The 71570-nt window shown below is 43.0% G+C and overlaps 2 protein-coding genes across 3 annotated transcripts; one reads left to right on the top strand and one right to left on the bottom strand.

Annotated features, from left to right (window-relative positions):
- The first annotated feature begins 19179 nt into the window (after nucleotides 1–19179).
- On the top strand, nucleotides 19180–41656 carry PDIA6 (protein disulfide isomerase family A member 6). Its single transcript, XM_039530282.1, has 13 exons — nucleotides 19180–19310; nucleotides 25020–25161; nucleotides 27042–27099; nucleotides 27740–27866; nucleotides 28479–28585; nucleotides 31390–31526; nucleotides 31994–32108; nucleotides 33355–33495; nucleotides 35382–35466; nucleotides 35557–35629; nucleotides 37133–37291; nucleotides 39500–39596; nucleotides 40466–41656. The coding sequence occupies exons 1-13, from the start codon at nucleotides 19277–19279 to the stop codon at nucleotides 40532–40534; spliced, it is 1344 nt and encodes a 447-aa protein (XP_039386216.1). The 5' UTR covers nucleotides 19180–19276; the 3' UTR covers nucleotides 40535–41656.
- A 202-nt stretch (nucleotides 41657–41858) lies between these two features.
- Nucleotides 41859–71284, bottom strand: ATP6V1C2 (ATPase H+ transporting V1 subunit C2). Of its 2 annotated transcripts, XM_039530284.1 has the most exons (13): nucleotides 70232–71270; nucleotides 68818–68969; nucleotides 67130–67197; nucleotides 62834–62919; nucleotides 53143–53237; nucleotides 51340–51431; nucleotides 48851–48949; nucleotides 46091–46159; nucleotides 44929–45021; nucleotides 44332–44425; nucleotides 43886–43983; nucleotides 43310–43439; nucleotides 41859–42651 (listed from the first exon to the last, which is right to left on the bottom strand). In XM_039530284.1, the coding sequence occupies exons 2-13, from the start codon at nucleotides 68944–68946 to the stop codon at nucleotides 42556–42558; spliced, it is 1149 nt and encodes a 382-aa protein (XP_039386218.1). In that variant the 5' UTR covers nucleotides 68947–68969; nucleotides 70232–71270; the 3' UTR covers nucleotides 41859–42555. The 2 variants fall into 2 exon arrangements, with proteins under 2 accessions (XP_039386218.1, XP_039386217.1); XM_039530283.1 differs by lacking the exon at nucleotides 41859–42651 and having other exon boundaries at nucleotides 42674–43439; nucleotides 70232–71284.
- Nucleotides 71285–71570: the final 286 nt, after the last annotated feature.

Genomic DNA, 71570 nt, shown 5'->3' with positions numbered 1-71570 from the left:
CTCTCCAGTTCGTCATTGCTTGGGCAAGCTATACAAGAACATATTTAGCTCTTTAAATAATTTCTCCTAAATCCTTCTTCTTAGCATGTAGTCATTTTTGGTGCTCTTCTCTGAAATCTCTTCAATTCATTGATACTTTTATGACCAGGCAGTATCTAGAACAGAATGCATACAGTAAATGGATGTGTACCAGAGCCTTACAGGGAAGGTCAATGTACGTAGCCCAAATTGCATTCATCTCTTTGCTGGCATGTAAGCATTGCATACTCATGGCTTATTTGCTGCCTACTATAGCACTTAAGGTGACATCCTCACTCAGCTGAAGTGCATGGGAGTTTTGTCATTCATGTCAATGGGGATCTCGCCCCTCGTTTCCTTCTATATTACTATTTTCCAGATGTTGCCATCTCAGTGAGTACCTGTGTTTCACATAGCATTGCCAGATGTGTTTGCCTACATTTTTCCAAGCTCAAATTCATGATTATTTTCTGCCCTTGTTTCTAGGTCTTTGTATTAGTTCTCTGCACTCACTTAGCAACATCTTCCAATGGACTATTGCCTGGTGAATTTCATGAGCATGCTTTTTTTCTGGATCATAAATGAAGAGGACCTCATAGAAGAAATGGTTGTAGGGGACAACCTTGGGTCGAGTGATCATGAGCTATTTCAGTTCAAACTAGATGGAAGGATAAACAAAAATAGATCTGGGACTAGGGTTTTTTATTTCAAAAGGGCTAACTTTAAAGAATTAAGGAAATTACTTAGGGAAGTGGATTGGACTGAAGAACTTGTGGATCTAAAGGCAGAGGAGGCCTGGAATTACTTCAAGTCAAAGTTGCAGAAACTATCAGATGCCTGCATCCCAAGAAAGGGAAAAAAAATCATAGGCAGGAGTTGTAGACCAAGCTGGATGAGCAAGCATCTCAGAGAGGTGATTAAGAAAAAGCAGAAAGCCTACAAGGAGTGGAAGATGCGAGGATTTAGCAAGGAAAGCTACCTTATTGAGGTCAGAACATGTAGGGATAAAGTGAGAAAGGCCAAAAGCCATGTAGAGTTGGACCTTGCAAAGGGAATTAAAACCAACAGAAAAAGGTTCTATAGCCATATAAATAAGAAGAAAACAAAGAAAGAAGAAGTGGGACCGCTGAACACTGAGGATGGAATGGAGGTTAAGGATAATCCAGGCATGGCCCAATATCTAAACAAATACTTTGCCTCAGTCTTTAATGAGGCTAATGAGGAGCTTAGGGATAATGGTAGGATGACAAATGGGAACGAGGATATGAAGATACATATTACCACATCCGAGGTAGAAGCCAAACTCGAACAGTTTAATGGGACAAAATCAGAGGGCCCAGATAATCTTCATCCAAGAATATTAAAGGAACTGGCACATGAAATTGCAAGCCCATTAGCAAGAATTTACTGAATCAGTAAACTCAGGGGTTGTACCGTATGACTGGAGAATTGCTAACATAGTTCCTATTTTTAAGAAAGGGAAAAAAAGTGATCCGCGTAACTATAGGTCTGTTAGTTGGACATCTGTAATATGTAAGGTCTTGGAAAAAAAATTGAAGGAGAAAGTAGTTAAGGACATTGAGGTCAGTGGTAATTGGGACAAAATACAACATGGTTTTACAAAAGGTAGACTGTGCCAAACCAACCTGATCTCCTTCTTTGAGAAGGTAACATATTTTTTAGACAAAGGAAACGCAGTGGATCTAATTTACCTCGATTTCAGTAAGGCATTTGATACGGTTCCACATGGGGAATTATTAGTTAAATTGGAAAAGATGGGGATCAATATGAAAATTGAAAGGTGGATAAGGAACTGGTTAAAGGGGAGACTACAATGGGTCATACTGAAAGGTGAACTGTCAGGCTGGAAGAAGGTTACTAGTGGAGCTCCTCACGGATAAGTTTTGGGACCAATTTTATTTACACTTTTTATTACTGACCTTGGCACAAAAAGTGGGAATGTGCTAATAAAGTTTGCGGATGACACAAAGCTGGGAGGTATTGCTAACACAGAGAAGGACCGGGATATCATACAGGAAGACCTGGATGACCTTGTAAACTGGAGTAATAGTAATAGGATGAAATTTAATAGTGAAAAGTGCAAGGTCATGCATTTAGGGATTAATAACAAGAATTTTAGTTATAAACTGGGGACACATCAGTTGGAAGTAACAGAGGAGAAGAAGGACCTTGGAGTATTGGTTGATCACAGGATGACTATGAGCCGCCAATGTGATATGGCCGTTAAAAAAGCTAATGCGGTTTTAGGATGCATCAGGCGAGGTATTTCCAGCAAAGATAAGGAGGTGTTAGTACCGTTATACAAGGCACTGGTGAGACCTCATCTGGAATACTGTGTGCAGTTCTGGTCTCCCATGTTTAAGAAGGATGAATTCAAACTGGAACAGGTACAGAGAAGGGCTACTAGGATGATCCGAGGAATGGAAAACCTATCTTATGAAGGAGACTCAAAGAGCTTGGCTTGTTTAGCCTAACCAAAAGAAGGCTGAGGGGAGATATGATTGCTCTTTATAAATATATCAGAGGGATAAATATTAGGGAGGGAGAGGAATTATTTAAGCTTAGTACCAATGTGGACACAAGAACAAATGGATATAAACTGGACACTAGGAAGTTTAGACTTGAAATTAGACAAAGGTTTCTAACCATTAGAGGAGTGAAGTTCTGGAACAGCCTTCCAAGGGTAGTAGTGGGGGCAAAAGACATATCTGGCTTTAAGACTAAGCTTGATATGTTTATGGAGGGGATGGTATGATGGGATAGCCTAATTTTGGCAATTAATTTGGCAATTGATCTTTGATTATCAGCAGGTAAGTATGCCCAGTGGTCTGTGATGGGATGTTAGATGGGGTGGGATCTGAGTTACTACAGAGAATTCTTTCCTGGGTGCTGGCTGGTGAGTCTTGCCCACATGCTCAGGGTTTAACTGATCGCCATATTTGGGGTCGGGAAGGAATTTTCCTCCAGGGCAGATTGGCAGAGGCCCTGGAGGTTTTTTGCCTTCCTCTGCAGCATGGGGCACAGGTCACTTGCTGAAGGATTCTCTGCAGCTTGAGGTCTTCAAACCACAATTTGAAGACTTCAATAACTCAGACATAGGTTAGGGGTTTGTTACAGGAGTGAGTGGGTGAGATTCTGTGGCCTGTATTGTGCAGGAGGTCAGACTAGATGATCATAATGGTCCCTTCTGACCTTAAAGTCTATGAGTCTGAGTCTATATTAATACCGACACTAACACTAATTCTTGCTGGCTTCATTAGGTACATACCCCTAATTTGATACATTGCTGTTTTTTCATTACCCTGGGTCTGTGGTTGTATGGCAAATACTCTTCCTTCAGTTAAACATCTCAGACATCTCTGTCTCCTCCTTTCGTGATCTTGGCATCAGTTTTAAGCTCCTTCACTCCCCAAATCTTTATTATTACTTATTTTCTAGTCCTGTATGTGTACATGGCCCTGCAGCAGGATGCCCATGCCAGGAAAAAACAGATTGGCTGTCCCAAAAGGCACAAGCTGGAACAGCAAAAAACAGAGCACTGAGCGGTAATCACAGTAACTGTTCAGTCTGCTGGTGGGTCAGAAGGAAAACCTGTCGTTTGGGTATGTGGTTACCATGCATGAGCAAACTAAGGCAAAGCCTGGTAGCTGTCATCCAAGGGGCCTGTGACAGGAGAATCCTCCCCTGGCCATAACCAGGGCTTTTAGGGCACCTTGATGGCATGCTGGTCCTATTAGCAATCTAAAAGGGGCCAGAGAGGGAGAGTGAGGATCCCCTCTAGAGAGCCTGCTGGAGGGAGAGAGCAGGGTGGCGACAGCTCTCCAGAGGGCTTGGGAAGACAAGCTGGGGTGAGGGGAAAGCTTCAGTTGGGAGATCTGCAGGGAGCAGGAAAGCTCTGCTATGGCAGAGCTAGCAGATTGGCTGGCTGGAGGTGGCCTGTCCGCCCTTAGTAGGAGGGCTGTGGAGACTCTGCACTATAGTTGGAGTGATCTGAGCCTGGACTGGCCATTGGATTTGTGTGTCTATTTTGTGATGGCCCCTGGAGTGGGAATGTTATTTTAAAGCTCCTGGGTGGATGTGAGATAATTGGAGAACTCATAGGGGAAACTGAGGCAGGGTGACTGCAGTGCTATACCATGGCACCATGTGTTCTGGACAGCACAGGGATGTTTTGAAAGGCCCCACTCTCCTTTTTATACTCAAGATTTATTTCTGGGGACAAGTAAGTAAATTAAGTCAATAGTACAATACGTTGTGCAACGCAGAAGGGATTGGTGAGCTTTTATTAAGTTATCTCATTTCATTGTCAGTTGATGATGGGCTTTTTCTTTTTAACGCAGCAGGATGACCTGTGACAACTGGAACATTACCTTTGGTCTCTTCCCTGCAGGGAGAAACTCTCTGAAATGAAAGCACAGCCAGGATCTGGGGCTTTCTGGGTCTGAGGTGAGCTAAACCAGGCTGGATAAAATCATGACTAAAAAAAAAGTATGAAATTTAAATTTTTAAATTGTAAATCATGACTCTTTTTCATTTCAATTGATTTTTAAACGTAAATCAGATTTTTTTACACACTTTCCTTACTTCCTACTTTACAGTTTTTAAATGGATATTAAGCATTGTTCAGTGCTTATTTTGTCATGAAAGAGGTGTCGGGGCTCAAACAATTAAGTGCTGGGCTCAAGCAGTTTTTTTACTTTTATAACTGATGCAGCAAGCCCAGAAGTGCTGGGGCTATGATGCGCTAGGGCCTAGCCTAGAGGTGTCTCAAATAACTCATGCTATATTTTAATCAACACTAACTTCCAGTAGATTGGGGCTTCCACAAGTCAAATCTGGAATGTTTCAACAATACTACATGCTTCTGTGAGCATTTACAGTTTGAAGTCAATGACACTTGTGCTCCTAAGTCATTTCAACGCTATTTAAAATACTAGATTTGATTGCATAAATATGGACTTAGGCCTGGATCCACATAGGGACTTAGGTGGGTGCGCTCAGCTTCAGAACACTTAACTTATAGGTGCCTAGAAAACTACAAGAACAACACTGTGATCCACAAAGTCTGAGTGAGGCACCTAGACTCCCTATACAATGAATGAGGACAGATACATACGTATTGTTCCTTTCTATGTGGAGTACTTTGCATTTGTCCTTACTGAATTTCATCTTATTTACTTCAGACCATTTCTCCAGTTTGTCCAGATCATTTTGAATTTTAATCCTATCCTCCAAAGCACTTGCCACCCCTCCCAGCTTGGTATTGTCCGCAAACTTTATAAGTGTACTCTCTATGCCATTAGCCAAATCATTGATGAAGATATTGAACAGAACCAGACCCAGAACTGATTCCTGTGGGACCCTACTCGTTATCCCCTTCCAGCATGACTGTGAACCACTGATAACTACTCTCTGGGAACAATTTTCCAACCAGTTATGCACCCACTTTATAGTAGCTCCATCTAGACTGTATTTCCCTAGTTTGTTTATGAGAAGGTCATGCGAGACAGTATCAAAAGCCTTACTAAAGTCAAGATATACCACGTCTACCGCTTCCCCCCTGTGCACAAGGCTTGTTACCCTGTCAAAGAAAGCTATCAGGTTGGTTTGACATGATTTGTGCTTGACAACTCCATGCTGACTGTTACTTATCACCTCATTATCTTCTAGGTGTCACTTAGTCTGGATTGGTACAGCAGCCAGCACAATGGGGCCTGACCCTGAATAGAACCTCTGTGCTACTTCAAACGAATGCATAACAAAATAATGGTCATTTATTCTTGTTTGTGTTTTGTGGAGCTTTAATATATACCCACCATAGTTCCCCAAGGAGATTGGAACAGTTTGGATTCAAGCTATAGGGCTGAAGAAATTAGCTCACAGGAATTCTCAATAACACACCTTATAATAAGAGGCATCCCTAGGAGTTTAATATACATGTATTATAAAGCAGTGAAATAGAAGAGAATGGAACAAAGTAATATTTGCTTTATTAAAACATAGACTTCAGATAAAACCGTCCAACTGCTATACTGTAACAAATGAAATGTAGATCTATAGCATTAAGCACCTGCTATATGCAGAATTATAGGCTTCAAAGCATGTTATGCTTTTAAGGTGAACTGCAAAGGGATAAAAGATCTAACACTCAGAAGTCCTGTATAATCTCATCAGCATTTAAATTCATGTAAGAATGGAGCTTTTCTGTTTAAACACAGACCATAAGGCTTAACTGTAGCATCTCAATAGCAACATTTATGAGTTGGAGAACTTTCTTATAAACTCTCCCGCTGCCTCCTGGCATTTATAACTTGCTTACTTTTTTAACTGAAATTGCTCCTGCTCATTCTGAGTGCTCTGGAAAGTCTGGTGTAACCGTGCCTCAGTGGGTCACAACTGAGGATGCCAAATTCAGGACGAACTGCTCAGAAATAAGGCGCAAACAACCCAAAACTGGTGGTTATTCTTTCATAAGATATACCAAACCAGTCATAAAAGTAAACTCCTGTTTCACCACACTGGCTAACATAAAAGCAGTTTCCTTGGGCATTCCAGTTCTTATATCATCACCAAAAACACTGGATTCAGAGATGAGTGGTTCTTTACAACCACTCTCATCAAATGAAAGCTTCTTCTGATCCCAAAGGACCATCCACACACTCAGGTCAATATGTAACTTAGATCTTACCCCAAAATCACGCTGATGCCAATCCTTTAGTATCTAAAATCTAAAGGTTTATTCAAAGAAAGAAGGAAAGAAAGAAAAAGGTGAGAATTAAAATTGGTTAAAAGAATCAAATACGTACAGTAATTGCAAAGTTCTTGGTTCAGGCTTGTAGCAGTGATGGAATAAACTACTGGCTTAATAAGTCTCTGGTTGCTTCCAAATCATTGGAAGTACCTCAGTCCCTTGGTTAGAATGCTCCCATTAGTATAAGTCCACAATCCAGAGATTTGAGCAGGACAGAGGAAAAATGGAGGTGTTTCCAGGGCCTTTTATAGTTTCTGCCATGCTTGGAAGGAATCCCAGTGTTCTTACTGTGGAAAATTACAGCAACAAGATGGAGTTTGGAGTCACATGGGCAAGTCACATGTCCATGCATTTTGCCTAGTCACAGCAGGAAATTCCATTAAGTGTAGATAGGTGTCTCCCATGGTCCATTGTCAGTTAAATGTTCTTTTAATGGGCCACTCAATTTGAATAGTCCCCCTAAGGTGTGCTGGCTAGCTACCTTGTGGGCGTTACCCCAGGAGCAAACATTTGAAATCCAGGTATAGAGCCAATACTCTTACCTTCAAATACAAAAATGATACCTACATACAAATAGCATAATCATAACCAGCAAATCATAACCTTTTCATAGACACCTCACTTGACAACCTTTGTACAAGATTTTCTGCAAATATATAACAGTGGTTGCAACAATGATCTAAATGGTCATATTTTAATCAGATAATGTCACATGAGTGCTCTGGTGAATTTCTCTGGCAAGTTTGGTAAAAAGATGACTAGGCCCTTTTCCGCTAAGTGGTGAAAATCTTATTGTTAAACTGATAAGACTTTTTGTATGTGCCTGGACATCTCAAAAACAACATCCCCAAACCTGACACGGACTTTCAGCTTGAAATAATTACCAGACACCTACTAGCTAGAAGCAAATGAGGAAGATGGAGGGGAGAGAGATCCAGGGGCACAACTTAGTTGAAAAGACTACTATTCTCTTTCCCCTTCTCCTTGGTCTCTCCCATGCTCCTCCCAACAACACACATGCACACACCAGCTGCTGAGAACTGTGGGTGTAGGGAGCCTTAGCTCTTCCCACCCATACTCTGTCCTGTCCCTGGCTACAAAGAACCATCTTTTGCATAGGACTTAGCTTGTAGATAGGTGTCAAATAAACTTGGAAGTCTATTGCTTTGAAACTCTTGAACTCCCATCCTGCCTGCTAGGAATTCTATCCCAGGTAGTGGGAGAGAGGCCATGAAATCCACTCCCAGTTGCTGAGAAGTAGGGATCTCCTTACACTCTTCTTCCATCTCCTGCCCTAGTCACCCTATGTTGCTGCTCACACCTTTCCTGGAGCAGAACAGTGACGCTTTTGGGACTTGACAATTTTATTGTCACTGCAGAAACTGACCAGATGGTGGTAATTTCATTTTGCTGTTAATAATTAAGTTAATGTGTGTCCATACCATGCTCATTCTGTCAGTGGAGTGCGTTCGCCCTAGCAGCGCTTGCGTTGATGCACAGAGAAGTGCACTGTGAGTAGCTGTCCCACAGTGCAATTAGCTGCAGAGGGGTTTGGGAAGGGTTTGCAACGCCTCATGGAACCAAAACATTGTTGAAGTGGGGAATGGGAACATGGCTTCAGCCTCCCATGATGCAGTTTCTTCCCTTGATATCAATGGCAAACAACCTATGCTTTCTTGCACCTTTTCTCGGAAGCCTGGCTTATCTGCACGTACGCATAGCCCGAGAAGCATGGACCCCGCTCAGCTGTGCACTCTTGGTGTGAGCATTACAATAAGAAGATCCCAGCAAGGAGCTCTGCGTCTCTGGAAGGCTTTGAAAACCCATTTCTGTATTGAGCCACAGTGCACTGCTTATCTGTGTTGTGCCTTCCCATACCATCCCCTCCGTTGCTTCAATTTCCCTGTACCCCCCTCCACCTCCAAAGCCCCATGATTGGAATGAATAAAGGGTATTTCATTCTTGAAATGCTGACTTTTATTGCACAAACATAAAGAAACTGAAAGAACGGGAAAATAGTTTAACCTTGGGCAAAATTGGGAGGGGAGAAACCAATCGGTTTGTCTGTGAAAGTACAGTAGTCTTGACCATCAAAGGTCCTCAAATGACCACCTTCTGTTCTTAGTACAGTCTCCCAGTGTTGAGTGGAAGGGATACTGAACTCCCCCATCCCCCTCTCCCCTCTACCTCCTGGAACATTTGGGGGATGGGGATTGAGAATAGGGTGATGTTTCCATGCCCTTCTGCAGGGGCTGCAGAAGGAGTCTAGCCTCGAGCTGCTTTTATTGAAGCTCAACCAGATGCCTCAACGTGTCTGATTGGTCCTTCATAATCCACAGCATCTCATCCTGCACGGCTTGGCGTGCAACAAGCCAAATTCAGAAGTTTAAACCACAGAATTTCTCCCATAAAGTCTTCAGTTCCCACAGCTAGGAAGTTCGAGTTGGACAACAAAATCTTGGGCCTTTTGTTACAGGTACTGGAATGTATAATTATTTGCTAGAGTCAGCAGACAATTTCAGATTTCAGAAGCTCTCCAAATCTGAGTTTATGTCCTTATTGTAGTACAAAACATTGAGCTGGCCAAGTCGGTCTTCGGAGAGGTGCATGAAATGTTTGTCATGAACTTTTCTGAATAGATGGAATTAACTTTCCACAGACACTTCAAATGGACATAATGCCACACTGGACATGCCCAGAAATGACTGGATTTCATTTCTTCAGTATTCAAGTGCTGTTATGCTGTCATCACAGGACACTTCATATGCCATGTACAAGTCAAAATCGTGCTTGAACAGTTCTGCGTTCCAGGGGACAATACACAGAATATTTTCATAGGCTCTTAAATTATGTGATATCTGAGCCTTGACAAATGGATCAAACACTTTACAGCAAAGAGGCTGTCAGGTGCATTGCAGGATATGGTTGCCTTCAGTTTGCTTTGACAGTCTGATATGAAAGCATGCATTGCAGATGGCAGGAAATTACTTTTTGGAGCCCATTGACTTGACTTCCACTTCTTTTACAGAATTCTGTACATCAGCAGCAACTTGCAAATCGCTGTTAAGCAGCATATCAATGCAGTGTATCGGGGTGCATTTGTTTCCATTTGCAAATGAACCCCAGGGATTTTTCCCAAAAATACACAAAGAAAATAAACGTGTGTAAGCAGGATCTGAATTAACTGAATGAATTCTCCCTTGACAGCTAGCTGGGAGGCGCAGAGACTTCAGGAGCAAACTGTATTTACATCAACACACCTATTCTGCTTAGATATCCAGCAGATAGAGCGGTGTTGCTCAAAATAATCAAATTTGTCTGGTGATGGGTTACAAATCACTTTAGTACTGAATGCAGGGGTAGTGAAATGCTGCTACCAATGTTGTTGTCATTATTGTATGAATTCAGGGAAGCAGGACTGTACTTAACCTGTCCCGAATGAGGGGGTCACCCTCAGCTGAAAGGATCTCGTTAAGCCAGGAGCTCAAATGCCGGAGCCCTGTAAAAGTGAGAGATGGTGGGGACAGAGGTCCCAGTCAAGAGGTGTGGACGCTCTTTAGGGGTCCCTGGACTGGTTTAACCTGTTCCTCCCCACCGTTCAAAGAAAGAGCTAAATAGGCTTCATTAGGAACCTCTTTGTTATGTTAAATGCTCAAATCAGTTGTGGTGGGGCAGTGTTTCTGCCCAGTCTGCAAAGAGCTGAAAATCACTAAGAGGCTGATGTGCAGAGGTCACAGCAGAGAGGCAAGTGGCAGCAGAAGGTGACTGACAGTTGGCCAGCAAACGAGTGGCTGGTGATGCCGCAAACAAAACGAGTGGCTGGCATGGCGGACAGCGGAGAGGAACCAGGGCTGGTGGGGCAGGCAGCTGGAACAAGTGCTCAGATGGCAGAGCAAGCAAGGTGCCTTCTTCTCCAGGTGGGAGGTGAACTCACGGACCAAGGACAACCACTGTGAGTGGGGCATGGTGAGGGAGCAGAGAGGGGCACAGAAAAGGAACTTTTGGTTGTAGAACTCAAGAACATGAGGCAGAAGGCATTGCCCCATGCACTCTGGGGTGGGTGTCCTGCTTACACAGAATATTTTATTATTATGAATTCTGCTTGTGGCATTTTCCCTAATTAATGCCAGGTGACTTCCCTCCTTTCATTAAAAGTTTCTTTTCTACACTTAGACTCTGTGCCTGCGAGTGGGGAAGTATTGCCTCTCAGAGATGCCCAGGGGTGGTGTGTAATTTTCTCAGGTTACTAGGTGGGGGGTTGAGCTGGTTCTGTGTTATATTGTTGAAAAGAAACCTCTAGATATTGAACCTGGTCCTGTTTGTTGTCGGTTCCACCTGGAAGAAGGGTTACAGGTGCAATACAGTTCTCGCTGGTTTCCATTGTCCTTGATCATCCAGCGTAGTTTCATTGCCTCTTTGAGGTGACTGTGTCCTCTTCTTTAATGAGAGAGACTGTCGCAGTGCATATGAATTAATATTGCTAACTCATGCCAGGTAAACCAGTGTAATGGCACAACATGAAGGGGCACATGCAAACCCGATGGGCCCACGATTTTGCTCATACAGACTTTTTTAAAAGTTTGACTTTGCCTGTTGGCATGTTTAAATATTGCTGGAAAATGCACCACAGATTTGTTGATATTGAGGAACGCATCAGTTTTGATTCTGTAATCAATGCAAAAGATGAGCAATACATGGAATGTGCAGCAACGGTAGATACATTTCTTTCAAGTCCTTTACAAAGTGTGGCATGTACACTATGGACGTGGGCAGTGGATGACCCGCCAGCTCGGGGAGGCTACGTCCAGCCAGCCCCACTCCCCCTGCCCATCTTCCCCCACCGAATTCCAGAGCCCTCCCCACCCACAGCCGCCAGCCCCTCCTCCCCCCAAGCACTGGGAGAGCGGCACTCAGCCCCCCAAATGCTGGGTGGGCAGGTGCCTCCCCCAGCCCCCAAGAGCAGGGAGGGGGGTGCACAGAACCTCCTCAGACCCATTTCCAACTACTTTCTGAGATCTGTCAGTTAGCCAGTTCTTCATCCATTTAATGTTTGCTTAACTGACGTTGTATAATGCTACTTTTTTAAATCAGAATGTTGTGCAGTACTAAGATGCCTTGTAAAAGTCTATTACATCTACACAGTTATCAAAATTATCAAAGAATCGAATCTGGTTTCTCTGCCAAGACCTGTTTTCCATGCATCCATCCTTTAGGTCTTTATTGTTTGGTTCTCGTATTAGTTTGTCTATTATTTTGTCTGGGATTGATGTCAGGTTAACCCGACTATAATTACTCAAGTCAACCTGTTTGCCCTCTTTGAATGTTGGCACAACATTACAGAAATCCTGACACTCAATTCCTCTTGGGAACAGTTGAAAGGCTGCATTAAGTTCCCGACAGCAACTCCTATTTATTTTATATATTAATTATGCTTTTCTTTATATTCCAGTGCTTTTTGTTCATATCTTCAAATTAAGGCAGTGTTCCCACATGAGACGATGTATTGGCAATATACTAGCTGTTTCAGACTGCACATAACTTACATAAAATGAAACAGACGGCAACTACCTTTTATCTTTCATACAGAAATGTAGCCAGCAGAGATGACAGGTCCAAGCATGCAGTGTTTTATGTTGGCACTGTGGAACATTACAGGCTGCACCCTGCCAGCTCTGCAGGTTGCACCTCATTATAGCTACTCAGATAAAGATGCTGTGATCCTTCTACTGTTGATGGCCACTCTGTTCATGGCTGCTTAATTTCTTGTGCCTCTGTAACATTCAAAAACCAGTCGGAGAACACTTCAACCTCCCTGGTCACTCAATTACAGACCTAAAAGTCGCAATTATTCAACAAAAAAACTTCAAAAACAGACTCCAGTGAGAAACTGCAGAACTAGAATTAATTTGCAAACTGGATACCATTAAATTAGGCTTGAATGAAGACGGGGAGTGCATGGGTCATTACACAAACTAAAAACTATTTCCCCATGTTAATTTTCCCCCTACTGTTACTCTCACCTTCTTGTCAACTATTTGAAATGGGCCATTCTGATTATCACTACAAAAGTTTTTTTTCTCCTACTGATAATAGCCCAACTTAAGCAATTGGTCTAATTAGAGTTCATATGGCAACACCCATCTTTTCATGTTTTCATGTTCTCGGTGTGTATATATATATATACTGTATTTTCCACTGCATGCATCTGATGAAGTGGGTTTTAGCCCACGAAAGCTTATGCTCAAATAAATGTATTAGTCTCTAAGGTGCCACAAGTGCGCCTCGTTCTTTTTGCTGATACAGACTAACACGGTTGCCACTCTGAAACCCTTCCCCATTTGTGAGATAACTTGGGGCTAATACTGTCTGGGTGTCATTTTCATTACTGTGCTAACAATGTAGCACGGTTGGGAGCCAAACATAAGTAGCACTAACTTCATTACTTGTGGGCACAACATCATCAACGGCAGGAAAAAGCTAAACACTGGATCTATGTGAGGTCTGCTCATCTTTGGGCCCAACCCTGAAACTGTACCATCAAAGTTGAAAATCAGACTAGCCACTTTTACTGCTCCAAAAAAATCCTGACCTCAGCATATCCTCAAGCCTGAGCACTGCAAAAACCCCAACCTGATATCTGGATCCTGCTGTCTTCAGCCAAAGTTTGGCTCAAATTTCCCATATTCTAGGGGTTAGAGGAACAGTCTATCAACTCCTACTGCACCAAAACTTCTGGACCCTACAGTCCATAAGCCTTGTAAAAACTCAGATCACGCAACTGGTACCATGTAGGTGTGTTTTCGGTGCTATTAGAATGGGATGCAGAGTTTTTCCAGTAAAGGAGGAGCAGCTACACCGATTTTCCATTTCTACTGAACTATTTATGGCCAAAAATTGCCAAGATGCCCTAGATGCAGGTGGTGGATCAAATTTTTTTCAGTGCTCATGTGACAGGAGGCATCAAAGCCCATAATGTTTTTGGTGCAATAGAAGAGGCTAGAGTTGTTCTTGATTTATGCATTTTCAATGTGATGGGCCTTGGGCCAAAATGTGCCTGGATCCAGGGGCTGGAACTGGGATTTTGCAGCAATTTTGCTCAGGGCTGTCAGAATCCAGTGGGGGTTGGTGCGGGAAACGGGGACTTGAGACTAAATAGCAGCAGGATCCAGGCAGATTCCAGCTTTGTTTTTTTTCTCTGATTGAATAAAAAAACTCTAAATATGCAGTTTCCCCTTCTCTGCTCAGCGGGTGGGTGGCTGGGGGCTGGGCAAAAAAATCTGTTTGCATTTTGCCCTCGTCCCTCTTCAGGGCCTGTTCAGAGGGGCAGTGCCAGGGATTTACTACACACATACCCCGAATCTTCCAGACCCCCTGCCCCCGTGGTCAACTAGTTACATGCAGTGTTGCCAATTTAGTCAGTGGCTGGAAATTTGAATTGAAACTGAAACATTAATACACACTTTAAAAGCACATACAGTATATAATAAAATACTTGTATCTGAAAAAGCATGATAGGTTTGAAAAGTATAAAGAAAGACTGGCTTCCTCGCACAGCTGTGTTTTTTATGACAATGTCAACACATTTGTTTTGGGGATGTTGGCTGATTTTTTGAATTATGATTTGCAAGCAGGGTCTGAATGAGCTCTCCCCTGATGCTAGTGATGAGCTGGGGGGTGGGGGAGAGGTGAGGGGGAAAGGCTTCAGGACCCGACTGTATTTATATGAACACACCTACTCCTAGGTATCCAGCAGACAGAGTTGTGTTTTGGCTGGTGTTGGGTTATAAATCACTTTAGAATTGAATGCCAGGGTAATGAAATGCTGTTATCAATGTTGTTATTTTATGATTAAAGGGCAGCAGAACTGTGCTTAGCCTGTCCTGATTGAGGGGGTCACGCACCCTCAAGTGAACTGCACTCACTAAGCAGAGGGCTCGGGCCAGATCCCAGTGGAGAGAGAGGGTGGAGGCAGGTGTTTTGCTTGGTGGTACGAGCTCTGCCTAAGGCTTTGTCTGCTGTAAGGTCTGCAGTGTAGACATAGCCTAAGGGCAAGTGGACACTACCGCGCTGCATCAGTGCAGCTGCACTGATACAGCTGTGCCACTGCAGGGTGTCTGGTGAAGACGTGCTATGCCAATCGGAGAGCGCTCTCCCGTCGGCATCATTACTCCATCTCTGAGAGAGGTGGAAGCTATGCCAGCGGGAGAGCGTCTCCAACTGACAGCGTGATGTGGACAGCGCTTAGACCACTGTAACTTGCGTTGTTCAGGGGGTGCCTTTTTCACACCTCTGAGTGATGTCAGTTAGATCGACTTAAGCGGTAGTGTAGACCAGGCCTAAGCGTGACCAGCACTATTTGACATGCCGTTCTCCCCTCTTAAAGACAGAGCTGATTAGGCACCATAGAGAGTCTTTTGCTGTTAAGATACCGCTAGAGGTGAAATCACTGATAATCAGGACTAAGTGCTGAGATCTGCTGTGGGACAGAGTTTCCGTGGAAGAGACTTGCTCAGCCTTCACCAGCAGTGAGGTTCCCCCACTGAGAGATGAAATCACTGAGAGCTGGGTGGAACCTCAAGAGACCTACTCGCAGAGGTCATAGTGGCAGGTGGCAGCAGAAGGTGACAGTGCAGGGCCATCGGTGACAGAGAGTGAATGGTGACATGATGAACAACAGTAGCCAGAGCAAGTGACGAGCAGCTGGAGGAACGGGCAAGGTACTTTTTTCCCGCTCCCTCCACCGTGGGAGGTGAACTCTCATGAAAGCACCTCTGAACTCTGGATCTCCACTGACCAAGGACAACAATGGTGAGTGGGGTGGGGTGGAGGGAGACTTGACGGCCACGTTAAAGGAACATTTGTTTGTTGGACTATGTTTTAGTGACTTTGCTCCAGAATGCTAGGTTTGTGATTGGGAAACTTATATAAATATATGTTTCCTAGTACGCCAAGATTTTTAAAATATATTACTTGCCAAGGTCATTATCTCACATCGTTGCTATCTCAAGAGGTCATTATCTTGGGGAGTTTCTGTACTAAATATTTTTATTATTATATTATACACCTCTACCTCGATATAACGATGTCTTCGGGAGCCAAAAAATCTTACCACTTTATAGGTGAAACTGTGTTATATCGAACTTGATTTGATCCACTGGAGTGCGCAGCCCCGCCCTCCCCTGGAGTGCTGCTTTACTGAGTTATATCCGAATTCGTGTTATATTGGGTGGCGTTATAATGGGGTAGAGGTGTAATTAATTTTTACATAAGAACAGCCATACTGGGTCAGACCAATGGTCCATCCAGCCCAGTATGCTGTCTTCCAACAGTGACCAATGCCAGGTATTTCAGAGGGAATGAACAGAACAGGCAGCCATCAAGTGATCCATCCCATCATCCAATCCCAGCTTCTGGTGGACAGAGGCTAGGAACACTCAGACCATGCTGTTGCATTCCTGCCAATCTTGGCTAATAGCCATTGATGGACCTATCCTCCATGAACTTATCTAGTTCTTTTATGATCTTTCTCCTGCCGTCCATCGCCACCCTCCGACAAACAGAGGCTAGGGATACCATTCCTTACTGATCCTGGCTAATAGCCATTAATGGACTTAACCTCCATGAATTTATCCAGTTCTCTTTTAAACCCTGTTATAGTCCTAGCCTTCACTGCCTCCCCAGGTAAGGAGTTTCACAAGCTGTGTTTTATTTGTTTTAAACCTTCTGCCCATTAATTTCATTTGGTGGCTGCTAGTTCTTATATTATGGGAACAAGTAAATAACTTTTCCTTATTTACTTTCTCCATATCATTCATGATTTTATATACCTCTATCATATCCCCCCTTAGTCTCCTCTTTTCCAAGCTGAAAAGTCCTAGCCTCTTTAATCTCTCCTCATATGGGACCTGTTCCAAACCCCTAATCATTTTAGTTACCTTTCTCTGAATCTTTTCTAATGCCAGTATATCTTTTTTGAGATGAGGAGACCTGTATGCAGTATTCAAGATGTGGGCATACAATGAATTTATATAAGGGAAATAATATATTCTCCGTCTTATTCTCTATCCCCTTTTGAATGATTCCTAACATTCTGTTTGCTTTTTTGACTGCCGCTGCACACTGCGTGGATGTCTTCAGAGAACTATCCACGATGACTCCAAGATCTCTTTCCTGATTAGTTGTAGCTAAATTTGCCCCCATCGTATTGTATGTATAGTTGGGGTTATTTTTCCCAATGTGCATTACTTTACATTTATCCACATTAAATTTCATTTGCCATATTGTTGCCCAATCACTTAGTTTTGTGAGATCTTTTTGAAGCTTTTCACAGTCTGCTTTGGTCTTAACTATCTTGAGCAGTTTAGTATCATCTGCAAACCTTGCCATCTCACTTTTTACCCCTTTCTCCAGATCATTTATGAGTAAGTTGAATAGGATTGGTCCTAGGACTGACCATTGGGGAACACCACTAGTTACCCCTCTCCATTCTGAAAATTTACCATTTATTTCTACCCTTTGTTCCATATCTTTTAACCAGTTCTCAGTCCATGAAAGGATCTTCCCTCTTATCCCATGACAATTTAATTTACGTAGGAGCCTTTGGTGAGGGACCTTGTCAAAGGCTTTCTAAAAATCTAAGTACACTATGTCCATTGGATCCCCCTTGTCCACATGTTTGTTGACCCCTTCAAAGAACTCTAATATATTAGTAAGACATGATTTCCCTTTACAGAAACCATGTTGACTTTTGCCTAACAATTTATGTTCTTCTGTGTGTCTGACAATTTTATTCTTTATAATTGTTTCAACTAATTTGCCCGGTACTGACATTAGACTTACCAGTCTGTAATTGCCAGGATCACCTCTAAAACCCTTTTTAAATATTGGCGTTACATTAGCTACCTTCCAGTCAATGGGTACAGAAACCAATTTAAAGGGCAGGTTACAAACCATAGTTAGTAGTACTGCATTTTCACATTTGAGTTCTTTCAGAACTCTTGGGTGAATGCCATCTGTTCCCGGTGACTTGTTACCGTTAAGTTTATCAATTAATTCCAAAACCTCCTCTAATGACACCTCAGTCTGTGACAATTCCTCAGATTTGTCACCTACAAAAGCCGGCTCAGGTTTGGGAATCTCCCTAACATCCTCAGCCATGAAAACTGAAGCAAAGAATTCATTTAGTTTCTCCACAATGACTTTATCATCTTTAAGTGCTCCTTTTGTAGCTCGATCGTCCAGGGGCCCCACTGGTTGTTTAGCAGGCTTCCTGCTTCTGATGTACTTAAAAAACATTTTGTTATTACCTTTTGAGTTTTTGACTACCTGTTTTTCAAACTCCTTTTTGGCTTTTCTTATTATATTTTTACACTTGATTTGGCAGTGTTTATGCTCCTTTCTATTTACATCACTAGGATTTGACTTCCACTTTTTAAAAGATGCCTTTTTATCTCCCACTGCTTCTTTTACATGGTTGTTAAGCCACTGTGGCTCTTTTTTAGTTCTTTTACTGTATTTTTTAATTTGGGGTATACATTTAAGTTGGGCCTCTGCTATGGTGTCTTTGAAAAGCATCCATGCAGCTTGCAGGGATTTCACTCTAGACCCTGTACCTTTTAATTTCTATTTAACTACCCCCCTCATTTTTGCATAGGTCCCCTTTCTGAAATTAAATGCCACAGTGTTAGGCTGTTGAGGTTTTCGTCCCACCACAGGAATGTTAAAAGTTATTATATTATGGTCACTATTTCCAAGTGGTCCTGGTATAGTCACCTCTTGGACCAGATCCTGTGCTCCACTCAGGACTAAATTGAGAATTGCCTCTCCCCTTTTGGGTTCCCGTACCAGCTGTTCCAAGAAGCAGTCATTTTAAGTATAGAGAAATTTTGTCTCTGCATTTCGTCCTGAGGTGATATGTTCCCAGTCAGTATGGGGATAATTGAAATCCCCCACTATTATTGAGTTATTTATTTTGATAGCCTCTCTACTCTCCCTTAGCATTTCATCCTCACTATCACTGTCCCGGTCGGGTGGTCGATAACAGAGCCCTAATTTTATATTTTTATTAGAGCATGAAATTATTATCCATAGAGATTCTATGGAACACGTGGATTCAATTAAGATTTTCACTTCATTTGATCCTACATTTTCTTTCACACACACAGCGCCACTGGAGGAAACAAGGGCGGGGAACCCCACGCACTCCTCCAGGCTACAACCTCAGACCCAGCCACGATTCCGCCCGCCATAGGCTCAGGGGGGCCGCCAGGCTCCACCCCCGAACGCTCTCACCCGTGCTGGGAATGACCCGGCCGCCATCTATTGGCTATGCAAATGAGAGAACGGCGGCAGCACCAATGAGCAGCGGCCACGGCTGGGAACGCGGAGCCGCGTGGGCAGGGTGCTGGCGGGGGGAAGCGGATTGTAGCGAGCGGGCGGTCGCGGGGAGGGAGGCTCTGCCGGCGGCACCCGGAGCAGCCCAGCACCATGGGGATGTTCGGCACGAGCCGCCTCTTGCTCGGTAGGCGCCCGGCGGGCGGGGCCCGCGGTGGGCTGGGGTCGTGCGGGGCTAGAGGCCGGGGTCGGAGGGCTCCGCGGGCTGCGGGGCGCTGCCCCGGCAGGGCAGAGACTCCATCGCTGGCCGAGCCCCCTGCTCTGAATGGGGCCGTGAGACCCTTGGCTCGGCACGAGCCCACCTTGCCTGGGGCCGTAGGGCGGCGGGCGCTGCCGGGCCGGAGGGGTGGGGTGAGTGGGTGTCCTGGGGCCCAGGGCGCTGGGAGGCGCGGGAGGCTCGCGGCCGAGTCCGGCCTTCCCTGCTCGGTCGGTGGGTAGCGGCTGCAGCTCGCCCGCGGGAGGGGCCATCGGGGCCCAGAGCGCTGTGTAGCCAGGTTGGGTTTGCCGGCGGGGGGGGGCGATGGTCCGAGTAGCCGGGACACAAGCTGAGAGGGGAGAAGTGTGTGGATGGGGGTGAAAGTGTGTGAGCAGGAAATGGGGTGAAACTAACTGTTAGTCTCTAAGGTGCCACAAGTACTCCTGTTTTTTTTTGAAAAAGAAGATAGATTCCGGCTCAAGGAAGAAACCGCCTAATGGGGAGATTTGTTAGGCTGCAGAATAATCTTTCAGGGGAAACAGTAGGAGCCCTAAACAATGAGGAGTCCTTGTGGCACCTTAGAGACCGACACATTTATTTGGGCACACAAATTTGTTAGTCTCTAAGGTGGCACAAGGACTCCTCGTTGTTTTTGCTGATAGGGACTAACACTTTCTCTGAAAGTAGAAGCCCTGTTCCTGAAGTCATTTTAAAATTAGGCCTGACAAATAGCCAGAAAGAATCCTGCGCTTGCTCCTGGGGGAATGGGCTACATCAGCCAGTGGTGAGCCCCTTCCACATCTCATTTGTAGGAACCCAGTTCTGTTCTAACTTCGGCCAAGCTCCCGCTGAACAACTGTGGGAGTTCATGGGACTGTTGGACTCTGATTCTAAAAATGGTACTTATCTGTGTATTTTCTAACCTTACTAAGGTATCCATCTGTAGCAAACCTTATTCTTAGTTGAGTCACACTTTCCAATGGATGTGTAGAAGACTGTTCTCCATGCATGAAGATGATCATTCCAGGAGATAAGGGTTCAAATTGTGAGATGTAACATGATTGGGGATGCAAAGGCCAAATCATAGAATATGCTGCATTGTTATGCTACTGGATTCCTGAATTGTAAAAAGTGTTGAGTGTATAACTTCGAGGGGAGATCAAAGCAGCAACTAAATCTAATAAAATGGTGGTAATGGAGACTGCAGGCATCATGTCACAATTTATCAACATGATTCCATTATGTCTCTTAACATCTTAAATAATTGCTTGCAACTGTTAGCTCCAGAGCACATGAGCAAAGATTATCATCCTAAGTAACATACAGGTGAAGAATTAATGATCGCTAGGTTACTGAGTACTAGTGACCACAATGTAAGTAAGTTTTTTGCATGGAAGGATAAGCATTGTGACACACAAGTTTAGAAAGTGAGACTTTTTTTTTTAAAAGGAAGATAATCAAAAATGAGAACTAAATTTCTCAGACTCAGCATATATATCATAAGCAGCAAAATACGTGTATAAAACCCCCAACCAAAATAATAATAATAATTACAGGAAGGCAACCAGTATGGATGGTTAAATGGGAAGGTTCAAAATATGGATTCAGATGTGATACTGGAAAATGGAAATCCATTTTGAAACCAATAGAAATGTGCAGTAACTGGCAGGTGAAATGCAAGATGAATAAGAGGGAATGGCCAAAGAGAGACATCCAAATGCAACATAAATATATTGGAAGTGAAAATAAGTGCTGAGATGATGACTCTCTTAACATAGAAAGCAAAGCTGTCTACAGTGTGTACTTTAAAACTATTGCAAAATGATGAAGCATTTGCAGTGGGAGGCATAGTGGTAAAACACTTGAGATTACCTGTTTGTGGTACAGCCCCACAGTATTTTTCTCCCCCCCTTCTCCCCCCATCCAGGCCTAATTAAATGAATTCTGTTTTACATCTCCAGTGAGTGTCTTGATGCTTTATTTACATGGCTGCGCATAACTAGGATCCAGCACACCAGTGTGAGACGTTGATCTTTTATCAGAAAGCATAGAGTGTTGATGGGAGGGAAGAAGAAAGGGTAGAGACTAAATAAATTTGTGGCCTTTTATTCACCTCCATTACTCAACCTACGCCTCCAACGCTTTTGCAAGCGTAGATCCCTTAAAACGGGTAGGCAACCTATGGCATGCATGCCGAAGGCGGCACTCAAGCTGATTTTCAGTGGCACTCACACTGCCCAGGTCCTGGCCACAAGTCTGGAGGGCTCTGCATTTTAATTTAATTTTAAATGAAGCTTCTTAAACATTTTAAAAGCCTTATTTATTTTACATACAACGATAGTTTAGTTCTATATTATAGACTTATAGAAAGAGACCTTCTAAAAACGTTAAAATGTATTACTGGCACGTGAAACCTTAAATTAGAGTGAATTTATGAAGATTCGGCACAGCACTTCTGAAAGGTTGCCGACCCCTTCCTTAAAACATTCACAAGTAGTGAGAAATACTGAATAAACAGCACCATGCAGGGCCAGGGTGGAGTTTCTTACCTGTCATGCATGTGCATCAGTTTATGAACTGCACAGTAATCAGACTTATACAAAAATCCTTAGTAAGGGACACATGAAGTAATCTGCCCTTAGGGGAAATTTCTTCCTTAGCCCTGTCAGTAGTTGGCTTTTGTCATGACAGTGAAAGTTTCTATCTAGCATTTATACTTCTATTCTGTCATAACTGTGGATGTTCTTGTTTTCTGTTTAATTCATTCAAATTGTAAAGCAAATTTTGATTTGACAGCGCTGGAGATCCTTTTATTTTGTATTATGCCCTTTGAGCTTTCCAGGCTTGATTACTTTTGTGTGAAAGTGAGTTTTAACCTTGAATTTTTGCTGAAGACAAATTTCAAATTGCATCTGTGATTGTAGAAGTCGCAAATCACGCTTTTGGTGAGTTTGATGTCTTCCAGCCTGGGAACAGAAAATGACTTGGGGCAGATTTCATAATGTACTGTGAACAATTTGCTGATTAACAAAAGCTTCTGATAAATTGGAAGATCTCTTTATGAAAAGGGGGAAAATGGCAGAAATTATCGAATAAAATTCATTGAGCTCTAGTTTTGACTTTATTCTGCCACAAATCTCTTAGGCGATGTATAGTTACTTCTTGAAAAAAGTCTTGCTGTGATTGTACATACAGTGTATTCAGCTCTGAGGGGAAGTTTTCCTTTTCTCTTAAGAGCAGCTGTACCATGCAGTAAGGCTCTCTCACTTTCTCAGTGCCTTACCTCACCCCCAGTGGCAGCTGTTACTGTAGGGTCAGCCTGACATGCTGCAAGAGCGATTGTATGTGGGCTGTGTATCACTCCTGAAGTACACTGGTGTGAGTTGATCACCTGTGGGAGGGTAGTACTACTTTTGTCTGGGGGAAGAGGATGAGGGGAAGAAAGGCTCTCTAGAACATGAATAAACATACGTACGCTGGTCCAGGTTTACTCCAGAAGAAACTCATAGATTTTAAGGCCAGAACGTACCATTATGAGGCAGTGTGGTCGAGTGGAGATCACTGGAATGGGACTCAGGAGAACTGTGCTATATTCCCAGCACTGCCACTGATTTGCTGGGGTCCGAAAGGAACTTTCCTCCGGGTCAGATTGGCAGAGATCGTGGGGGTGGGTTCACCTTCCTCTGCAGAGGGGGGCATGGGTCACTTGTTGGTCCGAAGTAGAGTAAAAGGTGTCTCTGTAACTTGAAGTCTGTAAATCAAGATTTAAGGATTTAAGTAACTCAGCCAGAGGTTACGGGCCTATTAGTGGAGTGGGTGGGTGAGGTTCTGTGGCCTGCTATGTGCAGGAGGTCAGACTAGAAGATGATCACAGTGGTCCCTTCTGGTCATAAGGTCTGAGTCTGAGACTATGGGCAAGTTTCTTCACCTCCATGGCTTAGTTTCCCCATCTGTAAAATGGGGATAATGATACTGACTCCCATTGTAAAGCACTTTGAGACCTACTGATGGAAAGCGCTGTGTAAGAGGTGGTATTATTACCTACTCTGACCACCTTTATAATAAGGGCCATAGAATTTCATCATCACTAAGGCAGATCTTCCAGAAAGGCAGCCAGTCTTCATCTAAAGACTTGAAGAGATGGAGAATCCACCATTTCCTTTGGTAGTTTGTTCCAATGGTTAATCACCCACATTGTTAAATTCAAACTAGAAACACATCACAAATTTTTATCTGGCTTTAACTTCCAGCCATTGGTTCTTATGTTTTTCTCTTCTATTTTGAAGAACCTTTTAGTACCTGGTATTTTCTCTTCATGAAGGTACTTAATATATTGTATTCAAGTCCCCTCTTGATCTTTAGATAATCTGTTTAAACAGATTGAGTTCCTTAAGTCTCTCACTCTTAAGGCATTTTTTCCAGCACTTGAATAATTTTTATGGCTCTTCTCTGCACCCGTCTCCAGTTCAACAAAAAGAGTTGCTCAGCTTTTCACCATGGAAAATCTTCTAGACTTCAAAGGGCCTTTTAGAGTAGGAATGTAAATAGCAGTTAAAAAAAGAACCGTGTAACCGATTTACATTTTATCAGTTACACCGTTAAACGTTTAACTGGGGAACTAAGGGTGCGGGCAGTGTTGCAGCACCCCCATGTTTTACACGGGGCTCCAATCCCGGCCCTCATGCCCAGGGACTCTGCTGCCGGCTTTCACCACCCGCCGCCGCGCCCGGGGACTCCGCTGTCAGCCCTGCAGCCGGGGCAGCAGTGGAGTCCTGGGCTCCAGCGGGCAGCAGAGTTTAATCATTAACCGTTAACCAAAACGGGTAAGACTGATGCTTATTGGTTAACTGTTAGCCTTTTACATCCCTATTTTAGAGGGTTTGTTATTCCAGGAGGTGTGACCCAAAGACTGACTGCTGATTTGCCTCCCACCACCTGAGAAACAATACTATAGGTGCTAGGACTCATCAGTAGCAAGGACAGAGGAGTTCCTTCCTTCCTACCCCTCCTGCTGCTGCTGTTTGGTACTAGTTCCAAATTGAATGTAGCAAATCTTAGACTCCCAAATCAGTGTAACTTGAAATAATTGAACTAAAAGACACGTGTCCTGTTATCTTGTGGGGAAAAGATCTGAGAATTTCTGCCTATGCTGTCCTTGTATCATGTTGTTGGGTAAGGGGTGTGGCCAGCCAACCCTCCATTTTTCCTGAGACCTTTGAGGACATCCTATAGATTTCTAGGGTATGCACATGGAGGTTCTAGCCTGTCTGTACTGTTCCAGGCCTTCAGGTAGTTGCTATGGCCTCCAAATGTGAGCCAAAAATCTTTGAGGGGGTTTGGAGAGGCAGCATAAATTCCAGTAGGTTTGCTGGAAGATGGTGGTATAGAAAGCATCTATCACCTAAACCCATGGAGTCCTGGACCCGTGATCTTTGCATGGGAAGGTTTCTGCAGGATGGCGAGAAGAGAGATGGGTTGCTGCAATTTCCCTCCCTCTGGCAGATTTGGTGTTCCTGTCTCTTTCTTTCTCCCTACTGCCAAAAGAAAAAGGAGGTGGGAGGGGGGTGATTCAGCCATGAATCTAGTACGGCCATTGATATTTTTGATGGGAGTATAATTTGGGTTTGCTTTTTGTTCTAGGAGCTGTGAGCTGCACATTCTTCCTGGCAGCTAACAGCCTATATTCATCCAATGATGATGTGATAGAGCTAACACCAACAAACTTCAACAAGGAAGTCATTCAGAGTGACAGTTTATGGCTGGTAGAATTCTACGCACCATGGTAAGTATCATAGCTAGTAAGAGAATCCTAGCACATGCTGTCCTGGCAGGTGTGCTTGTAAGAAAGTTGCCTAATTTCTATAAACAAAGGACTTCCTGCTCACCCTTGTATCTTGGAGGAATACAAAAGGTGACTTACTAGATATCCTGGACCAACCATTCACTCTCTAGCACAGATCTTACTTGGGTTTAAATGCATTTCAGTAGCCTTGTGGCCAGCAAAATAAACCTGGGTTTATAGAACAGCTTGGCAGGAAATAATTAGTCTGGATTGGTAAGGAGTGCATTAGATCCCAGCCTAGATGCTCAAATCTTTTTACATTTATAACTTTCAATACTAACTTCAGTAAAGATAGAAAAATAATTAGGGCTGTCAATCGCCGTTAACTCAAGCGATTAACTCAAAACAAATTAACTCGATTAATTTTATCACAATTGCCGTTTTAATCGCACTACATTAATAGAATACCAATTGAAATTTGTTATAAATATTTAAGCCTACAATCCACTCAGTCCTACTTTTTGTTCAGTCAATATCTAAGATAGACAAATTTGTTTACATTTACGGAGATAATGCTGCCTACTTCTTATTTTATGATGACACCTGAATGTGAGAACAGGCATTCATATGGCACTGTTGTAGCCGGCGTTGCAAGATATTGACGTGCCAGTTGAGTGCAGTTGTATAAAAAAATTTTACAGTTGTAAGTTGTACTTTCGTGAAAGAGATTGCACTACAGCAGTATTATGAAGTGAATTGAAAAATACTATTTCTTTTGTTTCTTTTCTGCAGTGCAAATATTTGTACACGTCGCATTCTGTTATAACTGAAATCAATATATTTGAAAATGTAGAAAACATCCCAAAATATTTAAATAAATGACATTCTATTATTGTGTAACAGTGCGATTCAAACTGCGATTAATCACAATTAATTTTTTAATCGTTTGGCAGCCCGAAAAATAATTGATTAGCGGTGTGTTCTAAATGAAGAGTTTCTCTCAGTCCTGTCTTTCCCAGCCTGACCCCGCCATGAAGGCATAAGGCTGAATTTGTGGGTATGATCCCCCTCCCCCCCACCTGCCCAACTTAGCTTGTATTACTATTCTAGGCAAAGCTTTGTCTCCCTCATCTCCTCTATGAAATGTAATAGCAGCATACTAATAAGGGTGAATCATCGTTGGCCTAACACATCCAGGTTCTAATCCATTATAACTAAAGAGTCTGTCGTAAAGTAAACAGCAAAAAAAGGAAAGTCTTCAGGGTTAGCCTGGGGCAAAGCAAAATGAAAGTGTAAGATCTCAGTGTATGCTCTTTGCAGAAGAAAATGTCTTTTACACACCAGAAACAGAAGAGTAGCTTACTGAAAACCACAGCTTACCAGAGCATGTGTATACTCTTACAGTTTCTCTGACATGCGTCTAGTTTTTTTTAAGCAGATCTGCACAACTCAGTTATCACCCCTCAGTCAGGATTGCTTGGGTGTTCTGCTTCACTGGAAAAACTTCCCTTGCGATTTCCCCTCTCCTTTCCTTAAGGCTTAACAGCACTAGGAAGTCCAAGTTCTTATCATATACAGTTCTCTTGGTGGGTTGGAGCTCACCGTCTCAGTTTGAGGCTAGTTTTTAGATTACCGTTGTCAGCAGGGTAAGAATTCTTTGCAACGTTTGCTCTTCGTTTCTGCAGTGACACAATGATATCAGAACTTGGTATTCTTCCCCCTCACATGGCTAGAACTCCCAACTCCATTGCAAATAGTAAACGATTGATTATACTCATATGCTGGACTCTTGCAGAGTTCAAACTACATTGATTTCGTAGGTATTTTGTGAATTGAAATATGTACCAGCTTGAGTGAAAATAAATTTATTTTTCCAAAAGGTGTGGTCACTGTCAAAGACTAACTCCTGAATGGAAGAAAGCAGCGACAGCATTAAAAGTAAGTTTTAAACTTTCCCCACATACATTCAGTGCTTTGGAATTGCGGGGAGATTGGCTTTTGTCGGCTCTCTTAGAAACTTGCAACTAACTTTAGGTCAGTGAAATTGTACTAGCCCTGGAAAAGTAAAATTCTTTAACAGGCAAAATGTCAGGTTTTTCTAGATAATCTGTCAAGGGTTTTTGCTTTTCCTGGTGAACTTCCATTACTGCTTTGGAAGGCTCTTCTGGAATCAAAATCTATGGTTTACATGTTTATAATCCAGATTTTTGGCTGAGCAATACTCCCCCCTCCCACCCCCAATCCTCTGAATTCTTTTAGATCCGAGAACTAGCACAGGTTGGGTGTGTGGTAATAGCTCTGTAAACTGCTGCATACTGGCATTTGCTTCAGTATGGAAAATGTGGACAATGCAGTGATCTGTTGAGCTTAGAATAAATAGCAAATTCATTCTACGTGCTTTTTTTTTTAAAACAAAAAACATTAATTGATGACTTTGTCTCTCCCATTCCCTACTACTAGGCTGCTATGGCCCCAAACTTCCCCAGTAAATTACCCACTGGTTCTTTCCACCTGACCATTTTGGCTCCTGCTGTCAAATGCATTAAATTACAATGGAAGCTATTTAAAATTTAAATAGGGTGTTGTGAAAGTCGGTGCAGTTGATGCAGATAAGCATCAGTCCCTAGGTGGTCAGTATGGTGTTCGAGGATTTCCAACTATCAAGATATTTGGATCCAACAAGAACAAAGCAGAAGATTACCAGGGTAAGTATTGTCTTTCCTGTGTTGTGTGTCTTTCATGTCTCGTGTGATATGATTGACATGATAGATAAAAAAAATTGTAAAATTGCTTATTCCATATCTGCTATCTATAATCTGTAAGACTGTTTCCTTCACCGGTATTTTTAGTAAAAGTCATGGACAGGTCACGGGCAGTAAACAAAAATGCACAGCCCGTGAGCTGTCCATGACTTGTACTATATATCCCTGACTAAATCTTGGGGGAGAGGGTGTGTGTGCGGCCTAGGACCCCCCCTTGGGGGTAGGGGGAGGCTGAGGATGAGGGTTTATTAGAGAGGGTATTGGTGTGCTGTCATGGTGGTAGTGACCTATTGCTTGTGGAGTATTGTGTTCAGTGTCAATATTGCCTTGCATGTAACTTCCTTGCTTTTTAACATTTGTAAGGAAATACACTTGAGCAACCGTAGTGCCCAAGTTAGTTGACTCCCAACATACACAAAATGTCAGTAAGGGCCAATCCTGTGCCCACTGAAGCCAACAGGAGCAGGATTGGGCCTTGAATCTAAGCTTGTTAAATAAGGTGCTAATATGATTTTACAGTTCAGCCCTTTACCTCTTTATTCTGCTGTGCCACAGGTGGCAGAACAAGTGACGCGATTGTTGATGCTGCTTTAAGTGCTCTTCGATCACTGGTAAAGGATCGTCTTAGTGGCAGAAGTGGAGGATATAGTTCTGGAAAGCAGGTAGTTCTCAGGGAATGGATAATGCATTATTTTTATTGACGAGTCTTCATGTCTTCTGCAGCAAATCAGAGACTTGTGCTCCAAGATCTGTGTAGCACTTGAGGGTGCAATGGATCACTTTCTGTGTTCATGCTGGTACGACGCTTGCAAAGTGTGTGAAAGAACTTGGGGTATTGGTTAATCTGACTGACAGAAGATGATCTCTTTGGACTGTTTGGCAGCATTCCCAGAAAAGCCACAGGCCTCATTCTTAGGATATGTCTGCATGGCAACCGGAAAGCCTAGGGAGGGAAAATAGGCTTCAGAGCACAAGCCTGAATGTCTACGCAGCTATTTTTAGTGCTGTAACTTTAGTGCTGTCGACCCAGGCTCCGAGACTTGCTGCTGCAGGTTTCTGCTTGCTGTGTAGACATACCCATAAAGTAAGATAAAGTGAATTACATAGTTTAGAAAACAGCCAGGTTGCAGTAACTATTCAGGATGCCTATAAGCCTTTTAGAGGTTCAGTAATTCAACTTGAAGGAACGTTTTTTCCTAACAGTAAAAAAATCATTTCAGCTGTTGACTTGTAGAAGTGGAATTTTTAGGTATTAGATTACTTTTTCATCTCCACAATGTACTAATGATAAGTATTATAATACAGAGTTATTAATAACTCGAGCAAGTTAAATGCTGATGGCAATCATCAAAAATATGATCAATATTTTATAAGTGGCCTGGTTCTTTAGCTTGACACATCCACTGCAGTCAGTGGGAGTAGCTTGGCTAAAGCATTACATAGTGATTTGAATATAAACCTCATTAGGTTAACGGTGAACTAAAATCCTTTTTAAAAAGAAACTCAGACACTTGGAGATTCTGAATCCTTAACTGAATGTGTATAGACTAGAGGGACATTGTCAGGAAATTTAGGTTTTACATGCATCTCCCTGAAGGGTTGCAGAACCCAATCTGAACATCCACGTTTCATAAAACCATCTTTACGTCAGTGAAAACAGCTTTGTGCAACTCAAATACTTCACCAGTGCCCTGGTGAGGGAACTGAGGAGGCTCTTGTGGCACAGGACCTGGGAGCATTAGGTTCTGGTTTTGGCTCTGCTGTAAGGCTTTCTCTGTGACCTTGGCCAAGTCACTTTGAACCAAACAGTCCTGTCAGAATGCATGGCTGGAGGGGAGGAGACTTGGGCAGATTCCAGCCAAAACTGGCAAGCAGAAAGGCCTGGATGGTGGGGGAAATAAGCCTAACAGCAACAGCCAATGTTGCTATAAGCCCTTCTGCAGGTTTGATGCTCTTTGGGTTCTGAGAGGACTTAGTTGGGCAGGTGAGGGGAGGAGCTGGGTTTGGGCCATTCTGAAGCATCCTCTGACTCTCTGGAAATGTACCGTGTAGTATGATAGTGATCCTGCTAGTATTTCCTTCCATGGAGCCTCCAGCATGTCCCTAAACCCAGCCATCATCTGGAATCTCCCATTTCTTTCTTTGCTACTGGCTGTGCCAGCATACGGAGAGCTGCTCCACTGCTGGCCTGCAGTAATGCATTAGTTCTTGCCTGCAGCAGATGTGCAAATCTCTGGAGTGCTCAGTGCATCGCTGTGCACAATGGCCTCATGACACCAGGACCTGCAGTCCCCTCCATGAGGAGAGAAGTCCTGCTGTCCCAAAGAGATGAGTAACTGCGGCTACGTCTACACTAGAAACTTCAAAGTGCTGCGAAGTGTGAGTGTGGTCACGCGTGAGCGCTGGGAGAGAGCTCTCCCGGCGCTCCTGGTACTCCACCTCCACAAGGGGAATAGCTCGCTCCCAGCCTGGCCACACTAGCGCTTTAAAGTGCTCAAACTTGCTGCGCTCTGGGGGCTGACTTTTCACACTCCTGAGCCAGCAAGTTAGAGCGCTATAAAATGTAAGTGTGGACAAGCCCTGCACGTGGAGGCTTGTCGCGTTTCTAAGCACTAGTGCAAGAGAGACCTGTGGAAGGGGCGACTTGGCCTTCAATCTTTTTCTGTTTCTCCATGTGTTAAATGGGGTTCCTTCATCCCTTCCTCAGAGTTGTATTAAGGCTAAGTTCATTAGTGTTTGCAATTCTGGGGCACATTCCATCTGAGGACCTCAAAGTAGTTAGTTAAATTAATGTGAGAGCCAGAAAGCAAAACATAACCAGGAATGAGACCAGCTGCTAAGCATTAAGGGCTGCAGAGAATGAATGAGAAAATGTAAACAGAACCGTGAAAAACAAGAACTCTCAAAAAAAAATCATAGGGCAAAAACGCTTGGTACCCAGCTCCCATTTTCAAAAGTGACTGAAGACCATTGATTTTCAACAGGATTTGGGCTCCTCTATGTGCCTAAGTCACTTCTGAAAATATGACTTTGCACCTAACTGATTTAGGAATCTCCTGAAATTTTATATTTAACCTACCAAAGTGGATTAGAACTTTTTTTATGGTCACTTTTTTTAAGCTGACTGTGTCCCTTTATATTCTGCCTGTGAGTCTTCTTTCTAAAAGTGCACCAAAAGGTCTTGAGCCATGAAGATCAGAGTTCTGTTCTTTCCAGAGACGATAGTGTTGCTTCTCATAGGTCTTTAGGAGTTAGCGGCAATCTGTATGCGCTCTGGGTGTTATTGACATGGATAGCTCTAGCGTGGGAAACTCAGATTGGCTAAACTTGGATATTTCTGATAAACCTGTTCTGATTTTTCAAAGAAGTGTGTAGGTGATCACATCTGGGGCTGCTGTGGTGTGGTTATGTGAGGGAGCAATGCAGAAGTTCCCCCAGCTTAACAGGTTTTATTTTTGACCTACAGAGTAGCCGAGAAAGTGGAGGCGGGGATAAGAAGGATGTGATTGAACTGACTGACGACAGCTTTGATAAGAATGTTGTGAATAGTGATGACGTTTGGCTGGTAGAGTTTTATGCCCCATGGTGTGGACACTGCAAAAAGTAAGAGAAGCTGTTGGCAATCATTTAAAATTGGTACTCGCTTGTCATTTACAATGTATTTAAGCAGGCTTATTTCGTGAATTGGGACCCTGGCTCTCTTGTTTTATTGGAAGTGGGTCTTGACAATGGTGCAAGTTACTCTTTAACTTGCCTACTCCAGAATTTACATGGGAACCTGTGTCCATTTCCCTCCTTGGAGTCTGCTTTCATTTGAAATCACACAGAAATTCATTCCCCCCCCCAGTGGGAACAAGAACGGGCCCTTTGAAAGTTTCTTACGTTAGGAGAGTCCCAGAATTTGAGACATCCTGAGATATTCCATGTAGTCCTTGAGTCCTTTTCCAGAGCTGCTCCTACTCTGGAGAGAACGTACTCCTCCAGGTATAGGCTGTGGGTTGTGGTTTCACTAACTTGCCTCTAAAATGCCAATTTTTACTACTAGTAATTGGCATTATGTTGCTTTCCAGTCTGGAGCCAGAATGGGCAGCTGCTGCCACAGAAGTGAACGAACAAACCAAGGGAAAAGTAAAACTGGCGGCTGTAGATGCTACAGTGAATCAGATGTTAGCCAGCCGGTATGGGGTGAGTGCTCTACAGGCTTGAAAATTCCCTCCCTGTGTTTGCAATATCTCTAATAGGTCACGTTCCCCGGTATTACCTGAAGAACTCTCTTACCTCAGCACTTACTAATATTTCTTAGTACTAAGAACTAAAAGTATTAAAGGGACTTGAGCAATTCATGGAGAAATTAGTGCTTGTCCCGAACGCTGAGAGACGGTGGAATAAATATAGACGTTGCCATTGAGAAAGTATCTTTACGATTCCTTCAATTTGCTTCCATGAGGTCTGGCATAACTGCGCCCTATAGCAATTTACTAAGTGCCATCCTGAAGTGTGTACCACCTCTGTAAGACTGGCGGGTTTTGTACATGGGTCTGAGTGCAACTGGTATCTCCAGCTGAAAGAATTCCAAATGTGTCATGTTAGCTATACAGATGTAGTGAGACCGCAGGCTCAGAACTTGGTGCTTCATTGTCTCTCTGTCCCCTAGAAATAAGTTTGTCCTGATTTTTAAAGGTATTTAGGCACCTAGTGAGGTTTTCAGAGGCACCTAGGCACATAACTCATTGATTTCAATGGGTGTGAGGTGTCTAATTGCTTTTGAAAAACCCACTTGGCTCCTGAGGGCCTGATTTTTAAAAGTATTACATGTCCTTCCATATCTCACTAATACTAAAATAGTTTAAGAAGATAGAAAGAAAAAACACCATTGAGTAGCATGCGGGTGAAGGGTGAATTCAATCTCATTGAAATTCAACTGTAACTGATAATCCGTTGACAATCAGTGAAGGTACTTGAACAAACTCTTATTAAAAACAAGTTGCTTTTTAAGGTCCCTATGATGTAGAGGTGGCCACAGTTCTTAACAGGGCTCCCTCTCTCCGCTAATAAACTCAGTGGCGCTTCACCTTTCCCTTCAGAGGCATGAAGGATTAAGCTGACCCTGCTGATATTTAAATCCATGGTTTTAGGAAGATCTGGTGTCAAAACTTGGACCCTTGATGCACCACAGACGCTGATACTACAATAGCTGATAGTGTTTTTAACATGTATTGACTAACACAATTTTAAATTGTAGCATAGACAAGGAATAACTAACATGCCTTTAAAATGTTTAGGCTGAGGGTGTAGCCCTGTGATGTAGTGTGGAGATCCCCTGTCTTGATGCAAAACTCTCCCTCTTTATCTAGAGCACATCATGGTGGTACTCTTGCAACCACTAACATTCTTGTTAATTTGAACTAATAACTTATACATTTTATTGCAGATCCGTGGATTTCCCACAATCAAGATCTTTCAGAAAGGGGAAGACCCTGTTGATTATGATGGTGGAAGAACAAGATCGGATATAGTTGCTCGCGCTCTGGATCTTTTTTCTGAAAGTGCCCCACCACCTGAGCTTCTAGAGGTATCCCTGCTCGGCAAACTTAACTTCTCTGAGCACTTTTCCATCCTGTCTCTTGGGCCCTGCAGTTATTTTTAAGAAAAATAGTGATGGTAAAGAAAATGACCAAAGTGGTGCATGAGCAGAACTATTTTTGGATCAAAAGTACCCCAAGATTGCAACCCATTCCATGGTGTAGCTTTACATCTTTTACCGTGAATAGTACTGCTCATTAAAGAAGCTGGACTGATAGTCCTGAATGTTGAAGACCTTGATCCACGGAATAGATACTGTGAATGTAGCAGCAATACGAGCTATCTTGCCAGTGTATCTAAATCCTCATTTGAAGAGAGGGGGTGACATGAAAGTTTAGAGTCCATTTCCACTAAAACTTGCAGAGACTCTGGTGGTGGCTTTGTCATGCGGACCCAGTTCTGTACACTAAGAACTGGGTGGAAACCACACTCACGTCACTAAGGGCAGGTCTACACTATGGGGGAAAAGCGATATAAGATACGCAACTTCAGCTACGTGAATAACGTAGCTGAAGTCGAAGTATCTGATATCGAATTACTTACCGTCCTCACGGCGTGGGATCGACATCCGCGGCTCCCCATGTCGACTCCGCTACTGCCGTTCGCGTTGGTGGAGTTACGGAGTCGACATGAGCACGTTCGGGGATCGATATATCGTGTCTAGATGAGACGTGATATATCGATCCCTGAGAAATCGATTGCTACCCGCCGATACGGCGGGTAGTGAAGACGTACCCTTAGTCTAACAGCAGCCAGCAGTTGATAGCTTCTAGATTTGATTGACATGGACTGGATTTGAACCACTGACTTGGAAGCAAAAATTGACTCCTGTTATGTAGTGTGTTTTGCTGCCATTATTTTAACAAACCTTGTGCCTTAGCCTGTGATAAAATCTGTGCACTGAGGTGAAGGACTAGCCAATTGAATAACTTTCCCATTTAAACAAAAACTGACATCACAGAAGCTAATGACACTACTGGGCAAACTTCTACTGAGCTGCACGTTGTAGCAATGTGTTTAGGGTACGTATGGAGAATATTAACGTTGCAGCACTATTAACAGTTTATGTAATCTGACACACATACAAGTTTCACCGGGGTTGGGTGCCTGCATCACTTGGGTGCAATTTGATCCATTTCACAGGAAATAAACTGTTGTTCAGAAGTAATAGTTACCTAGCCGGGCATCACACTGCCCTCCTTCTCTCCCCTCCTCCCCCCAATTCACGGTATCTTAGTGGCTGACAAAATTATAACATGTGCACGGACCGCTCTCACCTCCTGGAGATTGGCAGGGGTGGACTAGGCCTTTTTTGTTGTTGACAAACCACAATATGTCTGTCTAATGAGCCTCAAGACTCGAAGTCCCTCTTGGCAGGGAAGATTTAGCAGCATCCCAAGTGGGGTTGGCTCCACCAGAAGCACTGAAGTCACCCTAACTGTTTTCAGTTCAGTAGAATTCTTACCATGGAGATTCTGTCTGCTGCACCGCCCCCCTCCTCCCCACATGTTGCTGGTAACCACTTCCCTAGCTTTTATTGTTAGTCTGCTGACAGGCTATTTAAAACTTTATTCCCTATCAACTGAGTCTCCATTTGATCTCCCCTCACATCTGAATATGCAGCATCAACAGTATTGGTGGGAATTTGCATAGGTTTGGGCATAGTGTTTCAGATGAGCATCCTGCTAGTGGACTAGAGGGAGGCTCGCAGTGTCTCTTCAGGCACGTTGCCATGGGGAAAAGTAGTTTTCTTTCTCACTCAAAGCAGTTGTCTCTTCAGGTAGGACTAAGTTTGAGACTATGGCACCTAGCACTGTTAATCACCTGAGTGTTGTGGCATTTTATAATCTGTGATTTCTTGTTTCATTCTCCCAGATTATTGATGAAAATGTTGTGAAGAGTACCTGTGATGCCCACCAGCTCTGTGTCATTGCTGTGTTGCCCCATATTCTTGATACAGGTAGAATAAAAAGAAGCATTTTTCTTTATAATGTCACTTAAGAAAAAAATCGACCTGCCTTAACTTGTTAAAATTCTGTCTGGCAAACAGGAGCTGCAGGTAGAAATTCCTACTTGGAAGTCATGTTAAAAATGGCAGACAAATACAAAAAGAAAATGTGGGGGTAAGTGTCATTGCTGGCTTGGCCACTTCTCTTGAAAAAGGGGTGGGGGTATGGAGGACATCAGATGTCCACGTTAGATTTGGAGAGGTAGTTATCCTCTATTCTGTAAGATCTCATGTCTATTTTTCTATAGAAATACTTAGATACCTTGCAGAGATGGGCACAGCCTTGCATCTGATGGTGCTATCTTGCAGATAAGCTAAGAGCTTATGGTAAAACAAAAAGCCCTGTCAATAAGTCAGTGGATACTTCCTTGTCAACATGATTATTTTTTAAACAGGATCTGTTTAAAAAAAAAAAAACAAAAAACCCAACTGGATTTAATCCTTTTTTCACCTTGCTTTCAAATGTGCATTTTGATTACGTAAGGCTAATGCCGTCTAAACATTGAGATTAGATCAAACATATCTCCCAGGTCTGAACGTTGAAAACAATATTTAAGCTGTAAAATGTGTCTGGTTTCTTTGGAGCCTTACTTTGGTAGGCTGGTTTCTTTCTATTGTTGTGTCTGATTATATTTCAGAAGTGCAGGCTCTGTTAATGCCTTGCCTCGCATTCCCACTGTGGGCCAGCTGGCATTTTCTTTCTCCTTCTCTCCCTCTTCCTCCATGCTGGGTTGAGCCAGTGCATCTTTCCTTTCCCACCAGCCAGGGAGAGGTCTGCTGAGGAGGGTGATGTTGCCTTAGGATTAGCTGTGGACTCCAGGTTGCTGGGCATCACAGGAAGCGTGGGGGAGCATTCTGACATGGCAGCTGCCGGGAAAGAGGCCATAGGAGGGGGGAGGGGGTGGCATGACAGACTTGGGGGGAGTGCTGAGACCCTGTCAACTCCTGACTGGTCTAATACTTCACTTTCCCTGGAGGACTAGTTAGGGGCAAGAGAAACTGAATTAGCCAACTGGGGAGTGGAAACATCACACTCCCTTTCTCTGCTCAGCCTCAGGTGTGATTTAAGGCTCCAGTTTTTCTTGTTGTGACTTAGCCCACTGTAAGACTTGCCTGCTTAGGTTAAAGCACAGAAATCTGTTGAAATAGAGCAAGTCTGTAACTGTTCAACTGTGCTTAAGCATTGGTTCAGTAACACGGTGCCTGTCTTGTAGGAGCATGTTTATAGCCACTTCTGTGGTACAGACTTCAATGGCTGGGCCTCCTTTGGGACCTTGGGCAAGACGTCATTGTTGAAGATTGAAAGGTTTTCCTCACATAGTCAGAGCATGATTCCACATCACGGCTAGGCCTTACTGACTTGAATAGCAAGAGACTGGAGAGAGATGAGGTTCTCTGTAATAGTGCAGACACCATTGCTACGATGCTACTGATCTAAAACTTTGGAATCTTCCTTAAACTTGATAGGTTTGTCTGTGCAGCGCTGTGAACAGTGCGACAAAGGCCAAGGATGTTTTTGCTAATGAAAAAGCAGACCTGCCAAAAACTGGTGTAAAAGCAATAATACAGTATTGTCATCAAGGTTCTTTTTTTTTTTTTTTTTTACTTTTTTTTTAAGGTGGCTGTGGACGGAGGCTGGAGCTCAGTCTGAGCTTGAAAACTCACTGGGAATTGGAGGATTTGGGTACCCAGCGATGGCAGCAGTTAATGCACGGAAGATGAAATTTGCCCTCCTGAAAGGATCTTTCAGTGAACAGGGGATTAATGAGTTTCTCAGGTACAAACTGTCTTTTTTTTTTTTTTTAATTTCTTTTTTTTTAAGTAATTTAAATTGTTCATTTAACTAAGTCTCTGGATCTGTGGAGACAGAACACATTGTACAATGTACATTGGCATCCAGTGTAAATTCATTCAGGAGTGTGGAGCTCTGTTGCTATGTTGTTGGGGTTTTTTTTGTTTTGTTTTCAACTAAAATGTAGGGCTAGGGAGGAGTGTCAGAAAACATAAGAGCCTGATCCTGCAGAGGATTTGCAGGATCAGACTGAGCCCTTAAACTGTAAGTTGCCAAATAATCGAAGTAGTTAGCATGGCAGATGGAGATTGTGCTAATAATTCAAGTCCAATGCAGAATTTTCCTTTACCCAGTGTCTGAAGGTAGGTCTGAACCATCACCATTCTTCCTACGTATTACAAATGCACTGCGAAGCAAAAACATCAGTGTGGATTTCTGTGCTCCATGTCTCTCCCAGCCACCACTCTTCCTCCCTCCACCAGATTGGGCATGCACTAAGCATGGAAAGGTCTAACCACAACTTCAGAAAAAGTTGGTTTTGCACCTGTGACATCCTGGGACAGTCACTTCACCAATATTAGAAGTTAATTTTAATCCAGAGTACTTCACATTGTGATTATGCGCTCTGGGTAGCTTCAGTGAATCAGAAAGGACCGCGAACTTTACTAGCATGAATCCATTGGTTGAGAGCAGCTGAGTTAAGGGATTTGTTGAAATAACTCCTTGTCTCTGATGGAAAATCCGACAACTGCCAACACCAGTGAGTTCATCGGAGTATTCTTTCAAACCAGTTGACACACTGTTAACCCTAGCACTCCTCTGTGACAGTGGCACAGAACAGAATCTGCTGCATAATGTACATATTTACAAATGTTTAGTAGGCTGATTTAGTGGGTTGGTTGGAATCTACCAGAACTTTTTTTCCTTGAAGCAGAAAGATTTAAGTTTATCCCATGAAATTTAAGGCCTACTAAATACAAAAGAAATATCCTCAAAAAGCATATCAGGAAATGTCCATACGTTGATGGTCAGCACTGCTGTGACAAATGTCTGTCATTTCTCAAACTTAGTAAGTTCTTGCATGTTTTAAAACAACTTTAGTGAGACCTCTACAGGGGCTATGAATAGTGATGCCAGAGTCTTCCTAGGGCAGATATCCCACAGTACCATATTGATGGGCCGTATAATTAAAGATTGGTGTTACCTTACCAAAGAGAAGGACTTGCAAAGTAGAAGAGGACATTAACACTTCAGCTCAGGTGTGCTGTGTATAAGGAAAGTAGTACAGTCACAGGAGCTCTAGTTAGCTAGCTTAGTGCAAGCTGAGCATGGTGCTGTAACACTGATGACTTTATGTAATGTGATAGGAAGCCTGTAAACTGTTCAGCTGAAATCAGGAAAACAAAGCCTCCGAGGAGGAGAGGAGCAGGAAAACATAGACTTTGACGAGATAATGAAAGGCAACCTCAGAATAAGTGTGAATTTACCATGGAAAAAAATACTGAAAGGACTAATGCTTGCTCTTGTTCTGCAGGCTGAATTAGCAGGGCAGGTTGAGATGAATGCAGAAGCTGTTCACACTCTGAGTCACTCTGTAACTGATAAAGATTTAGGCTTCTGACTTGAAGGAGATGAACTTCTGCAGTTGGCAACTAAGTGCCTAATCCAGGATGGCAAAGTAACGTTACTCTCCATCTTAAAGGCAAACCATCATTGCCAGAAACTAGAACATGTAAACCAACTAAGGATTTTGGGCTTATCTCATCTTTACTTTGTGTGGCACAACTAGGTGATCCGTTATAAAAAGGTGCTTAGAAGCTGACCAGTCATGCTGCTCCATTTGTCAACTTGTGATGCTTGGGGACCTGGCAATAGATTGTTTTTAAAAACAACCTCCCCTGTTTATGGGTTGAATGGGTTCAAGTTTGTTTCTTGGTGTTTATCTTTGGATCTCCCTAAAAATTATTCTTGTCACCTTCAAAGTTTTTACCATTCTCTAATGATCTATGAACCTCAAATTAGGGTTATTTGATATTTTGGAATTGGGATCCACTCAAGCTAAACATTCAGTAGCACACCTAATTCCCTATTAAATGTATACAAAGTAATACAGTGTGTTTGAGGTGGATGAGACTGGAAACTTCTTAAATGTTTTTCTTTTTTTCTTTCCCCCCCTCCCATCCTCTCTCCCAGGGAGCTCTCCTTTGGTCGTGGATCTACTGCACCAGTAGGTGGTGGGGGTTTCCCTAAAATTAACACAGTCGAGCCGTGGGATGGCAAAGATGGTGAGGTAAGAGGCACCACTTTGCTGGGTGCATGAACACCTTGTTAGGTGAAAAAGAAATACTGGACAGAGGAACTGAACAGGGTGTAATAACCTCACAACCCCCTGAGGGGTCCTGACCCCCCCGCCCCTTGAGAACCTCTGATTTAAACAATAGGAAACCTAACCAGGCCAACCAGATAGCTAGTTATCTGAAGTCATGGACAGTTATACTCTGCCTTGTTAATGTCTTATGTCCTAGTCAATAGTATTCAGTTTCAAACCGTTGAGGCTGAAACCCAGTTTATTGCCAACATGCGGTAATGGGGGATCTTCAGTGTGTGAACTAAAGGAGTAACTACATTATAGCACCTGAAACTTAGATGGGCCTTGACCCTGCAGTATAGTGACTTGAAACTCAAAAGTTTCACTTGCATGGGACTTAACTACACAGTTTTCATTGATAATTGAGGCATGCAGTAAATCCTTGATTATATAGGGTTCAGTGGCAAAAGTCTGTTTGGTTTTTTTTAAAAAAGGCGGGGAGGAGCCAAAGAATCAGTGGTGTGGCTTTGTTTTAATAAGAACTTGGCAATGCTGCACAAGTTCCAACTAAATTCCCTGGTAGAAAGCACCCCAAGAAACATGTATTGTACCAGTCCCAAGCTCAGTTATGCGGCCACTGGGCTTATGTTGAAATGCACTAAGGGTCTTTCAGTCATGTGAGCATCAACTTTTTCCACTGAAGTGCTATTTAGCTCTCTGTGTACATCCAGACTTAATCTTATTTTGGAAGACACTTCTGTCATCCTCAGCAAGGCATTGATTTTTCAAGTCTCATATTAGAACAGCATTACAAGCACTGGTGTTCAAAAACTCTGCTTGTGGTTCCACAGCTTCCAGTTGAAGATGACATTGATCTCAGTGATGTGGATCTTGAAGACTGGGATAAAGACGAATTGTGAGATCTTCAGGAAGTTTCTTTTCTTGGGAGGGTTTGGAACATTGTTCACAATCAAATGGATATTCCAGTGGCCTTTTTACAGAGAAGTAGCACTGGGCCAGCTCTCTGCAGCACTGCGACAGTGAACTGTATGCCTCTCAAGAAAACATTGCAAAAATTCTATGAATTGTTGTAACCAGTAAATTTGATTGTATTCTGTGTAACAAATATTTTGAGGACAACATTGATCTTTGATTACAACACCTTGGTTTTTATTTTGTCCATAGAGTGTGTGCTCTTTGAATGTTTCTGGGGGATGTTACTGTATCCAGTTTTAAATGTAATTTTTTTTTTCATTCAGATGAAACCTGACCAGCTTCTGTTCCAATTAAAGAATAAAACAAGATATTTTTGACATAGAGTATTAGTCTTGTACAGCGCAACAAACTTGCACACAAAGCTGTCCAGGTTCGGATGACTGTTGCAAAGTGAACAGTGTATATCATAAGGAATGGTGCTGTAAGGCTCTTAAACTACCCTGCCACTATAAAACTTATTGACAGTCTTTGCCTGAAGATTAGATCAGACAATCTTGGTTTAAAATGGTCTTTCTAGTTTTTCCTCCTATTTTCAGGGATTTTCAGTTTCTTGGAAACAACATATCACCTCAAATGGTGATCTTGTCATCTGATAGCTGGGTGGCTGCTTGAATGGGAGATCTCTAGGGAAAATGCAGGCTGGTGAAAAGTGCTGCTGATTTCAGAAAGTGGTAGTTTTCCTCTGAGTTGGTGGTGAGCCAGTGACACCCCCCAGAGTGTGAAGGGTCAATGTGCTGCTATAGCAACTTTCTCTCTCTGGAAAGAAGCCTAAAACTGATACTGACTGGTCTCTTCAATGGAATCCAGGTGTTATCTCCAGCATCCTGGCCAAATTCCAACTTGGGTGATTATGTTCTGCTGCCTTAAATTTCCTCTGCATTTTCCACTGGATCTGGTATTCTTTGCTTCCCATCTTACACTGTTAAAATACTTAGTGTTTCACCCCAAGGGGGTTACACTTTGATGTTTGGTACAATTATTGCTGTTTGTAAAATCAATATTATAAAAACTTAAGGCCAAAGGTATTAAATTATTCTATGGCTGGCCCCCTATTGTATCAATGTCTAGCAAAGTTACTGTACATGGGACTGACCTGTGTGAGATATGGAGATGGCATAGCTGAAAGCTCCTTTTCACAATAGTAGTTTTACAAATCTACCCCAACCCAATATTGTCTTTAAAGAGTCTTTCACTTTGACAAGTTGATGGAATGTACCAGCTCTGGGTGATGATTTCATGCTGGCCTTCAATAATTAAATTCTAACTAAAGGATCTGGGATAATCCCAGGGAGGTGGAGTACCTATGCTGCCAGGAGAAGCTCTCCTGTCAGCAGAGATTGCATCTCCACTAAGTGCTGCAGTGGCGCAGCTGCATTGGTATAGCTGTGCTGCTGATGATGCATTTTAAATGTAGACAAGCCCTTAGGCTCTAAAGTGTTTTCAAAAGTGACTTAGGCACTTGGAGCCTTTGAAAATTTTACCCTGTCTGGTTTTAAGGTTAAGAGCAGGATTTCCTCACTTTCTGTTGGATTAGTAACATCTGAAACTAGAGCTGAAAAACAAATCTGTTGCCAAAACCTGATTGTACACTGCTAGTTAATCCACTAACCACCAGACTTTTAACTTTTGATTTTATTTTAAATTCCAGTAAAGATGATGATCCCCTCTTTGTAACTTACAAAATAAATAAATAAAATCCACCTGCTTGTGAATTATGTTTTCTAACTATACAAGAGACAGTATAAAATAGTAAAACACTTTACTTTCAAAGTGGAGTAGATTGACAATTTTATATTACTGTGCTACATATGCAAAAGAATTCTTATAAAATTATCCAGCTAAGCAGGTGCCTGCATTCTTAATTTGATTGTTAATGGCTGAAGAGCATAACTCTACTGGGACACTGGGGACTTGCACATGAGTAAGTCAAGCTTGATTTTAATTCTTAACTGTAATCAAGAAGACTGAGGTCGATCTTGAAATAGACATAAGGGTAGTATTCTTGATTGCTCAGTTGTAAACCAGGAATGTCCATACTCATCTGCAAAAGGAGACAAAGTAACTTAGGTGCTAGAAATAAACTCTGAGATATGATCACTTGTGTTTTTACATCCCTGTCAGTAAATACAACATACTCTTACATCTGCTTTAATCAAAGCGTTCTGTCTGAGAAGTCATGCTCAGTTCCAACGTTGTGGATTCTTTTTGAAGTATTTATAAATTAATTTAATTGTTCATAACTAACTTCACTGTCTCCATCTCCACCTTCTAGGGTGGATACCTATTAGCCACTTGTCTGTAACTTGCTCCCTACCAGGTGATTGTGCTCACCTCCATTAGACTAAAGTGAGGTTTTTGTAAATATTACTTAGGAGTAGCCAACATGGAGGCTGGGGAGAAACTAGGGGGCTTTTTGTTCACAGGACTTGCCACCTGGGATCCGAAGTTAGGTCTGTCTAGTCAAGTATCCTCTGATGGTGGCCAGATGCTTCGGAGGGAGGTGTATGAAATGTCCCATTAGGCCTCCCACACTAGATCTCCTAACCCCTTGAGATAGGCCTAAACCCTGGAGCATGAGGTGCTACATGATCTGGTTCCTGAGCACTGGTTTTAATTAAATTGATACAAAGTCTTGCAAATATATAGTCTTGTTCAGAACTAATGGCCATAGTCTCTCCCGCAGTAGACTGAACACATACATCCATTATACTTGCTGCTGCTACTTCATCCAGATGTTTGAAGACTGCATTAAGAACATCTCTCAGGCGTTTTACAGACTTCTTGCTGGGCTGCAGCAGCATTGCCTGGAAATTCACGGGTAGGCCGTACCTTTAAATACACAGACGTACACTTAGTGCTGTTGGTACAGTGCAGTCATTTCAAACCTCTCTGGGAACTCTTCCTCATATCAGCCTGTTTTCACCAGCTCACTCCTCTCCACCAGTGCAGACTGTCTTCCCTTGTGCTGTCTCATCATCTGATAATAATGCATGGGAGCACCCTTGTGAAGCCTAAAGTGGATTAAAACGTCTTCTCTCCCCAATGTAGCCTTCATTTTACTCCTCCTCTGTAAATACACTTGAATAGTTACTTTCACCCTTTTGCCTCCTTCAAGCTGCAGCGCTGTTCTCAGTCATCTAAATTTTCCATGTGCTGGTAGGAATTGCTAGAGCTGACTCTGTAAACCGGTGAGTCTTTCCCGCTAAAGTTATGTCTGAACACTGCTACGTGAAAATAAACCATTTGTTTTAACTTCTGCATATTGACTCGCTTACCTGAGGACAGATTCAACAAAAACTCTCAGGGCTTTCACGTGAATCCAAGCCACAAATGCTTCACTGAAGTTCACTTTCAGCCAGCGCAGTAGTGGCCCCTATGGCAATAAACAGATTAACATTGCTATTTCTCAAGTTGCTTTGGAAGTATTGATAGTGGTGCTAATTACAAACCATTCACATTTGTGATTGGGGACCTGTAGGGTAGGAAGGATGATTTAGTGGATGAGGCACTAGACAGGGTTCCAGGCTCATCCACAAGCTTGAGTGACCTTGGGCAAATCACTGACTCTAACCTGTGCCTCGGTTTCCCCAGTGTAAAATTTTTTTCTACCCTTCAGGGCTGCTGTGAGCTTAAAAATCCATTTATGATTATGAGCTGCTGAGATACTACAGTGATAAGGGCTGTATCAGTCGCTGGAAGATGAAATCAAAGTGTTACTTACATATTGTTGTTTCTTATCAGAAGCTAATTTCATTATTTCTTCCTTTTCACATTTCAGTTCTTTCTCATCAAAATAAAATTCTCGGACCATGAACCTTAAAACAAATATATTGGCTTGTAATAGCTGCCGCTCATGTAACTTGCCTGGTTATTTGTCATATGCTTCTGGAATAATATGCATTTCTAAATTGCCAGCTAATACCATACAGCATGCTGAATGGTGCTGTTATCCCAGAGCAATGTGGAGTCACTTTAGCATAGCAGGAGTTATTCTCCCAGACACACTGTGCCTTAGGCAAGCAGGTCGGACAGCGCCAGGAGTGGAGGCTGTGGATAGCTGCTGTGCCCCTCTTGGAGAACACAGCGTACATTCACCCCCATAGAGGACAGACCCTGCTGGGCTTCCCTGCTCTCAATGAATCTAGGGCCAGCAGCAACAGGAGCCGTGAGCAGTCCTTGCACTTAGAGGAGTGTAAAGGCTAGTGTTGTGCTTGGCTCCTGCTTCATGCAGGGCAGGGGCTCCTTGCATCCTCTCCCCACCCTGAACACCCATGTGAGGCTGGCCCACTCTGCAGGAGCTGTTCAGTAACTACAGTACCTGTTTTCTCTGGCTTTGGCTTTGAAATCATCCATTACTTTTCTAAACAATGTCACAGTGAAGAGTCCTCCCTCTGCGTCCTCAGCAATCATTCTGCAGGAAGAAATGCACTGCAGTGACCTAGCATGGAGAATGCCCTGTGCTTTGATTACCTGGTTTCTGTTGCAATTCTCTTTTCCATTTACAGAACTGAACAATAGCATGAACTTTTTTAGATCTGCCGCTACTGAAAGCAAGGGCAAAATGTTCATTGATTTCAGCTGGAGCAGGACTAGGCCTTCAGTTCTAGGCCCCCTATGATCAAGCTTCTGAACCCTGCCAGCTGGGTGGGTGTCTATGTGTCTGCTTGCTTCTTTCCTGTTATTCCTCCTTTCTGGCTCCTCTTCTTCCTTTCTGTCCACCTATTTTTTGAGACAGGAAGTAGCAGACAATCCCCCTTCCTGCCCACTCCCTAACTTGCCCTCCTCCACTTTCTCCTGCTTCCATTGGTTCCTTCTCTCCTGATCTTCCCTCTCCAAGCCTTGCATCTCTGGACTGGATCTTCTCTCCTGCCATGATCTACGCTTTTGCTGCTGCTGGCTACCCACTGAAACTTTTACTTCCTGGTAAGTCCGATAGGGTAAGAGTTAACTTGGCCTTTGCTGCTACAAGAGACATCTTGGAAGCTGAATTAACCCATCCCCAACCAGGAAACAGTTAAATGGCAGCACTTGGGTGAGTGTCTGTAACTCCACTAGCTTTAATGACGTGCCTGTTTACATCAGGACAGAACTTGACCCATATTGTTGTAACAACATGTTCCTCTATTTTCATAACAATAGCAGGCAAAATAAGTGGTTTGTTGAGTAGTCAGGTGGCAAGGTAAAAGCAGAGAGACTTGACTCACTGGACATTTCAAAGGAAAAGCAAGGTTATTGTAAAATAGCTCACAAGCATTTTCATTCAGCTGCACTTTCCCACAACCAAGCAGCTTCCATTTTAATCAGGGACTGAAGTAGCAAGAATGAGATTGAGATGCTAGTGCTGCTCCATACAGTCTCATGGAGCTCTTTTGTTACATGTACTATTCCCTCTGCCAGCCAGGGACTTCAAAGGATTAAGATGAAAACAGCACAGAGATCTCAGGAGCAAACAAGGGAGCTAGTTCAGGAATTTCACTCACTTTGTGGATCGAGGCACTACCATATCAGAGAGGGATTCATATGTTTTTTGCCATTGTGCGTAGTTTGACCTGTGGGCAACACAAAACAAAGTGCATGAAGTAACTGAAAAGAGCAAGTATTTCTACTAAGTATATACATGTGTATGTGATAGCCCTATGCTAAGCTAAATGGGGCATATTATAAATTAACTTCTCAAATGCCTATTACCACATCACCTGCCCATGAAGCTCTTTCACTGGGATTTATTCTACCATTCCAAACTCTAGAGCTATTTCAAACTGCAGCCATTTTAAAAAAAAGAACAAGAAATCAGCCTGCCAGCATATATTTCCTCATTCCCTTACATGTGGAATTCCTCCACCCCGTTATTCTAGCTGGAGGCCCAGCATGACCAAGGTTTCCAGTGATGGCTTTTCTAGATATCAAAATAGCACAACTTTAAAATCTGGCATTGTACACCCTTGAAGGTCTAGAAACAGCAGCTTTATCCCATGGGAGAGGGGAGATTCTCAGCTTCCCAAAGGGACCCAACACTTACTCCTAGCCCACCCTGGAAGGGCCTGAGATAACAGACTATACACAGTGACATTTTGATGTTTAGACAAGGTCTTTTTTAGAACTGTTTTCCATTTGTTAGTTTGATTTTTTTTTCTCCCTTTGAGCCTTAGCCAGTTGGCATCATGGTAAAAAGATGCGCTTAATGTGCCACTACGAGCACCTTAAAGCCACAGGACAAGGGGCTCCCAGGTGAAGCACAGAGTCTCAGCTTGCCTGTACACACAGCTCGGTGTACACCCACCCACCCGCTGTCATGTTTATTTAACAATACAGCACTGGAAAGCTAACTCACTGATCAATTAGTATGCTTGCATGGGGCATGTACGGTTAGTAGATAAAGAATTATAAACGTGAGCTGGAACTATGTTCTTCAACTGGATTTGGCAGGTAGGGCTCAAGGCACCCAGCCCTAGACGAAGGAATGTGGTTCCCAGCCTGCCTGAATATATCACCAGTGTAAACTGAGCAAGGGGAGACCATGGAAATGTATTTACAGCAGAGGTAAACAAAGCCACCAAACTAGCAGTGGGGGAGACAACCACTTAATTATCATGACAGTGGGAGGAGACTGCAGATATTAACATGGCATCAGCTCCCTGGTGGACATAGCAAGCTGAGCCCCCAGGAGGGCTTCCTGACTGTGGGGGGAAAAAAAAGATAAAATTTGAGGATATAAGCAGAGAGAAAAAGCCATTCTGATGTCCTTCTGATGAGACAAAGGAACTGAGCGCTTTGAGCTCTCTGTTGGCTCCTGGTTAAGAACTGGCCTGCCAGGCTGGAAGAATGACCATGTTGAGAAAATTACTTTGTTTGAGAAAACTAGTTCATTAAGTTAGGCTTTAGTCTTAGAAGCATACTTTTACTTTTGTTTGGTTGTAACCATTTCTATCCCAATGCCTTCTCCTTGGGATCGCTTAAATGCCTGCTATTTGTTAAAGAGCCAAGGTGGGTGAGGTAATAGTTTTATTGGACCAGCTTCTGTTGGTGAGAGACACAAGCTTTCGAGAACTCTGTGGGGCTTGAAAGCATGTCTCTCTCTCTCACCACCAGAAGTTGGTCCAATAAAAGATATTACCTCACCCACCTTGGCTCTCTAATAACCTGGGACCGACACAGCTACAACACTGCTGCATGTGCTTTGTTACTAAACCTGATCTTGTTTTATTACACACCCATCTCAGTGCATTATTTCCAAATGAGGGGTAAAAGCCTCAGCCAAATGAATAGCTGGTGCTGTGCACTGTCTCTTTAAAGGAACAGCAAACTGGATAAGCTTTGGGAAGTGCTACAGTGAGAGGGGCTGAGCATTGCAGGGGAGAGGGTTTTGAGGAGACTCAGGACTGGAAGGGTTGGTGGTGTCATCCTGCAAGGAGTAATCAGGCTGGTGGAGCCAGGGTGAGGCCATGGTGCTGTGAGTGAGCTGCTGGGATCAGGGCTCTGAGCCAAAGCTGCACAGCACAGAAGCACTCAGGTTTACAGGGCAGGTGGTGACACAACCCCCTCACTGTCTGGGTGAACCCCCAAAGTGTCACACTTAGCTTTACAGGTACAAAGATTTTTTTTTAAATAGTCCCAGTAAAAGTATTTTAAACTCTCAAAAAGTTTCTTAAAATAACTTTTCTGTACAATGTGTCATGAAAGAAATCATGATGATAAGGGTTGGTATAAAGGTTTAATGGGCTCTCAGTTGGCATGACTTGTGATGTGTGCATGCAGATACAAAAAACTGCCCATTTATGTAGTTCCTATATGTATCTTAGACCTGGTCTGCACTCAAAAATTAAACCGACCTAGCTTCATGTGAAAAATTTCACATCCTGAACAATGTAGTTACATCCACCTAAGCCCCGGTGTAGATGTGGTTAGGTTGATGGAAGAATTCTTACATTGACCTAGTTACTGCCTCTCAGAGAAGTGGATTAACTAGATGGATGGAGGAAAAAAAACCTTTTCTGTTAATGTAGGAAGTGTCCACACTATGTAGCTACAGTGCAACAACTGCAGCAGCATAGCTGAGCCGCTGTAGTGTAGACATACCCTTAGACATGGGCCCAAACCAAAACTCTATATCCAAACTTTGCGACTCTGGTCCGATCTTTCATAACGACGCTCCCTCCCTCCCTCTTAAAAGGAAGCCACACACACTTGCACTTGCTCTGTCTCCCTCCCTCCCCGAAAGGGCAGACATGAGATTATCTTACTTTGGAACTACAACGAGAAGAGTGATGAGATATTCTGAATTCAGCACAAAGTCTTCTTTGTTCACTATATCAGCTAAAGTACGAGTCAACAGATTTCCCCTAAAATAAAACAAACCAGAAAAAAAGAATCATGATTGGAACATATCCAGGGGACTACCGCACTTTGGAAATGTCGAGTGCTATACAGCTAACTGCGAAGTAGGAATGCACGTTCCAGATCTGACACGTCTAAAGGCCTCGCACAGGTTTTGTACTAGTATCTCTATTTCGGTAAGGGGGTGAGATTTCTTACACGAGTTATACCAGTACAACCCTTAGTGTGGACTCAGTTATACCAATATAAAGTTGCCTTACATCAGTTTAGTTTATTCCCCTTCTCATATGGGAATATTTATTACACCAGTATCACTGTGCACACTAGCAGTGTTGTACCACGTTAAAGCAGTGTACACTTTGTGCAGAGAAGCCCTTCAGCCCTTCCCCATTGCTAGGAGATACTGTATAGAAAGACAACCCCCCTGTCCCTGAGTCTGTGTGATGGTGAGTAGAACTGAAGCTTTCACCATTCCCTTCAATAAGGTTCTTCTCATTTTTGCCTCATCTCTTATTACAGCTCAATATATAACTGGAAACAGGACCACCGCAGCCATGTTACTTCTAGCCTTGTCTTACTGTCATACTGGAGGTCAATCCCTCTGAGAAACTGGAGAGGGGACAGCTAGTCAGGGAGCACCTGTCCCAGCTCCACTTAGCCACCAGTGGGTATCTTCTGTCCCATGCAGCAAGTGCTCCTCTGCTGAGTTGGGGTTGGGAGGAAAGAACCAGGGAGCACAGCAAAACAAGTGAACAAACATGAATAAAAATCAGAAAGCAAAAGCAAAACCGTCAGGGAAGAGGGGGGTAAAAGGCATGAAGGGAGTAAAGAATGCAGACCCAAAAGGAGAGACAGAGTAACCCTGCCAGCATATGGCACAAGCAATTAAGTGGGTATTGGGGGAGGGAAGATGCTAATCCACCAGTTTGTTGCAAGAGGAAGACAGGGGGCTGTGTCCTAAACAGAGCTAGGCAGGAAACAGTTCTTCTCTTTCTGCAGAAAATGTTGAGATTTTGAAAAATTTTCACATCGTAAATCTGGATAAAGTCAAAAATCTCAATTTTTTGTGAACCAAAGCTCCAAAAGATTTTTACCGTGTTCTATTTTACTACAATTAGCTTACATTTCCAAACAAAAGGGCATTTCAAACTAAAAAACAGAATTTTTCAAAAATGCCAAAATGAAACAGTTCAACAATTTCAAAACTTTTTTTCAAAAATGTTTTGAGTAAAAAAAAAATTCATTGAAACGGACCTGTTCCCGCTAAAATTTTGGTTTTGACAGAAAAAAAACCCACAAAAACCCGCTAAGATGAAAAATGCCTGGCCACTTCTCATCCTAACTACTCTCCAGAGTGCTAAGCTACATTGTGTGTGGCACTCTTCTCCATTCCTGGAGCCCTACTTCCCCTACCACAGAGCATGAGTAACTTCCATTGGTACAGTTCAGCTCCCTGGGAACAGTCCCAGGAATGTGGAGTGGCAGCTGTGAGGCTGATACTTTATGGCACTCGAGAACCTGCACAGGAAAGGTTAGCTCACATTAGCATTGAGACTTCTGTTGGCACTGACAGTGGATTTGCCTGGCACTCTCTAAGATGCTCTAAAAGTTCTGTTTACAGATGTTTTCTTCTCAAATTGGTTGCTTAAAACTCACCTAGGATTTTCCAACTCCCATTGGAAGTGCGGAAATGATCAAAGCAGACTTGAATTTAGAAAGAATGGAGCTTGCCAGCCAAATCTCATTGCTTGTTTAAGGAAAATTACAAAAGTAGTGAATCAAGAGAACCCAACATACCCTATATTTAGAATAGTCTCAACATGTTTAAAGAGTGAATTTATTTAACCCAGTGAAGAGAGGAAAGAAAACATTTACTAAGGCAAGAGGGGGTGTAGCTATGAGTAACAGGATGAAATTAAGAAAGGGAAGGCTGAGCAGTGAGATGCAGACAGCTGTGTAACGGTCTCCCAGGGGAAATAATGGAAGCATGATTGCATGTGACTTCTATAACCAAGTATAGGATACAATCTGCATTGCATGGGATTGCACTGGTCGACTTAATAGAACTTCCCCATCTCTTATTTCTGATACTATGCAATATGCTCAGGACAAATGCAATTATATTAGGTTTTGACGCAAGTCAGTCATATTGCCTCTATAGTTAACAGTTATGAACTTTAGCCTAAGCAAAGAGAAGGAATCTATTGGTCCGATTTTAAGAGGTACTGGACACCCCCATTTTCCATTAACTTCCGCTAGATCTGTGGATGCTCACCACTTCTGACAATCATTCCTGATACTCATTCCTGTCAGAACACGTAGGCAGGAAAGTACATACATACAAACAACACACCAGTACAAACACTCAACATACACAGGCACACACTGTACATACACAGTTTTTCTTTCCAGGCTTTGCAAATTTCCTTTGATGTTGTTGTATGCTGCTGTTCGGGACTTCAGGTCTGTTTCTATTTGTGTGATTTGCTAAATACAAAAGCAAAAATACAACTGACGTAAACTGACTGCATTTATGTTTACAAAGTCAACAGTGCTGTAAACAAGTAGCACGATGCAAGGAGCTGGACCAAATCATAATTTCATTACATGTAACTTTTCATTACATTTTCAGTGCATCCCCAGCATAAGTAAGAGAGTATGAGATGGCATGTTTGTTAATGAAGGATGTTATGCTTGCAAAGAGTAGCTTCACCTGGATTTAAGAAAATAACTATGGAAAAGGTCGTTGTAAACAGAATTCATTGTTTCCATGCTCTCTCCATTTCACTTCCCCTCCCATTATATCCCATGCATTAGGCCTCAACCAGGAGCAGGGCCGTATTGTACTAGGCAATATAGTGACATAAAATAGCCAATGGCTCCTGCCCCAAGAAGTTTACACTGTAAATAATTCATCCATCCTGTGATGTGTTTTGACTTAATGTAAAACCATGAATACTGTAGAAAAAATACAGTATTTTCTATCTGGAGAACAACATTGCAACATATAATAATAACAAAAGTATTATAATAAAGGAGATTAAAGCCGTGGGAAGCCTATATAAAAATATTCTAGGAAGATGGGGTTGCCAGGCATCTATTTTTTGACCGGAACGCCCAGTCAAAAAGGGACCCTAGCGGCCACTTCCTCGGAGCCATGGTAGGACCCCGCACTCCCCTGTACACCAACCCCCTGACCCAGCCCGCACTCCAACCCCTTGGCCCAGCCTGGAGACCCCTCCCACACCCCAAACCCATCTTCCCTAGCCCCAGCCAGAGCCCTAGCCAACCCCCTGCACCCAACCCCCTGCCTCAGCCTGGAGCCTTCTCCTGCATCCCAAACCCCTCAGCCCCAGCCAGAGCCCTCACCCACCCTGCACCCCAATCCCCTGACCCAGCCTGGAGTCCCCTCCTGCATCCCAAACCCCTCATCCCTGGCCCTACCCCCAGCCAGAGCCCTCATCCCGCTCTGCACCCCAACCCCCTGGCCCAGACCAGAGTCCCCTCCCACACTCCACACCTCTCATCCCCGGGCCCAGCTGGAGCCCTCACCCCCACCCATGCACCCCAACTGCCTGGCCCAGCTGGAATCCCCTCATACACCCCAAACCCCTCATCCCCAGCCTCACCCCAGAGCCCACACCCCCAGCCGGAGCCCTCACCTCCCCAACACCCTGCCCCAACCCAGAGCCCCTTCTGCACCCCAAACCCCTCATCCCCAGCCCCAGCCCAGAGCCTGCACCCCAGCCCAGAGCTCATACCCCCTCCCACACCCCAACCCCCTGCCCCAGCCCGGCAAAAGTGAGTGAGGATGAGGAAGAGTTGGGGGGGGGAAAATGGAGCAAGTGGGGGCAGGACCTCAGAGAAATGGCAGGGCAGGGGTGTTTGGTTTTGTGTGATTAGAAAGTTGGCAACCCTACAGGAAGAGCTGTTAAGGCACATTTTCATCCTCCTGTGACATGAGTAGGTTTCACCATATATTATTCTGAGTAGATTTCACCAGCATTATTTCATAATGAAAAAAATCACACTGACTATTTCAGTTTACAGGGTCTGCTTATGCTCCTACTCAAATCAAAGGCAAAACGCCATTGACTCTGATAAGGGAAGGATCAGACACTGATACTAGCCCTGAGAACTGCAACAGCATGATACTCCCATTTGGATGCCTTTTTAGAAGTCGGCGAGTATGATTTACCTTTGCTAATGCTTCTGAAATATTCTTCAGTGGCTGCTTTATGGGATATTTGGCCATGTCCCACTCAAACCGGGTCAGGTAACTAATTAGGTCAACTGAAAAGATACAAATAAATGTATGAAACAAGCAAGTTGAGAAATCCACTACACTATGTTGTAAAACTGAAAGTAAAATACAACTTTGGGAGCTATTCTCCACTTGCTCCGCTAGCCATATCTTTCGTTAACATTAGAGATGGGCTCAACCCAGAATCCCAGTTCTGAATGGCCCCAGAGTTCCGCACCAGATCTGAACTTCACAAAACAGAACCACAACTCTAAAAACCCCTCAAGACCCTGCCCCCACAGCCACACCCCACCCTTGCTTTTCCCAAACTTGGAAAAAGTTCAGATCCAGAATTTAACTTTGTAGCACAGGTTCAACTGTAATTAATAATCAAGTCACACATCCTCACTGAGGCAAACTGTTCCTAATCAATCCAGATTCTCAACAATATTCAAGCTCCTAATTTCCAGTGGGAAAATATTTTTGAGGCATTAGTATCTATCACCAAAATAGAGTCACTATAAAATTAGCTGTGACTGTTCTGGACAAAAAGATATTCAACAGTATCAGATTTTGCAGTCATTCTCATTTAGGCAAATATGCTCATGAAACACACCTCAGTTTTGATTAGTAAAGTGTGGCTGAAGTTTATAATCCTATCAGTAGGAGTGATCATTGGGGCAAACACTGGAGTTAATGGAATTGCACTGAGCGAAGTATTTGATCCACTTTGCTACCAATACAGCTGATACTGTTACTCAGTTTTGACTCTGTCAGACTCCTCCTGATGTCAAACCTGAATAAGGAGTGAGTCAAAACTGAGCAAGAAACTCCTGATTTGGCTTTGACAGTGTACCAGGGAAAGCATAAACTCAGAATTCCCAAGCTAATGGAAGCAAAACTGTGCAACAGTGTTTCTACAAAAGAATAAATCAATCACAGCACCCAAAGTGAGAAATTCACAGCAAGTTCTGTTACGCATACAGCCCCCATGAATGAGTCACTCTGAAACTGAGTAATGGGAGCCTCTACTCCTTCCTGTGATGTGGCAGAAATTTACCAGTGACTCCCTGCTAGCAAAAAGGATTCTTGCCATGATGCACCACTTGGAAAACAGGGATCTTTAGTGTCTGGTACCGTCAAAGGTTGAGTAGACATTACAAAACCAAATGAATGTTTTCTCTCATCAATATGTCAAATGCTGTTATGAAACAGGCAATTTTTTGCATAAGTCAACCCAGAAAAGTTGTACACTGATGTTACCTCAGTGTAGGGTTGTCTTTATGCAAGTTTGTCTGATGGGATAAGTTAACATGTCCTCATGTTGTGTCATGATGTGACAAGATCATGATGTTACATTAAAATTCTATTGTGTCCCATCAAAAGTTCAGGCAACCCCTGGAAATTATTGTGGGACTGTCACAGGGCAAGCTGGGTCTCAGCTGCACCCTGTGCCAGGCTCAGGCTGCCTTCCCAACAGAAAGGAATAAGTCCTACGATCACATGGTAGAAGATTGGGCCTCAGAGTTGGGCCTGCTGGAATATAATGGGCAGCCTGGGTTCAGGGAGGAGGCTGGAGACAAGAAGGAAGAGAGGCTCTCTTCCATTTCCAGGCAGCAGGTCTGGGATGGTAACCCTGTAGGCTAGGAAGCTCAAAGCCCGTATGTTGGAGAAAGGCCACAGCAGGCCAGCAGAGGACCTGGGGAGTGAGACCTGCAGGGAGCAGATAGACACCTGCAGGATTCTGTGAGCCAGGGGAAAGGACCTGGAGCACATGTGGAACTTACATTCATCTGATTTATTTGGGAGAAATAAAGCTCAAGCTCTTAAAAAACGGGAGTGAAATCCTGTGGCTGCTGAGTTCTTTGATGAGTTGGCTCACTGGATTACATGGATCCATTGACATCCTACAAACTGGGCTTCTGGGAGATGGCATCATCCTGTCAGTACCGAGATCCTCCTGACAACCCTCTGTGATGCTCTGTGAAATGCATTTAATGCACTACGTTCTCTCAGATCTGTAGCGAAAAACGGTTCTAACTGCTGTACTAACAAGTTGCAGCTACTGCAGCCTCTTCTTGTGACAAAACATAGTCACTCTTCCATACACTGTTATCCTTTCCCTGGACTTCTCTCAGCCTAGGAGTCAGTTTACTTTAGTAGACTTCCTAAGTGTGAAAAGTCAGGCATTTTACTTATCAACAGAAGCTGCAGCTCAAGAGGGAGATAGCACTGGAGTGACTATGCTCCTACCACTTCTACACAAACCGCTCTTAGGACAGGCCACAAAAAAAGCCAGCACAGTGGAGCTTTAGGACAAAATCCTGCACCTCCTCTATGAATATGAAGTGGGAACAGCACAATTCTGCAGCATTCTGTGTGATGGGGAGAGATTGCAGCAGCCACAGAGAGGACTCCACCCCTTGGCATGCATGGAGTTGCGCTCTGAGGTGGCCTTTGCTCCAGCAACATGGGCTTGAGAGTGGGCCAGGGGAGTAGATCTGCCAAAGTGGAGAACTATGTACACAGAGGCTCTGACAGCACTAAGAATGGCCATAGTGGGTCAGACTATGCCCAGTATCCTGTCTTCCAACAGTGGGCAATGCCAGGTGCCCCAGAGGGATGAACAGAACAGGTAATCACAAAGTGATCCATCCCCTGTCGCCCATTCCCAGCTTCTGGCAATCAGAGGCTAGGGACACCATCCCTGCCCATCTTGGCTAATAGCCATTGATGGATCTATCCTCCATGAATTTATCTAGTTTGTTTTTTAAACCCTGTTATAGTCTTGGTCTTCACAACATCCTCTGGTAAGGAGTTCCACAGGTCGACTGTGCGTTGTGTGAAAAAATACTTCCTTTTGTTTGTTTTAAACCTGCTGCCTATTAATTTCACTTGGAGACCCCTAGTTCTTGTGTTATAAGGCTGCAGTAGCATCCATGGAGCAGTTCCGCAGGTATTCCCTGATCTAGGGGAAGGGGCCTAGGATTTCATCCCTCAGACAAAGCCTTTTTACTTAGGCTTTGCAGGCAGGGCTGGATTAACCATTAGGCTAATAGGGCTATAGCCTTAGGCCTTCCTATTTTTAGGCACTACTGATCAGGCAGGGGGCATGGCCGGGACCAGGTGAGGGGGAGCGAGTTTGCTCACGCAGCCCTTCTGGAGCGCTCCTGCCAGCAGGAAAGGCAAAGCAGCCCCCTGTGGCTTGGAAGAAGCTCAGCCGGCAGCCTGCTGCATCTCCCCCACACTGCAGGAACACACTGCCAGGTATCTGGTTAAAAACTGGTGACCGGACACTAAAAATCCAGTTACCACGGGAACCCGTGCCAGCTGTGGGTGTAGTCTGAGCAGGCAATGTCTCCCCCCGTGATTTCTCCAGAGCTCTGCTTAGTTGTCAGGGAGGGAAGATGCTCCCTCAGTCCCTCTCCTCAGCCAAGGCTGGCAGGCAGCTCAAGGACGCTGCCTCCTGGGTCCCAGTTCCTGTCACGGTCATCTTCTATGTGTGCTGGGTCCCCTTTCTGGACAACTGGTGAGTGCTGAGGGGGAGCGGGGGGCAGGGCAAGCGGATGGCGGGGGGAAGAGGCAGTACCAGAGCAGTAGGGTGGGAAGTTTGCACAAAATCTGCACACATGCGATCCAGCTCCAACCTGAACTATTGCCCCTCCCAGGTATAAGGAACGAATTCCCACACATGTGTAGGAAAAACAAAACTAAACATCCCCTTCTGGATACCAGTATTTTAACTTTTACAGTACCTTCCATCGAGGAGCTTCAGATTTATGCTGCACTGTGTTCAATACTGTATTGAACTTTACTAAAAATCGAAGAAATCAATTTTTTTTCTTTGATGTATTTTTCTGTACTGGGATGCACAGGCAACCAAGTTATTTCCTTATGCTCAGCCTAGTTCCACAGACCAGCGCATCTTTGTGCTTTTAAGGGGTTGCAAAAGCACTGGAGGAAGCTCAATACACAATGTTGTAGGTTTCTCCCTCCCTTCTCCCTCAGAGATTTTAAAGCTATTTCTTAGCAGGCTATGACAGAAAGACTGGCTGAACAAGCTAAAGGCAGGTTCTGTCCATTTGCTGGTTCTCTAGCAGTTCAATCCATCATAAAAACACCTCACATTTGATGTCTTTTGAGTTTCATTCCAAAATCTTAAAGCTAAATAAACCTGAAGTTAGTCCTCATTTTTCTGCCCCAACTCAAACTAACTTCTTTCCCAACTGGAAAATGCTGGGTAAGCATGGAATGTGTGTGATTTGAGAAGGGAATGAGAACACAGGCCAATTCCTGCTGATAGTTACACCTTTGTGGCCTTATTGATTTCAGGGAGAACAGATTTTTGCACAAGAATAGAATTTGGTCCCTTCTGCTTTTTCACAACTGGTATAAGCAGAATCTCATTCACTTTCCTTCCCTAAACTCTGAGCACTTTAAGGGGAAAAAATAGCAAGGTCTGCTTGATTTATACATGCAAATGAAACAGGATTCCCTTCATTCTACATCAGCCTTAAACAAACACCAGAGCTGATGTAACAAGTGTGTCACTACAGCAGCCTTGCTTGGACTGTTCTTTTGAAAGGTCTGTAATGGTTCTTTTAAGATGCTGATTTTCAAGTAAGTCTTTTTGTTCAGGGGGGCAGAAAACACAACAGGGAATAGCTCTGTTTTGTCAACTCCTAGTCATTCAAAAGCTGAAAGGCTTGAGATTAAGTTTGTTTAATGTTTGTGCAGTGATTTTGAAGAGCTAACATAGTAGAGAAGTGCTAAATATTATGACTGGGCAACCATCTAAAGATCTGTGTCACTTCTAGCTGTTACCTTTTTCTTACAGAAAGCTTAAAACAAACAAATGCAAACCCTAGGGGCCTAGTACACACAGAACTCATGCTTAAAAAACCTCATGTCAGGGCTGCTGATCACACATTCTAGAACAGTGCCATGAGTGCAGGGGACCGGACTAGAGGACCTCTCAAGGTCCCTTCCAGTCCTATGATTCTATTCAATTATTCTAATTGTGGAAGAGCTTGGTGACAGAATGGTCTGATGTGGTGATTAACTATACAAACTGGGTATCATCCCACAAAGAATATTTGGGTTCAATGTGAAATCAGTAATTGTCCTCAGCCAGTGCAACATTGAGAGGCAGCTTTCAGAACAAGACAGCCTAAAATACAATGCCACCCAATGTAATTTTCCCACTACTACTTCCTCTACTTCAGTGGATTTTACACCTGAGTGGTTTTCTTTTACATAATACAAGCTGGCTGCCTCCCAGACTGCACTCAGAGTGAGATAGGGTATGTGGTGTAGAGTCCATAGCTTGGGGGAAACAGCTGCAGGGCTTGGCTTTGCACTGTGCCATGTGGAGAGCTGAGGTAGAAGCACAGTGTTGAAAGAGGTGAGCAGGATGGGGAATGTTGCAGTGTTCATCCTCATACAGATGAGCACTCCACTACCTAGGAGGAGGGAGGCCTAAGAGAAGGACAGTGTAGCATCCCCTGTGCTACCTCTTACTCAGAAGTATCTGCTTGAAGAAATGAGTGTAGTGAGAGTAAAATAAACATGTTAATTTTACATAAGTAAATAATATATAAATATGTATGTAGATAATTGTTTGATGACTTCATAATTGTTTTGGCAATATGTAATTCATACTTAGGCCCGTCCCTCCCATTAGCCTTAGGCCCCTCATAACCTTAACCCAGCCCTGCCCTTAAAAACAACCCCCTACTCAAAATAGGTCAGCATTTGGAGGAAAGTTGGCATTTGAGCAGCAGGAGAGAAAATCTGGAGTGCTAAATTCATACATCTCCAGCTTGATACTACTTGTCAGAAGAAAGAGATGAGCACTGGTAGTCACCCTTGTAGTCTGTGAATGATCTGACAGTGTCCATCAGCCTAGTTTGGACAGTAAATAGATGTAGCAAATTCTACACAAGCTTCCACAAGTATTTGTTCAAACTTCACAGTCACTCTGACCCTGTTTATGCCCTTTGTGTCTGCATTTCACTCAAACTAGTACTTCCAAAGTGACCTTAAAGTTGTTGTGCAATAGTATTTGGAACTGGGATAATTTGAGATGGGATGCTGCTTGAGACAGCAGAGAGATGCTATTCTCTAAACCCCTCACCAGGCAACTAAATGAGCTACACAATCTACCACACCTTTGCAGCTGGGATGGCACACACAATCAATGCTCTGTCCCTTAGTGTCCTAATTGTAGTAGGAATGGCACTCCAGACAAGCCTTTGTTTCCTCTTATAGGTCACACATTACCCCTTCTAAAACTGATTCAACTGCTATTCATCCCTGAGATTTAAAGCCCCAGAGCTTCAGCAAGCCTCTCCTCCTGATCACGAATTACATGTATCCACCTAGGAAGTAAACAGAATCCCAATACCATCACAAACTTTCAATATTGAATACCAAATATTTGCAGAAAATTGTAAAGAATCAATCCAAAGGTGAGAGAAAGATCCTCAAAAAATTGTATTAATTCAAATATTGAATACTCTTGAGAAAAATCACTGCTAGTAGTAGTAAATATTTATATTATGGTAGCACCCGAGGTCTGACCTAGGATTAGGGGCTGGGTGTTGTATAAACAAAGAAAAGAGACATTTCCTACCCTGAAGTGTTTACAGTCCAGTTGCTGTTGGCACTCCAAGAGCCAAAAAAACAGGCTACAGGCTAAATCCTTCAAGGAAATTATTGGCTATGAATTAGTCACTCAGCTGTAATAATTTTATTCCACACTGTTTAATTCTTCAAAATGTACATGTGTTTCCACCCCTGTTTTATCCCCTCTTGCTGTTCCTATGAGTTTTGAGCTCCTTCTACTATGGAACATAATTTGTAAAGCTGGCGTAACTCCACTGAATTTCGAGTCACCTCGAACCAACGCTGCTATAAATGACAGCAGATTTTGGCCTATCGCCTTTGGAAAATCTCTATTTTCACTCTCTGGCTTTTGAAGCTTGTATAATTATGCTGCAAGAAGGCATTTCCTGCTGTTCTGATGGGCTAGTGTTCCTGGTAGCATATTTGTTTTGCTTTTTATAAAAGGCGTATCCCACCTGCCCAACACTAACTGGCTCCTGCCCCAGTGAACTCTGTTGGCTAAACTAAAAAGGTGATGTGTGGCGCTGTTCCCAGCACTCCCTGCATGAATGTAGACAAGCCACTGTCATGTAGGCACACATGCCATTTTGCTAGTTTAGTCTCCTGAGGGCTGAAATACTTTGGTTTAATTCTGGCTGTTGGGTTGGTTTGGGGGTGGCTGAATGGTATTTTGTCGCTTGTGGTTTACAGGAAATCAGACTAGATGATGTGGTGACCCCTTCTGGCCTTAAACTCTATGAATTCAGAAAGTCTGGGCCATATTTCCATCAATCACACACACAATCCAGCTGAAATCAATGGGATTGCATGGGTGTAACTGAAGGGAGAATTTGACCCAGTATGACTGAGTGGGCTGAAAATGAGAGTAGGAAGCAGGAGCTCAACTGTTATAGTATTGATGCTGACTTGCTCTGTGGCCTTGGGCAAGTCCTTAATTTTGGGGTGTCCCTTTCTCCCACTGTGAAGTGGGGATAATATTTATCTCAGATGGTGGCAGGAGGATTAATTAGCAGGTGTCTATGCATGACATCCTAATGTATAAGGAGAACTCCTTAGTGTACAAAAATATGACTCCATTTTGCAAGATGCAATAGTCTTTGAAAGGCTGAAGTACTCCTAGCCTAAGTTTAAGAAAGAAATGCATTATCCTGATCATCAGAACATAAATGTTTGTAACAAATATTGCACAGCCAACTCATTCTCACATCTGTCTGTTGTGCATGCAGAGCTGTTAGAAGAGGAGAGGAAAAGGGCAAAATGAGGAAATAAAAGAAGAAAATGGGTTAAACCTGTTGTTATCTAAGTCATAGGGATATCGTGACCGAGCTACGAGGTTGTTACTTGAGAAATCCCTCGTAACCTGATCACTGTATCCCTACAACCAGACTGAGAGACCCATCATTAGCATTAACACACTCAAGTGCATGCTTGTAAAAACACAGCAACAATCAATACTCAACATACTCTTTAGACACTTCATTTTATTCTTCAGTCCTGAAACATAATAAGTGGGATTATTAAACTTTCAGAGTTCGACTCATCAGATGCAGATCTTATTATATGCAAGAGGAGCTTTTCTAAAAGAGAAACCCCTACACTATTCCTACAGGGTTTGGAAAGAAAATAGTGCAAACAGTCAAAAGTGAAACTACTTGTTTAAAATTGGAACACACAGACTATGACTGCCAGTGTATTCCTCTGGCATCTAAGGATTTCTCACTCCAGGTCTGTGGTAGCATTCCGAACCCTAAGAAAACACGAGGAGAACAGACATTTCTAAACAGCTGAGACACTCATAGGCTAATGGTCTGAGCACAAGACTGGGAGCTAGAAGCTCTTAAATGTTAATTCCAGTTTTGGCATAGACTCTCCCTGGGGCCTTGGGGATGGCCTGTAACCTTAATTTCTCCTTCTGTAAAATGTGAATGATGTTTACCACAGAGGTACAATGAGGAGTGGCCATTGTAATATTTGTAAAGTGCTTTGAGAACGAAGAGCACTCTATAGAGTTCAAATGCTGCTGGCAAGGGCAGAATTGCACAGGGAAAATTGAAGGGAACAAACTCCAAACAGGAGCAGCATGTGTGTGTATCCAGCTATTACACAGCCACTGACTGCTGCACTGGAGTTGGTCCTGCCCTGTAATTGGCAGACTAGTGCCCTGGCCACACACTGTGTCCTCAAGAGAACATAGTCAGCCCATCTCAAAACACTTTAAGCACTGTAGTGAGATCATGCCCTGGAAAAAGCCCCTCATTTGCTCTTTCTTCCTGTACAGAATAAAGCAGGATTTTTGCTCTATGCATCAATCAGGAACGCCATTATTCTAAGTTCTTGGTATAGAAAACTGCTTAAAGTTATGCTTACCACTGAAGTATTGTGACTACTCTATTATACAAATACAATGTCCGCTGTCCTGCTGCCCAGAACTGGCACTTAGTCTCCATTAGATGAAGTTACACTTAATGGTCTGGCTCTGAGGCAGACTGACATGTCCACTTATGATGTCAGGTAGGTAAAGCTGTAGTTACCAGAGAGTTCCTCCTCTCTCATCAGTATTGTAGTGGAGAATGAGAGGCATACATGCCTTTGCTAACTGATGTCACAAACTAGCATTCCAGTCAGATAGTCAATCAGAGCAGATTAAGCCTCAGTGATCCATACATTTTCAAAAGCACGCAGCCCATGGAGGGTCGTGAGTCGTTTGCGCAGTGACGGACAATGACACCTACCTTCTTTTCTATTCCCCTCCCCAGGTTGATAAAAGTTTTTTCTTAAATTAAAAATGGACATTGGACAATGGAAAGGGGAAGTGAAACTGAAATAAACTGGAAAAAGCTTGTATTAACATCAGTGGAAGTAGGACTAGGCTTAAGATCTGTTTTAGAAAACAGTACTACAAAATTTCCTGCATCTTCTCCCCAGAAAAAAGGTAGATGCTTTAATCCTATTTGTTCAAATTCTAACATAGATATAGAGAGCATCAATGAATAAAAACATTCATATTCACAGCACCTACCTCCATTGGCCAGAAGATTCTCCTGGACTTTATCTTTTGAGTCCTCCATAACTTCTCCTATGTACTGTGCTATTTTCTTTATTACGCTTAGGTGTAACAAGAGAAGCTTTTGTTAGTGACAGAATCTAATTGAAGATAAAACAGTTACAACAATTATCTGATTAACAAGGAGGTGCTCGTTCAACCTGTTTCTGAAGCAAGGCTTTTAATTTGTAATTCAAATGATGATGAACAAAAGGCTTATGGCATACTGCATAACTACACTGCTTATTTCTAAATACACTGTACTTTGTAAATACTCTCTAGTCTAGGCTATAACCTGGCCCCATTCAAACCTATGGGAATCTTGCAATTAATTTCTTTGGGATTAGGATTTGACCTCATGTGCATCTACTACACTTCATAACACCTATGCATAAAGACTTAATCCTAGAAAAATGTATGTGTGCATAAAATTCCAAGGATGATCAAGGGATTGTTTTCTAAATATTGAGTATTCCAGAATACTCAAGTGGTTGGAATAAAAAAAAGGAATGCAAATGTGCAACTAGAACAAAAAGAAATCAGTTTCATAGGATGCTAAATCAATTTCTGTAGTTCATTAAGATTTAAAAAGCTTCCTACGGACAAAACCAAAATCCTACTGTACGGCAAAGGTGCACCCCCTATGTATTGTTCCACAGAGGGAAGGGCCTAACTTCCCCTTTCCTGCAGAAATATCCATGGGAGGTAGCTGGGGGAGTGCAGGTTCCCTTGACAGAGTTTCCTCCAAATTCTACTTCTGTTGGGGATTCCCCCCAGCCCTTCACTTGCCTCCCTGCAGAAAAAGCAGCAAGTCCAGACTCCTAAACTGGCAGGTTCCACAAGATATGCAGGGATCTGGAGATTTACTGGCTACCAAGAGCCATCTGTGCTGAGGCCTTGTGCCCATGGTCCAGTTCCTTGAACCCCCTTCTGTCTTCTCTGGCTCACTAGCAACACAGCTATTTCCTCCAGTCTAGGCTTTTTCCCTGTGGCTCCTTGAGAGAGATGGCAGCACTTGGCTCCTCACCACTCCTTCGCTGGGCTGAACTAAGAAGCATTGGTGTAATTCTCTCCTGCCAAGGAGAAAACTGAAGCAAAATATGCTTCAATTAAGCCTCTTATTTGAGTAATAAGAATCAGAACCTATGAACTGTGTTCTCTCAGAATAACCATCTTGTAGTCTATTATAATGGTCTAGAACAGCGGTTCTCAAACTGTGGGTCGGGACCCCTTTTTAATGGGGTCACTAGGGCTGGCGTTAGACTTGCTGTGGCCCAGGGCTGAAGCTGAAGCTCGAGCCCCGCCACCCAGGGCCAAAGCTGAAGCCTGAGGGCTTCAGCTCTGGGTGGTGGGGCTCAAATTACAGCCCCCCTGCATGGGGCTGAAGGCCTTAAGCTTTGGCTTTGCCCTCCCACCCCCCATGTTGGCAGGGCTCAAGCTTCAGTTCATCCTCCTAGGGTCATGTAGTAATTTTTGTTGTCAGAAGGGGGTTGTGGTGCAATGAAGTTTGAGAAGAATCAAATGTATTGCACGTGAAAGCAGTTTGCAATATCATCACCTAAAGAAAACTACCCAGCACTGGATGTGTAGGCAACAATGCATTGAACAGCAGTTAGTAGATAGACCCAGAGGATACTAATGGAAAGCTTAGAGCAGTGGTAATGGTATGTGATCTGCAGCTCCTTTTCAACTGACATGGGGATGAAATATTTTGAGAACTGAACAGTGCAGAGGGGTCGGGGGAGATAGGTGATGGGGACGGGACAGGACAGGGGTCAATGTCAGCATCTCTCTCAGGAACCAATTCTGCAAAGATGTTGAACACCCTCAACAGCCTTTGAAACCAGTGGATGTGAATGTGTTCAGCACCTTGTAGGATCAGGCCCTTACAGAGTGGTCCATGGAACAAAAGTGCTGGTGAATCTCTGAGTAAAGGCATGTATGAAGAGTGAGCAATCAGAAAGCATCAGAGCCTAACGCTGCCTTACAGCGACCTGGAAAAACACTCTGTCTTGCTGTGTAAATAAATAATAAAAGTATGTGGAAACAAGAGACCCTGAAAACTCTTGCCCCTTCTCTGCTGTCCTAGTGAGAAGTAGTGCTGACAGGTTTGTGCTGCCTAGCTTTAACCAGCAGTTCTTGCATTTGTTTATCTAACAACAGTTCAGCAGGGAGCTCCTTTCAATGAGCAGGAAAGTAAATGTCCAGTTCATTTGCATTGCCTGTCACTAATAACCAACTGTATGTACATTGTTTACTTCTACCGAGGCATGTGTGCTTGGTACATTAACCCTTGGATTACACAGTCTATTCTCAAAAACCTACCGGACTATTTATATAGTGTATAAAACATATGCTTTTTTTTTTTTTTTGTATTTCACTGTGCTATGGCCTTAACACAATTGTATCGACTGATATCTTTCTCTGCTCATCCTTTGCTTTGATATTGTGTATATTTGTCTTATATTTAAACCAATTTAATTCCTCAGTATTACTTAGCAGCACTGATAAGCAGAGCTTTACAAAACAAATATGCTGAGGCCCTGCCCCAAAGACCTTATAATATAAGGGCCTGATCCTGATCCCTTCGCTGATGATGGATATCATGTTACTTCATACATGGGACTGCTGAAGTCAATGGGACCATTTGTGGAGTCAGGTGCTACTTGATAAGGGATCAGAATCTGATACGAAGTTAAGACAAGGAAAACACAAGGAGATGACAAACAAAGGGAAGGTCTGAGGGAGGGATGAAGACACCTTGTATTTCTACACACACTGAAGTAATTCAGTGCATAGTCCAAGCTCCAGGGGCCTGACTTTTAACAAGGACTGAGCACTCACTGTAGTTGATGGGAGCTATGCATACTCAGCACCTCTGAAAATCAGGACCTAAGAGCTTTCGACAAACATTCAGACTAAAATCATGCAGTAGCTTGGCCACTGGCTCACTTGTGTAAATGGTACCCTACTGTTACAGCTGGTGACTACAAAGTGAAAACCATCTTCCCCATTTCTTGCCACTCTTCACCCCACACTACTGTGGACACTGACTGCTGTGACTAGGTTTTCAAACATTCTGGGAAGAAAATCTGACTCCCTCTGCCACCACAGGAACAGGGTGGTGAGGACTGAACTAAGCATTGAATAGCTCTGTTTTGCTAAGAGGCTGGAGAAGCAGCCATAAGAAGTACAGTTGCATGTGCACCATATAATGATTAAAAGCAATGGTCCATTCAGCCCTGCTGTAACTCCACTGAAGTCGAGAATTACACCAGGAATCAGTTTGCTCTACCGGGTTTAATCCTGATTTAGCCATCTGATGTAATTGTAAGAAGCCCTCATACCCCCTCACAGCTAGCCCTGCATACAGCTTCAGCTGCTGGACTAGCCCTTAAGTGAGCATGTGCGCATTCCGCTGCCACTGCCAGAACCATGACTATGAGCAATGTGTGCTGCCAAAAAAAAGGAACAAAGAGCACCCAAAAGCAGGTTGTGTTGGCTCAGCATGTGAAGTCTTGCCCTGTGCTACAGAATGCCTAGTAACCAGGCAACCTCTTTGTTCCCTTCATGATGCATGCAGCCCTCTATGCGCAGGTGTGATGTGGCCCAAAGGTCAGACTGTAGAGCTGTCACTCATTCACTCAGGTGAGTGCCAATGAGATCAGTGTGGCTCTTTGCTTGTGTCCCTATTGCTTCTCAGCAGGAATAAGGGCTCAACAGTCTGGCCCAGTGTGGGCATGGCGGGAATTGAAGAATGTGAACTGGGCTCCTGGAGAACTCAAACTTCTTGCTTAGACAAACCTTCCTCTGAAAAATCCTGCCTCTTATTGGGGAGGGAATGGAGTCTTTTGAGAAATCCTCTATAGGACAGTGGGGGCTTTTTGCTCTGCAAATCCTGCTGTATTCATTGGAGTTCCTGCTTTTAAAAACCTCTTACATTTCTCATTGGAGCTTCCTTCCTAGTACTATCGCATTAATCAGGATTACCTTTCAAACAAACTCTGCACAAGGACCCCAATCCTGCGGCTCTTACTTGGACAAAACTGCCACTGACTTCAGTGGGCCTGTTGGTTAAGGAATGTAGAATCTGGCCCCTTATTTGTGGTGACCCGCTATAGGCTAGCCAAGGGTTAAGCCAAACCTATCAACTTTAGTTGAGTTCTAGAACCAGGTTTAGACAAGTCAGGGGTAGATTAACACAAGGACACTGTGTCCTGTGAAAACAATGTCCGTTTCTCATTTGTATGCAGTAAATAACATCTATTTTACCTTTCAGCAAAGCTGTCAAGTTTTCCCAACTCATCTGAGAGACCAACAAGAGCATCCAATGTCCCCACCTGTACAAAAGACCATAAATAAGTTAAATGTACACAAGCCTGTGCAAGGCATATGCTTTCAAAGCTTTATCAGCACTGACTTCTCTTTAGCAATTATAAAATCAGCAAACTGTGTAGAACTTTGTTCGCTTAATGGAAAATGGCAGCAGGGGCTCTTTTTAGATTTTGGAACTAAAAAGCCCATTTAGATAAATGGAAAAAATGCACACATTAGTCTCATGGTCATGCACTGATGTCCTCCTTCCTATTTTTGATTTCTGAATCATCACATAGAATAGACTGGATATTTCACTAATAAAATACTGTATTTTCATAAGCATTTAAGAGACTAACACATACACACAGGAACAAACTTGGTGTGGGAGGAGGAACAGTATTTATACTAAAGAAATGCTTTTGAGCAATGTTTGTCTGTTTTCTTTGCTATTACTGAAGATCGTATCTTTCTCCAAGCCCAGCTTCTCCTTTTTGTATGATTCTGCACGACAGTCATAATCTTATGTTTATGACATCACAGCCTGTTGCTGAATCTATTATTGTAATGTTGCCAATTCATCATGATGGACTTTACTGCAGGGTCATACCAAGAGAGAAGAAGGGTTGAGTGGAAGCAAATTCTACACAGTGTAATTAGCAAAAATATGGTAATAAAAGGAATAGGGCTACATCTTCAGTTGATGTAAATCAGCATAGCTCCCCTGGCTTCAAAGGAGATCTATGAACTTACACCAACTAATCTCCTTTGAAGCCAAGGGAGCTATGCTAATTTATGCCAGCTGAAGAAATAAATTATTTTTTGTTTTGGTGTTTTAACAGCCAGAAGGCCAGACTCTGATCTCCACTACATCAGTAGAAATCCACAGTAACTCAATTTGTAGATGGTTAGTGGTTCCTCTGGATTTAGGGCTGGATTTCCAGATGTTCTGAGATTCTCCTTCAAAATGCTTCACATCGTCAACTTGGATTGCTCCCTCAAAAAATCTGTTCCTAAATCTAGTGTAACTCCATTGACTTTGATGGAACTGCTGTAACTGAGATCAAAATAAGACTCAGAGCTTTAAAAATAAGGATTAATAATGGTTTGAAATTTGAAGTGTAATTATCTAAGAGAGATTCAGCCCATTATCATATCTGAATGTGCCCACCTTGCTGTACAACTCTTAGTTTCCTCAGAGCAAGATTTATCATACAGACTGTCTATTTTCTTCTTTGTCAAGGTTCTCATTAGCACACTCCTGGGTATCCATATATCTAACTACTCCCATTGTGTTAGTGAGCCTGTTGTATGTAATGGTATACTACCTTGAAGAGCATGGGTAAATGGTGAGCAGAGTGCAACAGAGATCAAACAGCGTGTGTAGAGTTTTAACTGGCTAGCCACCCCTGGCATGCATCATTCCTTGCAGACATCCTCTCAGTAAAGTAAAATGTGTGCAGGCAACCTCAGAAGACCCATTCTTTTTTCTCTCCTGATTGTCTCTGTCTCAAATCCATTTTCATTGTACTCCCTGCCTAATTCTCTTCCATTTCCCAACATATGTACCCCCATAAAGAAAAAGAAAGTTTCTCTGTTTGTGTTCTTTATGCCACCCAAACCCTGTCCTCTCTTTCTGCTTTTACCTTGAGGTCTGGGATGAGGAATTTATTGTTGCTGGACAGGTTGGCTTTGGATGTCACTGTGTTCATCCTCTCCAGGGCTTGCAGATTTACTTTATCCCCCGGTGCAGAAATTAACCAGAACTCCGACATGCTTTTTATCTTTCTCTTCACTCCTGATCATTATAGTCACAAATAACAAGTCAAGCAAAGGTCATTGTTTTAAATGTATTTCCCCTGTGAACTGAATCCAGGTAGAATGAAGCTCTATATAGATAGATTATCCAAACTAACTTTATAAATAAGTTAAAGAACATTGTAGCTCCCTCAGTTTGAAACCTAAATTGAATGTGACCTTCCCCTGAACGTTATGAAAAGGCAGCAGAAGTTCCTCCTCTCCCAGAGTTGTTTCATCTGGTTTCTGGAGAGGAGGTTTTCATAAAAATAAATCTCCACGATAGCGCACCCTCCTCTTTCAGATTTAAGGCTCTGACCCTGCTCCCACTGCAGTCAATGGAAAACTCCCATTGGCTTCAGCATCTATGGGGCAAGGAAGGAAGAGTGAGCCTTTCGTAGGTTGCAAAAAATCCAAATCTACTATGTGTTTCTGTTTGTTAAACACAATCTCTTAAAACACTTTAATACCATGGTGATTGTGTACAAAAGGAACAGTAGATTGTAAAATAAGCTTTGTGTGTTTTCAGGCAGTCAGAAAATGCTACTGCCACGGTGATCAATTTCCACAATTATATTATTTATGTACAGAGAAGGAAGATGGGGGAAACCACCCTAAATGGTCTCAAATCCACAGCGTAAAGAACACGTCAGTAAATACAATATATTTAGCAACTGATAATGCAAACTGCAGAAAAAATAGAGAGGAGAAGGAGAAAGTACATTATTAAACAGTTCAGAGTAAAGGAACAGCTGGGGTGGATGGGAAGAGAATTTCCCTCTGTCACACAGAGATTGCTGATTTTTTTCTTCTTCTTCATAAAAATACCTTACAAGAACCTTCAAATAACATCTCCTGCAGTGGACTTAATCATTTAGGTTTCTTTGCCCGTCTTCACAGGTTGTCCTAGGAGGGACATAACTAGTTTGATCATTTAGGGCTTAATCATGAATTATTTGTGCACACGCACACAGCTCCTTGGGAGTTTGGGGAGCACAAGAATTGCAGAATCAGACGTTAGAGTATAAACTCCTTGAGGCACAGCCAACATTTACTTATATGTTCTGTACAGCGCCTAGAACATTGTGGTAATTACTAATAAAATATAACTGTTGTAATTTGCCTCACATTTAGGATTCTGAGACAAGGCACTAGAGAGACTCGGTTACACAGCACACTAAATCACTTTAAAATGACATAAAAGACCCAGGGCATAAATCGTTTCCCCAGCTCACTATAGTTCAGTTACTTTGTTGCTCTTACCTTGTGCTGGATGGAAGTTTTCATTCCATGAGAGAAGAGGCTCTGATGCTCTGAGCCCCTGCTGGTGAGAACGATGGCTTGTTCTGGACTAGCTATGCCGTGCAGCTTGCGAGGGAGTGAAGAGTTTCAGGCGTAGTGTCAGACACAGCTTCCTGCAACTGAGTATGCCCAGCGATCTGAGCATGCTCTATAACATCTTCTGAAGGCACTGCACCAGCTGTACCTTTCTTTGCTATCAGAATGGGAGGGGAAGGATGGGCAGAACTTGTGCAGGGAGGATAAACTGGTGCAAGGAGGGGATGGAGGGGGACAGACAGGCAGAACTGGGGACCTGGTGAAAGAGCTGAGTCCCTGGAAAAGTGGCAGAAGGGAAAACCACAGGAAAGGAGACTTGATTCAGTGAAATATTTTACACATACAAAATTCCAGAATTTTTCATAATTCTCATATGTTTTTGGTGTTTAAAAGAATTCCTTGTCAGCTTCTGTAGCTGCAACGTGTCTACATATAACCTTATGGCAAATCACAAATTCCTTATCTGCTGTTCTGATTGCCCGCATACTACTCCATTCCTTGGTCTCTCTCCACTCTTAATATAGTTTCACTCCTGAAGTGCGTTTATTTAAAAAATGGTATTTTTATGACTTACTGTCCTGAACTAAGGTAAATAATGTGCTAACATTGTGCTACTTATTATTCAAATAGCAAATAACCACAGATATTAATAACATGCTAGTAGCTAAGCACTTGCATCTTTGTGTTTTTTTATTTTAATACTTCCTATGTTCTGACTTTGTAATTTTATAACTTTTTTTCTACATTTATTTATTTCTGTTCTACAGCAGAAGTTTATTTTTTGCTGGGTTTCCTGCATTTCTGTCATGATTTTTTTTTCATTCCCTTTGGTCCACTTGTAAAGATTGCCTTTCTTAACTGTTATTTTGCCTTTCTCTTACCTGTTTTTTCACATCAGCACTTGTGTGTAGAATTTATTCTTCAAATATTCAGTAAGAGCACTACACTATCATATCTGAGGAACTGTCCCAGGCTGAAGTGTCAATAGAGGAATTTCCGGAACAAACTGATAAATTAAACAGTAATAAAAGTCACCAGGACCAGATGGTATTCACCCAAGTACTGAAGGAACTCAAATTCGAAATCGCAGCACTACTAACTGTGATATGTAACCTGTTGCTTAAATCAGTCTCCACATACCAAATGACTTGTGGATACCTAATGTAATGTCATTTTTTAAAAAATGCTCCAGAGGTGATCCTGGCAATTACAGGCCAGTAAACCTAACTTCAATATCAGGCAAATTGATTGAAACTATAGTAAA

Source organism: Mauremys reevesii, linkage group 3, assembly GCF_016161935.1.
Source record: "Mauremys reevesii isolate NIE-2019 linkage group 3, ASM1616193v1, whole genome shotgun sequence".
Lineage (NCBI taxonomy): Eukaryota > Metazoa > Chordata > Testudines > Geoemydidae > Mauremys > Mauremys reevesii.
Note: the sequence above shows the minus strand (reverse complement) of the source record. Positions and strands in the feature narration are given on the sequence as shown.

What these genes read in the sequence shown, in the direction of transcription:
- PDIA6 (XM_039530282.1), top strand. Translation starts at nt 19,277, where the DNA reads ATGGGGATGTTCGGCACGAGCCGCCTCTTGCTCG. An exon ending in CAAAGCAGAAGATTACCAGG is followed by an intron (nt 27,867 to 28,478) that starts GTAAGTATTGTC and finishes GCTGTGCCACAG; the next exon opens with GTGGCAGAACAAGTGACGCG. An exon ending in GCCCCATATTCTTGATACAG is followed by an intron (nt 35,467 to 35,556) that starts GTAGAATAAAAA and finishes TCTGGCAAACAG; the next exon opens with GAGCTGCAGGTAGAAATTCC.
- ATP6V1C2 (XM_039530283.1), bottom strand. Translation starts at nt 68,946, where the DNA reads ATGTCGGAGTTCTGGTTAATTTCTGCACCGGGGGATAAAGTAAATCTG. An exon ending in AGCCTGGAAAGAAAAACTGT is followed by an intron (nt 48,950 to 51,339) that starts GTATGTACAGTG and finishes GTTTTATTTTAG; the next exon opens with GGGAAATCTGTTGACTCGTA. An exon ending in CTTCTCGTTGTAGTTCCAAA is followed by an intron (nt 46,160 to 48,850) that starts GTAAGATAATCT and finishes TGTTGCCCACAG; the next exon opens with GTCAAACTACGCACAATGGC.